Source organism: Martes martes (genome assembly GCF_963455335.1).
Source record: "Martes martes genome assembly, chromosome: 7".
NCBI classification, from domain to species: domain Eukaryota; kingdom Metazoa; phylum Chordata; class Mammalia; order Carnivora; family Mustelidae; genus Martes; species Martes martes.
The window spans coordinates 59,355,390-59,416,337 of record NC_137894.1 but is presented as its reverse complement, the minus strand read 5'-3'; the positions used below and the strand labels follow the sequence as shown (position 1 = coordinate 59,416,337).

At 50.7% G+C, this 60,948-nt stretch overlaps 1 protein-coding gene across 1 annotated transcript; it reads left to right on the top strand.

Moving 5' to 3' along the window:
• Positions 1-4,083: 4,083 nt before the first annotated feature.
• BMF (Bcl2 modifying factor) lies at positions 4,084-25,058 on the top strand (the record flags this gene model as incomplete). Its single annotated transcript, XM_080808787.1, is given in 7 exon segments — positions 4,084-4,148; positions 4,150-4,205; positions 4,592-4,636; positions 4,639-4,719; positions 6,847-7,143; positions 8,569-8,729; positions 21,008-25,058. Coding segments are annotated over 7 exon segments (807 nt in total). The 3' UTR covers positions 21,110-25,058.
• Between the last annotated feature and the right edge of the window lie 35,890 nt (positions 25,059-60,948).

The window sequence follows — 60,948 nt, the reverse complement described above, 5'->3', positions numbered from 1 at the left end:
GCAGTTTGGGGGTGGGGAGGGGAGCTGAGGACACCACCCTGAGGGCCATGCTTGTAGCTTTCCTGTAAATGCATCTCCACAGATGTTCTGTCAGGTTCAGCCAGGAGGAGGATGGTCTGAGGGTACCAAAGACCTGGCAGCATCACCTTTGTCTTCTAGGAGGAGGCTCAGCTGGTGAGGAGAGACTCAGGGAAGGCCAGCCATCCCTAGTGACAAACACAATGGAGAGAGGACATTTATGGAAATCCTCCACTGCAGGGTTTTTTTCTCACTCCCCAACATGACACTATTCATATTTTTAAAATCTGGAAATGTATATTTATTCATTCACTGCAAACTGAAACTGAACGTGTGCTAAATGTCATAAATCACATAAATCATGGGATCCTGGACTTCACCTTATCTTTTAGGTTCCACTGAGCTTTCGCATGGCAGCCTCACTCTGCTTCTTCCTTTCCACCCACGTCTGGGGCTGTAAATGTTTTCTCTTTAGCACCTGCTTTTTCTCTTTGCATCCCACTGAACCAGTGATGGGCAAGAAGTGAGCTCATTGACTGGGAAATCAAGTCTCTCCATTTGCTTACCCAATTAGCAGAAACCAATCTGTCTATTCAAGTATATTCTCCTCTCTCTCTCTCTCTCTCTCTCTGTCTTTCTCTCTTTCACACACACACACACACACACACAATGCAACTCAGAAGAGAGCAACTGTTCCTTTGCAGACAGATGGAATGATGCTCTGAGAGATAAATTCATTCTGTTAGAGCAATTCCAGCAAGAGAAGGACACTCAAATCTTCTGGGTCCCTGGTCTTTCCTATGGGTACGATCCCTCCTGGAGGGAGTTAAGAGGGAAGGGGAGTCAAGCACTATGGACTCCCCCACCAAGACCCCCACCATACCCACAAATCAGTTTCTAATCGAACCCCTCCCTGGGGGTTGAGTTACAAACCTCAGCAACCCCAGGGCAGTCTGCCTGGTAATTCCTATTATTCAGCTGTCAGCTGGTTTTTTAAAAACCTCCCTTCCCAGTGATCCAGTTACCAGAGTTTTAGAGCCCATTCCTTGTCTTAGAGAGAAATCCTATAGCCAGGTGAAACAATGGAGAGGGCCGCTGCCTGCTTTCTATAGGGAGCTGGGTTTTCTCTTCTGTTGAAAGCAGTCTCCCCTTAACTCTTTGCATCCCTCCCAGATTGTTGGCTGGCACCTTTCAGAGCAACTTTGCCTTTCTCCAGGGACCCTCCTCCTACAGCCATCATCAGTCAGCAGAGGAGAAAACAAATGGCCGCAATGGGTGGGAAGAGAGAGAAAGAGAATTCTCCAAGATAGATTTCTGCATCCTCAACTAGGGTGCCGCCGTTGGTCAGTTGGTCACTGGGTTCAGAGCCCAGATCTCCAGCCAAGCAGGTCCTGATAGCCTGTACTAGAAGGGGAGGAACGGTACAGAGGGAGGGGTCTGCTTTGACAGTGATGAGAGGTGGGGAGTGAGGCTCCTGACCTCCCTGACCCCTTTATCCCAGACAGTCTTTTCTGGTCCCTGCAGCTCAGGAGGCTGGGCCCCTGCTGCTTGACCTTAGAGGCCAATAGCGCAGGAGGCCAGGCCTCTGGGAGTCCTTCAGAACCAGCCTGAGAGAGAGGCTGGGAAGGCCTGGGAGAGAGGTCTTAGAAGAAATGTCACTAGAGGGTGTGACCTTCCTCCCAGCTATTCAGACCCACTAAGATGCCCCATTCCCCTACATTGGTGATTTTTAACTCTTTATAGGGTCATGGGCCCCTTTGGGAAACTATTGTAAGTAAGCTATGGAGTCACCCCTCAAAATGTTTGTGTGAGCCCGTGTACACAGTTCAGCCAGTTTCAGGGGTTCATAGCCCCTAAAACTGAAGAGACTCTGGTGAGTCTGGCAAGTACATGAATCCCAGGTAAAAATTCTGCTCTACCATCATCCTTGCCTTGTGGACCCAATTCTGCTGTAATGAAGCAGACAGAGCAATAGCAGCTTGGAGTGGGGGTGGGGACTCGGGGGTGGAGACATGGGGATGGAGAGGCGGGGATTGGGGTGGGTAAAGAAAATGAGTATGACTGCTGTCCTCTAGGGCCTGTGCTGCCTGAGAAGAGAGGTTCAGAGCTGCTCTGTCCTTCAGTTCCATTCTTGATCCTAGGTAACACCCATAGTCATCACCGGCTAGCTTGAGATATTGGCCCAGGAGGAAAGCCATTAGGAAGAGAAGGATGGTAGGAAGGTGGGGAAAGAGGTCTGTGCATGCTGAATGTGGTGAGGGCTCCCCAGTGCCCTGTAGGGAGGCTGGGCTTGGTTTCCTCATTTCCCCACATGTGGCATGAATGTGAAGTCACCCTGACCTGGTGACGCTCCCTCTTGGCCAAGTCTCCTGGTAAAATAATATACCTCCTTTCTGGACATCCGTCAACTCCTGGGGGACTGGGCTGCTGGCCAACCTAGACTCTCCCCTCTTTCCCTTTTCCCTCTTCTCTGGACTTTGGAGATAGTGTTTTCCTGCCCTACTAACCCCAGCCCTCTATATGCCTGGTTGGCTCTCTTTCAGGTGTACTTTGAGGGAGCTAAGGAAAGAATGGGTAGGGGGAAAGGTGCAAGGAGACTTCAGGCTCCTCTGGGCTAAGAGTCCCAGGTCCACTTAACTTAAATCTGTCTGAGTTTACAACCAGAGAGAGCAGTTTAGTGGTCAGAGGAATGTCTGTCCCTACAATCCCTGGGGTCAGGCCCATCAATGACCACCTAGTCTGTTGCAGGGACTGGCTTGCTCTCACTGTTCTGGCTTCTTTTATCTTTCCTAACATGCAGCCTTGGTCAAGTTGCTCATCTTCTATAAAAATCTTTGCTGGCTCGCTTTTGCCTCCGGTACGGATTCTCCGGCCTGGCATTGCAGGGACACCTATGTATTCAGACCTGAATCCACCTGTCCATGCCCACCCTTCCCAAATCCTGGGGTGCACTCAAAGACCCCTCCTCCAGCCTGCCCTGCTCCCAAGACAGATTGTCCAGTTCAGCTCTTTATTCTGCTGCCTCTGGCCTGGGCTGCTTTATCTGGTCTTCCTTATTGAAAAATTCCCCCATCCTTCAAGGTCCAACTCAAAAGCGATCTCCCTGAAGCTTTCCCCAATGCAATGCGTTCTCAATTTTTCTCCACCTTCCAGCGGCCATTGTTCCTAAGAATTAACACATTTCATGCGTTATTCGGCATTCCGTTATTTTCAAGTCTTCCTCCGGGAGGAAACTGTAAGCTCTCTGAGGACAGGCACCGGGTTTTTGGCTCCTGACCCAGTATCTGGCACAATGTAGGTATTCAGTAAATGTTTGTGAAATGGCCTGGAGACTCCCTTACTGATAGTACGCGATCTGCGGGACACATCTCTGGATGCTGCCATAAACAGGATGGGTGTCAGCTGCTCAAGCAGCCCCTGCATTTTTTATCTTTCCTCTCCTCAGTCAGATACTTATTCTGTAAGTGTCCACGCCCACTCAAGAAGAGGACATGAGATTCCCTTCGGATGTGTTTGATCTGAATGTCACTCAGTAACAGCGCCAGTAACAGCGCCAGACACACACTCGTGCTTCCTACAGATTTACGCCTGGAGTTTATTTCTGACGCGCTAAGCAGGCGGGAGGGTGCTTTGCCACCATGCCGGGATCCCCAAGGGCCAGCACCTTGCACTCGGTGGACGCCGCCGGCCGCGTCTAAATGCTTCCGGACTCCTCCTCCCCTCCCTTTCTGGACGCTCCGTAATTATTCAGTCCATTCGGGAGAAAGAGAAGACAAAAGTCACTTTGGCGCCCCCTCTCTCTCTTCTAAGAGAGAGAACTCAGGGACTCTCGGCCGCTTCCCGAGCTTGCGTTAGGAACAGAATCTGCGCGGACTATAGCGCTCTAATTGCGTTTCTGACGGGAGCCGGAATTTCGCTCGGCCCCTTGCAACGTTTCCAAGGGAAGGTTCGTACATTCGTGACCGTCCCTGGCAGCCGCCCAGCCCGGGACTTGGGGCTCCACTCGCCATTGGCCAGCCGTGGGCGTGACGCGCCGGAGGCGGGGCCTCATCAGCTGTTTGCGGGATGCCCCGAGCGGGCGTATTTTGGAAACAATACCGCGCGGTGCACAGTGGCCTCCTCCCGCGCCAGCCAGCCAGCTACCGCCGCCGCCCCTGCCCGCACCTCCCGCCACCCGCCTCAGCCCGGTGAGAGCGCGGGAGGCCGGGGACCGGGCGGAGTTGGATCGCACCTCCTCGGGGAAGTGGGGAGAGGAGTCGTGCTGCGTATGGGGGCCCGGGAAGGGTTGGGCTGCGGGCGTCAGGGGTGATCATGAAGGACTGGAGCGCTGGGGTGCGCGAACGGGGTGCAGAACCCTCATCTAGGTGCGCTGCTCCACGAGGGAACTTGGGGGTAGCAGCATTTCAGACAGCAAGGAGTTGGGTCCAGGTGGGCAGGAGAACCTGCGGTTCACTGCTGAGCAGACCTGGGCTCCCGAGAACGGCCGGGCCTCTGGATCTGACTTTGGGGTAGGACAGGGAGTTGTGGGGCGGCCAGCCTCCCTGCGGAGTCTGAAGGCTCCTCTCCTTAACAGCTGGGCTCTTTCCCTCCTTCCCAATTGCGTCTGGGCGCCAAGCCCCTGAGTGCTCGTCACGCTGGACCCTGGCGCGGAGCCCTGGCATCACGATTCGGAGGCTGAGACTCTCTGCTGGAGTCACCCAGGTCTGCTGTGTGTCGTGTGGGTGCGTGTGTATGCATGTATGTGTGCGTTCCCAGATTTTAACTCCTATAGAGGTTCAGAGTGCCTGGCTCCTGTGTTCTGGGAGGAGGAGTCTTAAGTTCAGCATCCTTGTTACAGCCGTTGGGGGCTGGAATGGCTCCAGCGGGCTTTGGTTCCCCTTGCTAGGAATAAAGCCTTCCCAGGCTGTGCTCTCAAGAAGTGTGCTCCTCCTACCAGTTTGGACATGACCTCCTCAGCTCAGGTAAAGGGAAGAAGAGGGTCTCTTTACCCTACCCCAGTTTACCTTTGACTTTGCCCAGCTCCCCTTAGGAGGTTCCTACCTACAGAAGAGCCACCTGCAGTTCCTGTGGAGAATGGGTAGGGTCCCCAGGGCTTGCAGAGACACACCCTATGGCTACATTTCCCCCACAGTCCAGTCCAGTCCAGGCAAGGGCTGAACTTTGGGGCTTTGCTGGGAGGGGGAGGGGGAGGTGACAGGCTTCAAAGGAAAAACCAAGACAATGACTGCTGCTTGTGATTCGCTTTGGTGGGCCCCTTTTTAGGCTGGGATTGCCAGCTTGCAGAGAAAAGGCTGAAGGGCAGGAGGGGAGCCCCTGCCAGGTAACTGGCAAGACAGCACTTGGTCCTTTTAACCGGAAACTTTGTTTCCTGGTGCTGATGAGCTGAAGATCTCCTCCCCTCTTTTGGGAAATACTTTCCAAAGAACACCATGTGCCTGTTTTGCCATCCCAGCCAGCGTCTCCTCACTCACCAGGGAAGAGGGGAGAGATGCGATCAGAGATAGCTCACGGGCTTGTTGGGATGGAGAGAGGATTGAAGCAAGCACCTCAGAGACAGCTCAAATTTAGGGAAGCCAAAATTCTGAATTTAAGTGAGATTCCTTTAAGTGCTTTACCAACCCACAGACCATTTGGCTTGTTCTTCAAAGGCAAGGGACTGGGAGACAGAATTCCCAGGGGCTCTCTAATTGAATCTGGCAGTGACAAACAGTATCTCTATATCCTTAACCATTCAGGTAGCTGCTGCTTCTGTTGCCCCAGGGACCGTAACAGAGTGTGTGTGTGTGTGTATAGCTGTGTTGGGAGCTCAAGATGCTGGGTGGCTCCCAGCTCATATTTCCAAGAGCCGTCAGGTGGAGCAAGAGGAACTTCTTTATCACCAAGAAACTCCTCTCGACAACCTGAGTAGTATAGAGGCAATGAGTGAGGTCACAGAAAGAGGTCTGAATTTCACTTCCTTCTGTGAGGAAGGTTATACCAGTCTCAGGTTCAGCACTGACAGGAATGGTAGACTGTGGGGAAAGAAGATTGAAGTCATGGGCCCTAGCAAGTAGGCCGAGCTGGGGGAGGCTGGCCACACTGCCGGGTGTTGGACCTCCCCTCTAGGCCAAGCTGCTGCTGTGCTGGGAGGGCAGTGACTAACTTGGGTCTTTCTGCCCTCTGTCCCAGGACACACGCTTACCACACCGTGGAGCCTGTTTGCTGTGTTGAGCAAGCAGAGGGTGGAGACCAGAGTAGATGGGCAGCTGGGCGGGGCTTAGTGGGTTTGGAGGGAACCCCAGCAGCCCTAGGATTGCTGGCTTTTGTTTTTTTGCTGCCCAGCCAGAGCTCAGCTCAGACTGAGATGAGAGCTTGGGTGGTTACTCTTCAGGGAAGTGAGTGAGTGAGTATGTGTGTGTGTTTGTGTGTTGTGAGCGTGGTGTGTATTGCCCGTCACAGCACGTCACAGCACCCTCTGCCCTCCCACAGCCACTCACAGGGTCTAGTCTTGTTGACATTTCCCCAGGTGTCCTGCATGCTTGGAGCAGTTGATCATACCTCTGCTATTGCTCAGAGTCAACAGCAGTCAGACTTCGTGACCGGAACCAGCCTGGGTCAGAAGAAAAGGCCCAGGCGGGGGGTGGCTCCGACAGGGCCCAGGGCTGAGGTATGGCGCACCCTTGGACAGTGAGGCCGTGGTAGTACTTTATCACCGGTTGTCTGTCCTCGGTACCTGGCCCCACTTCCCCAGATAAGAAGGGAAGCAGGAAAGAAGAAAGGGGAGGCGAATCCTTCAGGCTTGGCCCAGGGAGGAGCAGCATCCCAGAGGCCTGCCTTGCACCCTAACAGGGGAGATGGAGCCGCCTCAGTGTGTGGAGGAGCTGGAGGATGACGTGTTCCAGCCAGAGGATGGGGAGCCGGGGACCCAGCCTGGGAGCTTGCTCTCCGCTGACCTGTTTGCCCAGAGCCAGCTGGACTACCCACTTAGCCGTCTGCATCTCTTCCCTCTCACCCACTGCTGTGGCCCTGGGCTTCGACCCACCAGCCAGGAAGACAAGGCCACCCAGACCCTCAGTCCGGCCTCCCCGAGTCAGGGTGTCATGCTGCCTTGTGGGGTGACCGAAGAACCCCAGCGACTCTTTTATGGTGAGTGCTCTTAGCCTCAAGACTCCTCCCATAGAGACTGGGGGAAAAGAGGGGACTTCCCCTCCTCAGACCTGCACTTTGTTATTTCCTTCCCCAAATTGAACAACAGGGGCTATGGATTCCTCGACTCTTGTCACTCTGCTTCTCTGCTTGGTATTGCTTTTCACCTGTGCTCCTCAGGCACCAAGAAAGGCAAGTGGTGAAGCCATCATTTCTGCCTTTTTGTCCCTTTCTCTGCAGGGATCTTTGGGGCCATGGTGTGTTTTGGGGTTGGAGAGAGGGTACCTAGGCCTTGGGCTTGACATCCTTTTGTGTTCCTGGGAGTGATATGTCTTCCATACATTGGCCAATGTGGCCCCAGAGAAGGTTGGGGGATCCCCCACTGAAGGGAAAAACCCAGCCCTTTCTGGAAGGGAAGGTTCCTGAAGGCAGAAGGTGTCGCTTGGGACTTTCTGTGCTTGCAAGGGGAACTAGAGAAAGAGGTTGGGCTTGCTGGGGCTCAATGCCAGCACAAGGACAGTTTGCAAGGCTCAATCAGACAAGACCCCTTCATTTGTGGGCTTAAGTGGTTTGTTTTATGAGTAACGTGCCCTCCTCTGATGAAGGAACAGGGTCAGACACTCAGTCCGCTTTCTTCTTTTAGCACAATAGCTTATAGAGGGAGGGGAAAGGTTTGGAGGCTGTCTTGCTAGGTCTGAGGGAGCCTATCAAGGAGACACTGCAGTTATTCCCAAGGGAGCTGCCCAGTAGTACTTTGGGGAGGTGGGGAAGATGGATACGGGGCGGGCTGCAGGGAAGAGGGAACAGAGAGAGGAGGCGGGCGGGCACCCCTAGCGGCAACTCGCTTGCCAGCACTTGGGTAGGGCGCAGCGCTGGTCTCGAGGTCTTGCGGTCTGGCCTGGGGCTCCTCCAGAGAGGAACTTGGCTATTCAGTGGGTCTGAGGAGTTTTCTCTCCCTAGTTTTAGCACCACTGCCCAGAGCTTCAGGACCTGGGACCAGCCAGGAGGAAAAAGTGAAGGCACATTTTGGTTTTCTCTTTCTCCTGCCTTGCTTTGCTCAACCCAGGAACTCTGGAGAGCTGCCTCTGGAGCTTTTCCAGAGAAGAGCTTCAACCTGCTACTGCATGAAAAATAAATTGTGGTCCAGCATAGTTTGGTAAATAAAGACAGAAGGCTGGCGGGCTCCCACACACATAGTAGTCCTTTTGCCCTGGCCCTTCCTGGGAGTGGAGAAAGCTAGGACCTTTCCCTCCCTCTGAGCATCGGCTTTTAGATGCTTGGGCAGCAGGCAGGTTGGGCTGTCCACGTCTGGAAGTGTGTCTGATCAAGGCCTCAGGCCCCCCAGGCCTCAGCCAGGAGTGGTAGGCACAGGGTGGATGGTGCAGTTGTGGAGAACGCTGAGATGTGGGCCCTCTGTCTTTGCAGGCAACGCTGGCTACCGGCTCCCTCTCCCTGCCAGCTTCCCTGCAGGCTTGCCCCTCGGGGACCAGCCCCCTGAAGGGCAGTGGCAGCATCGAGCAGAGGTACAGATTGCCCGAAAGCTTCAGTGCATTGCAGACCAGTTCCATCGGCTTCACATGCAGCAAGTAGGCATGGGGGCTTGGGGCAGGGTGGGGGGAGAGTCTGCTGGGGCTGGGGGCTAGGACCTGCCTCAGCAACTCGGTCTCTGCCAGGCCCCATGGAGATGGTGCCAGAGTTTTGGCCTTGGCCACTGTGAGTCCCATGAACCAGCTGGGCCCAATGGGCTGAGCACTCTTGCCATCTCTGAGCTCCAAGTTGGTTCTCTGCCCTCTCTGAGCTCAGGCTTCCCAAGAGCGGTTTGTCCAGCGGTTTGTTAGGAAGCACTACCATCTCTCCTGGGGAAACAGGGTGGCTTTCTGCAGCCAGCCTTGTGTGACATGGTGTGTCTGCTTGAGGCCACGTTGGGAGACTGTCCCTCCCAGACCCAAGGGGAAGATTTTCAGGCTGCTGCAGTGCAGACAGACAGTTGGACAGTCGGTGGCGGGTTGGGGGGGGGGGTGTTGTGCCTGACTTGAGGTGCGGTGGGAACCGGGTAACCAAGGCCAACCAAGGCTGAGGGATGGGCCTGAATGGGGGAAAGTGGTGGAACCGGTTGTAACCTGACACTTTCCAGCTGGGGAGGCTGCTCCTCATTGTCTCTGTCTGGGAACGGGACCTGGGACTCTGGAGAGCAGTACCTCGGAGAGTCTCTCCAGACTGGCGGCCGGTCGCTTGGCCGGCAGCCTGGCACTGGCCCCGCAGGGGTGGAGCATCGCGTGTCCGCCGAGCATGTGGCAGTCCATCAACAAAGGCGGCGGCTGGCAGGCTCGTGCTGGGGGAGCCCTCCGTGCCACGGCTGGAGGCTGCCCCACTCTGCAGCCAGCCGCTGTCTGGGCCAGCCTCTGGGCACTTAACCCTTCCTCTCTGGGCTGGCTTTCTGGATGGCTGCCGAGGCAGGGAGGGGGGCCCAAGGCTGAATCCGTGCTCGGACAACCACCACAGAAGCAAAGTCACGGCACCTGGAGATGAACACAATCCCTGCCTCAGCGGCAGTCCTGGCTAGTGGGCTGTGTGTTTGTGTGTGTGTCTAGAGTCAAGAGAATGAATAACTCATCACGACTGGACAGACCCTGAGTTTAGATGGGTAACTTTAGGTGATCAGAGTGGGTTTGACTAAAAGGCCAAACCATTGCCAACGCCAAGGGAGAGAGAAGTTATCTTTTGGCCACCTGAGAACAGACCATTGGGGGTTACATATGTTTAGTGCCTTCTGCCAAGGAGTTCTGAGGGAAATCTGGGGCTAGACCTGGTCCTGGCTGGCTCTCCCAGTCCCTTAGTGATCTGGAAGAGAGGGGGGCCCTATGCTTAGGTGATAAGGCAGCTTAGCTTCCTCCATTGGCCCCTTACTCCAGTCCCAAGTTTCCTCTGGAAACTTGGCTTTGAGTCTCCCCTTCATTCCATGTGTGGGCTCACTGATTCTGGATTTCCATCTCTTGGCCTCCTCCCTCCCCATTCACTCTAGCCGGGTTGTAGAGGCCTATGGCTGAGACCACCTCAAAGCTTCCAGTCCCCATGCTGGAGCTGCTGGAAGGCACAGTGGCTGTGGTTCTCCCAGATCCATCTAGAGGGCTGTCTGGAAGGCAACTTTCTTTTTTTTTCTTTCTTTTTTTTTTTTTTTTATTTTTATTTGACAGAGAGAAGGATCACAAGTAGGCAGAGAGGCAGGCAGAGAGAGAGGGGGAAGCAGGCTCCCCGCTGAGCAGAGAGCCCGACGTGGGGCTCGATCCCAGGACCCTGGAATCATGACCCGAGCCGAAGGCAGAGGCCTTAACCCACTGAGCCACCCAGGTGCCCCTGGAAGGCAACTTTCTTCATTCCCAGTAGACCTGATCTCTCTCAACAGTTGTTTCCCAGAATATTCGTACATCCATTGGTGGGCCCTTCATAGGCTTGGGAGCAGGCTGGGAAGACAGGACTAGAACATAGCCCAGCGCCCTTTCTTGATGACTCAGTCCTGAACGGGAGGACGCAGCCCTCATCCCAAGAGCTGACCTGCTCTTTGCTGCTTGGCACCATTTCCCCCAGTCCTGGGCTCCCTTTTTGAGGGTATCTTTCAAGCTATCAGCTAGAGCTATCCCCAGGGCTATCCCAGCCTGGGAGGAGGGGCAGAGCAGCAGCCAAAGGAAAAGCACAGAGAATCTCCCCTTTGGTGGTCTACACCTCACCCCTGCTGGCTCCTGAGTTCCCTGTGTCCCTTACCCTCCTGCCTGCTGTCTACTCCTGTCTCACAGTCAGGAGGCTAGTTGGCTAAGCCTTTCTAGCCCAGAGCCGGTTTTCCCAAATTTTCCATTACAAGAGAACCAGGCTTTTTGTCTGTGGAATCCTCTTGCTTTTAACCCTGTCCTCCCCACTAACCCTGCTCACAGACCTTCGCCAGGAGCTCATCCTGCAGGAAGGGCTAGGGTAATGGCCACAGGTCACTGGCACACAGAGGAACTTTCAGCAGCTAGCTTTAAGAAGTGAGTCATTTTCTGACCCTGATTATGACATAAACCACAGTCTAATATTTCGTATCTAGAAAGTACTGTTGTGGCTCCTATATCCTTTTCTTTTCTTTTCCTAGTCCCTTCCTCTGCAGGCAGGGACGCCAAGGTGCTAGGAAGAAAGTGGTTTAGGATTAAGTCTCTAGGCTTTGAGTCCAAAGTCCAAAAGCCCGGTTTTTGAACACCAGCTCTACCACCCACTAGCCATCAGGAAGGCCCTTGACCTTGTGAACTCTAGCTCCTTCTCTGTAAATTAGAGCCAACACCCCAGAACATTATTGTGAAGATTAAGTGAGAAAATACCACTGAAAGTTCCAGGTGTAACACAGTAGGTATTTTTTAATGTGGGTCTCCTGTTGTCTGTCTAGAAGCCTGATCATCCCTCATATTTGTTCTAATCAGTTCACCATGCATTTCCCATGCTTCCCATCAGGCTGCTCCTTAGCAGCACTGCCTTGCCTGAGCTCCCCTCCACCTGCCCTGCACAGAGAAATCGGTGTCCAAGCTGTTCACTTGTGGGCCTTGGCCTTTTATATTTCTCCTTAAAGAAGGATGGTAATCCCCTGTCGTTAGAGGCCGAGTTTAGGGAGCCAGGAAACACAACCCAAGAGGCAGTAAGGTGTTGAGAGGGCTTGGCTATTTCCTTTCTCCTCAGACCTGGGATGGTGTCCCAGACAATGGCCATTGGTCCCTGAGTCCTGTAGGGAGTGTGAGTGTCTGCCTTTGGTCCCTAGTTATGGACCTCAGTTACTCTTTTTCTGTGTCAGGGAAAAACTTCTTCCTAGGAGATGTGGAGCCGAGGGGGTGGGGGGTACTATGATGGGGTAGTGCATTGTAGGATGGCATTATGGCAAACCGAGTACACCAGCATGACCCCCAATTCAAAATGTTGCAGATACCACTGGATGTTGAACCTCAGTTTTTTGCCAACCACATACTTAGTGATCAGTTCAGGCTGGCTCCTCTGGATGGAAAGGCAAGAATTTGAAGGCAAAACATCAATGTCCGTGAGGTGCTTTTTGTTGGCTCTGTGGGTCTCCAAAGCAGCAAGAGAGTCAGAGGCTGGGTGCTTTGAGATAAAAGCCCTTCCCAACCTGGTCACACGCCCCCTCTTTCCTTGACGGGGTTGGGAATGGAATGTTCCCCTCTTTTTTTTATATATACATTTTATTTGTTTATTTTAGAGAGAGAAAGAGTGGAGGGGCAGGGGTGGAGGGAGAGGGACAAGCAGACTCTGCTCTGGGCGCCAAGCCCAATGTAGGGCTCAGTCTCACGACCCGAGATCATGACCTGAGCCGAAATCAAGAGGTGGATGCTCAACTGACTGAGTCACCCTGATGCCCCTGGAATGTTCTCCTCATTGTTCCTCTGCAGCGGGTGACCTGTGGTGATCTGCTGATCACAGCCTACCTTCACTCAGCTCTGTGAAGGCACCCTGGTATTTCTGTGTCTATCCAGCTTCTACAGCGAAGAGCAGGTGCAAGTTTGCTTCCTCACTGTGTTTCTGGGTTGCTGGGGTCAGAAGGTGTGGGTTCTAGTAGAAACTCCATTCCCCTTGCCATGGTCTCCTCCAACATGGGCCTAAGAATGGACAGTAGCTGCTGTCTCCTCCTCTTAGAAATGTCTCCTATCCCAATGGCACCATCTTGAAATTGATGGGGTAATGTTAAGAAGCCAAGAATCCTCAAAAAAAAAAAAAGCCTTTGTAGACCATTGAGTGAGCAAAGCTACAAGAACATTGGAATTCTTTGAGTTGGAAATGACTTTTTCATTTGGGCCAGGAGTGGCTTCATTCTGAATAGTCAGATTTGGAAATTCCCTGAGTAGTAATTAGACTTTCTGGAAAATGAAATCTGAGGAAAACGTTAGCCACTCACTAAAAACTATTTTTTGTGGCAATATCACAGAAAGGATCCTAGACTTAAAGGCAGATCTGGGTTCAAATTTCCACCTCTGTCACTTATGAGTTCTCTGTCTACAGGCAAATCATTTAACTTCTCTGAACCTCCATTTCTAATAGCTACCTAGCAGAGAATATAAAAGCCCAGTGGAGATTATCATATGTATAACTATTAAGGTGTGGGCAGCTTAACGCTTGGAGAAATGTGCCAAAAGATGATTTTAGGATTTTGCTTGGACCTGCCTTTATAGTTCTTAGGGAGCTTGCTTGGAAGTTGTACCCAGAGAGTGGTGTTTACATCTGCCAACAGCCTGCATCCTTTGTTTAGGGGGCCCTTGACTGCTTCCTGACCCTTTGGGCTCCCCTCCTTGTTGCTGAGTGGTTTTGGGGGCTCAGACTGTGGCTAATGAGGTTGTTCAGGCCCTAGAAGTGGCAGCCCTGGGCAGGAGCCCCAGAGATTCACCTCAGAGTGAGAAGGTCCCTGTGGGGCCAGCCTCTGTTCCAGCAGTGGGAGATCTACCTAGGAGGGTGCCTGGGGAAGAGTGAGGCTGGGGGAGGGGCTGTGGAGGGCCGCTGTGCGTGAGAGCCAGGCCGGGGCTTGGGGGCCCTGTGTTTGCTCTGTGGCTGGCTCTGTTTATATCGCTCACTATATTTAGCTTCTGAGTCATCAGCGTGGCTGACTGGAGGCCGAGTTCCCCACACAACTTTGCACCTGACTACTCTCTCTTCCAGGAGAAGGGCCATGTAGTTCCGGATAGTTCATTCCCTCCTCACCAAGCTAGGCCTTGGGGATGGGACTGGGTTTTGTTTTGTTTTGTTTTCTCCTTAGGGGGGAAGGGGGGTGATGGGAGGAGGAGTTGAGAGAGGCACTAGAAAAGAAGGATGAAGAAAACCTTCTGGTTTGTCTTTTGATCATGTCTGGCAACCGAGAGGGCATGTTCCATGACCAGAATGAGAACAGTCAGTATATGTGGTAGGGAGGAGGGTCCAGCCTTCGTCCATGCTTAGCTTACCTTGTCCTGGCTAGGGAACTGGCCCCGGGCAGGACAAGAACAACCAGCTGCCAAGGCCCCGGTTTGGGAGTCAGAGCTTTGGGGGCTCCTTTTCCACAGTCTTGGAGCCCCATGGCAGATCTGCTGCTCCTCAATCCCCTGTCTCCTTTACCTTCCACCAGAGCACACACACACCAGGATTCCTTCCTGAGTTCTGAAGAAGTTGTCCAGTAGCTTGATGGAGCAGTTGTCAGGCTGATGGAGCCAGAGCCATCCTTGTGGGAGGTTGGGGAAGGGCCCCAGGAGTTCCAGCCTCCAGAGGCTCTGGGGATATGGTTGGAGCCAGTGGCCTGCAGTTGCATTAGAGGAAACTCTCCTGTCTTCCTCTGAGACCCAGCCGGCCCTGAGCTACCCTTTCTTCCCTGAGAAAGAGGTGTGTGTTACCATCGTGGCAGCCAGTGGCCTCCGGGTCCTGTTGGCACTGCTGGCTGCCCTGAGGAAGCTCTTGGCCAGGGATATTTTTTTTTCTTTTCCATTTTGCCACATCACTCGTTCCTCTAGCATCTGGGTCAGAAGCCTTCCAGTGGGCCACTGAACACAAGAGGCTGCCCTGTGAGTTTCAGAATCCCTTGCTCAGCTTGGCAGCCTGGAATTCTAAGCCCAGCAGCCTCTAGCTGTCTTGGCCCATCTCAGAGTGAAAAGTCAGGGATTTCCCCAGGACTTCATAAGTCTGTTTAGAAGTTAGCACTCCTAGGGCAGGCGCTCTGAGGGAGAGGATGTTGAGGGAAGTGCTTAGCGAGGTTAAGTGGGGCACAGGTTTCCTTGTTCTCCCCACGGGAAGTGATCTGCTCCTTGCAGTAACCAGGCACATTGCTTTACGTGGATGTCTCTCATTAGATCACCATGGTAATCTCGTGCCTCTGGATCCTGTTATCCCTATTTTGTAGGACACTGAGGCACACAGAGGAGACAGCGTGCCCAAGTTATGTTCTAAGTGGCTATGCTAAGAGCCGTGTGGGTCTGACTGATCCTCAAACTGTGGTCTTCCCACAACCCGTCTCTGCTTCCAGGCACCCCCCGGAAGATAGGAGCATGAGGGAGCACCCACTCACTGCCCTGACCTGCCTCTGTTTCCCATAAAAATTACTTCTATGCTCTTGTTGTCTTCCGTTCAGACTGTAAGATAATTGAGGACAGTTGACATCTTGCTCCTCTTTGTATCCTTCGTAGGTCTTAGCTTGGGTCCTTGATAAAAGTGCTTAGTTGGGTGCTTGATAAGAGCTTGCTGAATTGAACAAAAACATCTTCTCAACTTCTTTCAAGTGGAATTTTCCTGACGTCTCTCTTATCTCTGTGTTCCTGTTCTCCGTGGCGAGGCTCTCTCCCTCAGCCTCGGCCAGGGTGGGTTTGGACTATGATGGCTAAGGGAAAGAGGCGGGAAAACAACTCCTTGCAAAACAGGAGATAGGAAATTCTGCATCTGAAAGAAACTGAGTGTAGTTTCAGAACATGATCTGAAGTTATAATTTCAGAGCAGTTTTCCCTTTATTTCTGTTTGATCTTTGGTTAGCTCTGCCTCTGGAAGGTTTATTTTTTTCTGGTCCACAGCATCCTTACTAAATAGTTAATGATCTGGAAACAATGTCTTTAAACATACTAGGGGAGTGGCTCAGTGGCTCTTCTCTTTGAAAAGTTAGAGCTACTTGCTGTGATGTGAATGAACACACTGTAACATTTTACTGGAAAAACCTAACTCTGGAGTCAGAAGTCAGAATAACCTCCCCCCGCAATCTAACGTGCTTGGGGGAATGTTTCTGAGCCTTTACCTCCCCATCTGTACAATGGGGTCAACAGAACGTGTTGTACTTTGTGTTCCAGATCTTTGTGAAGGGAAATAGGAAGATAGGAAGGTATGAGATATTATAAATTGCTGTCTGTTTTTGGTAAACTGGCAGGGTTCTTTTTAAGCCTGGCCACAGTGTAGGCTTGCTCTTTGCTCTAGTTCTTCGGGGGTGAATTAGCTTTTGCTGGAGCATCTGGAACACGGGTGACACACAAAAGCCCCCAGAGGGTGTGAATTGGATCCAAGGGGAGAGAGGCAGAGGGAGATTCTTATCCAGTGAAGGGAGGGAACACTTTTTGTGCTGAGGGTAGAGCCCACGTGGGATGAAACAGAGTTTGATTTGTGTAATCCAACCTTGTCAGACACCACAGCCAGCTCTTAAAAAAAAAAAAAAAGAAAGAAAGAAAGAAAAGAAAAAAAGAAGAAGAAGAAAAGCCTTTTACTAGTTGGGCCTCTCCCTAGGCAAGAGGCTGATCCTATCACATCAAGTACATCTTTAGACCTGGCCAGACATCAGTCGTTGCTGGCCTCAGACAAGTGGGTTATCTTGCAGGGCTGACTTTTCTGTAGTTGGCCCAGTGTACACTTGATGAGTACCTACTGTGTGCCCCTGCACGCTCCCCGTTACACAGGACGTGTGGCTGTGTATTCAGTTGCTGTGCCTTGTACACAGTGGGGGTGACTCGAGCCCTTGTTAGCTGGATCACCTTTGTGCTCTGACCATAGCAAGAAAGTGGGATGGAGAAAGAAGAGCCTGAGGTCTCCAATGCCTGTCTGTGCTCTCTTAACTGAAGAGGATACTTTTTTTTTTTTTTTTGAAGATTTTATTTATTTGTTTGACAGAATCAGCGAGAGAGGGAACACAAGCAGGGGAAGTGGGAGAGGGAGAAGCAGGCATCCCAGCACCCCAAGGTCATGACCTGAGCCGAAGGCAGACGCTTAATGACTGAGCCACCCAGGCGCCCATGAAGAGGATGTTCTTATCCACCATGTCAGATCCCATTCTCTTGGGGCATTCACCTCTATTTTTCCCCTATGCCTTGGTCCTACCCTCTCAACTCTCAGTTGGAGGCCTTCTGGTGTAACGTTCAATTCCCAGCAATTTCCCATCCCCTGTACCTCAGCCTCCTGATCCCTAAGGGCACCCTGACTGTGCATTCCTAGAACCCCCACTTTTTGCAGGTTCCCAGACTTAGAAGGCTGCTCAAGCTGAGTCTGGGAGAGCTGGGCACTGCTCTGGGGGTTTGCACTCCCTGAGCTCAGGTTCTGTGCCCCGTGCTTTGCCAAGCACCTAAGCATCAGAGGCCAAGCCTACTCTTTCCTGCTTCCCTCCTCCTCCCCCGTTACTCTGCACCTTCTGCTAGAAGCATCCATGTTCCGTGGCGATTGGGTGTCTTTGTGTATCTCATCCTGTTCACTGAATGTTGATTTCCTTCCTCCTTACTGTTTCTCTCATTGGCCTCCCTTCATGTCCTTTTTCTTTCCTTTCTGGTCAGGCCCTTTTGTTTAATTTTTTTTTTCAATATTGTATTTATTGTTGTTCCTCGTAATCAGGGCATTCGTTGATAATTTTGGTATGAGGCAGCTTGGTTGAGGAACAGAGCCTTTTGGGGGCTGCCCTGTGGCAAGAGAAGACTGAGTGGAATTTGTGTGGCATCGGCTTGTGCCCAGAGCAGGGGCTACTAAGGCTGAGGACCGGTTACCAGGCTGTGTGCTTGCTGGTCTCGTGGCTGCCGCACAGCCAGCTTGACTCCTGATGGGACAGCCTGGTCTCCTGGCCCCGCCAGACCCTCCAGTAGGCTGGCTGGATTCAGCCGTTGGAGCTTGGAGTTGTAATCCTGAGGGTAATTGTGGATGACAGACTTCACATCACAAACCTTAGGGTTGGGAAGCACCTCAGTGGTTTCCAAATGCCTGTCTGTGGCCTGGCTGCCTCAGAACCACCTGGGCAGGGTTTACCTCGGGCTTGGCCAAGTCATCATTCTGATGGGAAGAGATTGAAAGAGACTGAGGGGAAAAAAAAAAGACCCAGTCATAAAATGTTTTCCTCTAAGCTATAGGATCACAAGTAATTTTATTTTCTTCTCTCTCATTTCTTGTGTTTTCCAATTTTTCTACTGTTAACATGTATCACTTTGATGACTAAAATATACCATAAATGTTACTTCTGATTTTTAAAATGGCACCCTGGGGCGCCTGGCTGTCTCAGTCAGTGGAGTGTGTGACTCTTGATCCCTGGATTGTGAGTTCGAGCCCCATTGTAGGTGTAGAAATTACTTTAAAAAAAAATAAAACCTTAAAAACAAATAAACAGATAAAATTTTAAAATGTCACCCAGAGCATTTGTTCAACGTACAAATTCCTGGGCTGCTTCCCTGGAGATTCTGACCCAGTTGATCTGGGTGGAACCCTGGGACTCCATATTTATAATAACATGTCAGTGGATTCTGTGACGTGGTCAGGTTTGGGAACAACTGATCTCATACCGTGCCTGCATTTCTCCTATAAGGGAAGTGAGGACTCACAAACAGGCTGGTGGGAAGCCCCTGCTTACAGCCAGGTCCTCTGATTCCCGGCCCAGGGAGCCTTCCTTGCTGATCCAAGCACCCCAAGGCCTGTCACAGGCAGATGCATGGGGCTTGGGTCCTTCCCAGTGGTGGGCCTGTGTGGCCTGCCTTTGTCTCCCAACAAGACCAGAAGTGGGATTGGCCCAGGCCGCAAGTCATAGAATTATGATCTCCCTTCCTTGGCTATTGGGCTATTTTGATGCAATTTAGAGAAGGGGAGGAGAGAGGGTCTGCTTTGGCATAAAGAAAGGTGTATGGTGGCACTCAGAAAATAATGATAATGGGTAAGGCCATTGCTCTAGGGCCAGGTTGGAATTCATCCAGTCCCTGCCACTTGGTAGCCTTGTAGCTGAGTTATTGAACTCTTTCAATGTTCTCATCTGTAAAATGGGGATGATGGTATAGAACAATCTCATAGGGCTGTTGAGAATGGCCAAATGAGTTTAATATGTCTCCAAGTCACTTTGGGATCTTGTTAAAAATGCAAATTCTGATTCAGTAGATCTTCATTTCTAGTAAGTTCCCAGGGAATGGCGAGGCTGCTGGTCCACGGACCCCACTTTGAGAAGCAAGGATGTAGAACACTCAGAACAGAGCCTGGCATACTCAGTGTTACTATTCTTATATCATTGTGGTTGTTATTGTTGCTTGGTCTTTTCAAACAAGCACCTGAGAAGACTTGGAATTCCAGCAGACAGGCCTCTCCGGGGACCAGTCTTTTCCTGGATTTTCCGCCACATGACCTTTGCACCTGTCCTGGGCAGCAGCTGGGGGTGGGAAGCAGGAGGAGGGGGTGCCCTGCCCAGCTGCTGCAGGCAGGCCTGAGAGCCTTCAGGTTTTGCAGCTGAGTCCTTTTTCACGCTGCTTTACTCTAACCAGATTTTGTTAAGCCGGCTGTGTTTCCTCTTTTTACTCATCTTTGTTTACAAAACACAAGGAAGCCATCAGTCTCCTGCCGCAGTCTGCCAGGACTCCTCTGTGGCACACCCCGATTTCCCCTCCTGGCAGTGGCCTGGGCTCCAGCTTTCTGGGTGGTTTTCCAGCCTCTCTTCCTCAGGGGCCAGGGGCTCGCTGTTGCCCCAGACAGAGGGGGGCATTCTGTTCACCTGCCTCAGCAGGGCCCTGACGTCAGCCTCAGTCTGCAGGTCACCTCTCCCCCCTTAGTGGCCCAAGGCCAGCGGGGGATTGGGGGGTTGGGGGGGTGGCAGGAACACAGAACCTGCACGGTTGCCTGGGGCAAAGTCCAGGAGGCCAAGGCCAGCTGCCCCCACAAAGCTCCAAGGGTGCAGGCGACCTGAGCTCACTTTCATTCTGCCCCTGACTTAGCCTGTCCTCTTCATCGGAGAGGCAGGGGCTGGGGCAGTGGTTAAAGAGAGCCCAGGGAGGGCCCAGCTCTGCTGTCACTTCACCGGGAAGCTGCAGTGAGCCTGGTCCAGCCCATGCTGGCTTCTTCCGGCATGCTGGCTTTTTATTCCCCTATCCACTGAGGACCCCGTGGAGAGGGCCCCAATCCAGTCCTCCTGCCCTGGCAGACAAAGAGAGAACAAAGACCGCCTCTTCCAGCACCCCAGTCCCCTCTGGTGGAGGGGGGAGGGGCTCCACTGGCCCCTGGGAAAGGGTACCTGTGTGGGCGGGGCCCCAGCCCCAGTCCTGTGAGCGCCTGACCCCTGACCTTTGCCCCCAGCTTCCTTGCCTGACAGTAGGACCTGGGATAACCTCCAGAGAGTAGTGTGCATTCTTTGTTTTTGTTTTGTTTTCAAGTATGTTCTTGCTTAACGTTTAATTGGCTCCAGTCAGTAGGAAAGTGCTCCAAGAGGGATTATTTATGGCTTACTGTCAAGAGCAGCTATAAAAAGGGCAGCAGCAGCGAGCTGGAGATGCTGGGAAGGGAGAGAGGGCGGTGCACAAGTGTGTGTGTGTGTGTGTGTGTCTCTGTGTATGCGCGTGTTTGCACTGGATGAAATCAGATTTTTGCTGCCTCAGCAGTGTGGTTTAAATTGAAGATTAACCCTTTGACCTTCACAGTGTCAAATCACTTGCAGATGGAGGCTCCCCCCTTCCCCCCTTGTTCTCTGTGTTACTTTGGAGTTGGGGGAGCGAGGGGGGCACCTCTTCTCTTTCTTTCTGAAGAAAGTTTGTTGTTCATGCAGCTGAGGTTTGAGGGGCTCAGGAGCCAATCTGATTAAAAGCAGCACTTGGCTAAACTCTGGAAAATCCAGCAAGCAGGGGAAAAAGTTTAATCCTCTTGTGCACAGTGCATAAAGAGCCTGGTCTTTTCTTTTTAATGTTAAAACTGCCATTGTTTTTGGAGAACTCAACTATCTCTCCCTCATCGCCCCCCTACTCCAATCCCCCCCTCCTCTCCCCAGTTTGCTGTCCTGATAGGATTAAAGTGCTGCCTCCAGACAACTGCGATCTAAACTTTTATTGGGAATGATAAGGACTTGGGAGTTGTGGAGGCTACAGGCTCCTTTTAGGAATTAACTTCTTCTTTTTTTTTTTTTTTTTTGCCTTTTCAGCACCAGCAAAACCAAAATCGGGTGTGGTGGCAGATCCTTCTCTTCCTACACAACCTCGCTTTGAACGCTGATGAGAACAGGAATGGGGCGGGTCCCAGGTGAGGCTGGGCCGCCCTCTTTGTCCAGGGCACCACAGGAAGGACATCAGCGAGGACTGACACTGTGTCTTGTGAAGTTGATTGTTGCTGTTTTGCATTTGCATTTGCCAAGTTTCTCTTCTGTGTACATAAGACATACCCCACACGGGACCTCTCTCCCCATTCAGGACCTCGACCAGGAATGAGGGCCTTTGTCAAACACTGTTGAAGTGGAGGCTGATGGGTCTGTGGTATGGGACCTCCCAAGGGCTCTGACAAGTCGAGTCTTCAGTGAGTGGTTGTTAAAGATAACCAGGTAGTGATGTTCTCCAGCCAGTGGATGTAGTTTTCCCACAGCGGCTTGGTTAAGAAATAGGAGACTGGATTAGACTCCTGGTCCCGCCAACGCTATCAGCCTTCAACCATGGACGGGCCCGAGATCTGCCAGTCACACTGCTTTCATTCCCCAGGGCCTCGGCCAGGGGCTTTCCAGCTGAGCATGGCAACTTCCACGAGGCCAGTCAGCCAGCTCCATATCTGGGTTCTCCTTTAGCCCAGCCAGTGCCAGCCCCAAGGGCTCAGGGATTCTGGCCCAGCCCCTGTCATCTCCAGCAGACCTCAGGGAGGGTTGGGTTTCTCCAAGGACCCCTCAAACGTGCCGCAAAATGAACCAAACTTCTGGGTAGGCCTCGAGTCTTACTTGTTCCCACTCAGAGGCCCAGCGTTGGGCCCGAGGTGCTGGACCCCTGCTACCTCTGGCTGCCTGAGGATGGTTGGGTGTCCACCATGGATGAGCCAAATAGCCAAGGAACGTGCCATAACTAGCAGCTTGTGCCTTCATCAGCTCTTCTTTCAAAAGACCCAGCCAACAGACTGGTTTCCTCCCCTCTATCTGCGCACTCTGAGGCACGAAGGGCAGGATTACAGCGGGGCTGGGGAACGTGGGAGCCATCCCACCTGTGAAAATCAGCCCGAGAGGAACCCAGAGCCCTTGGTTTCCTTGGAAACAACATACCTCCTCCCGCTTCTCCCCATTCCTTTTCCGCACCTAGTGGGATACAGGAAGAAGCCAACTCCATGGCTTTGTCAGCTGAAACGTGTCTTTTAGAGTGACAGACAATGGTTAGAGTGTGGAACCGTCAAAGCTGGGTACACATTTCCTGGCTTCCTTCAGCTTCCAGGGAGGCCAGAAGGGCGTGCTCTGGAGCTCAGTGGGCTCATAGCTGCCTCTGAACTTCCCTTCTCAACCTGCTGTGGCACTAATGGAGAGACTTGAAAGCAGCCAGGCCGGCAGCTCTGATAGCAGATGCGGGGAATCTGAAAAGACACAGGGAATCTGTTAACCAGACACGTAGAAATTAAATTATAATTTTTGCCTATGTAAGAAAAGGTAACATTGGTGCTAACATGAAGCAATGCCCAAAGAAAAGGTGGCTTCCGTGGCTAGAGAAGACCTCAGGGCTACCCAAGGAAATCAGAGGAGTCCAAGTAGACGCTCAAATCTAAACAAGCCCAAGCTCCTCCAGTTCTACAGAGAGGAGGTCTTCAGGAAGCATTCATCTACTGGATGTATAGTTGGGCAGGTTGTTCACTGCATAAGGGCACCTGCAGAAGAAGGTAATGGAAGCTAAAATTCAGCTCATGCTCTACCCTCCAGGCTATATGCCCTAGTTTGGGGCTATGTCTGCTCAGAAGAAGGGGTGACTTTCCTAATTTGCACGAAGGTGCCATATGGGCTCCCAGTGGCCCTGAGGTGCAGGACCTCAGACTGTACATTAGCCTTTGTTTTCTTCTGCTTGGATGTTCTGGAGGTATTACCTCTTCTTGGCTAGAATTCTATTCTCAGGGTGTATACCATGGTTTGTCTGCTAAGAAGAAGGGTTCCTGCTTACAAGGAGGAGCCCAGGGAACAGGTGAAGACCAGCTCCGGGACATGCTGACCGTTGTGAAATCCAGCCTTCTTTGCGTGTCTCCACTCCGTTTTCGGATGTGCATTGGACATGTGCCGTTTTTCCCCTCTTCTGGACCAAGGCAGTGACAGGCAGACTGCCGGTGTATTCCAAATGGCACACAAGAAAACCAGGATGATTTCTGCTAGCCACTTTGAACCCCACTTAGCGAACTTCCCACTGGAGCTGAGTGAGAGAACAAATAAATGGTCTGGGGCCTCAGTGCAGAGGCAAAGCCATCAGCTTCAGAGATCTTGGCAGGCCCAGGTAAGATGTCCTGTGGCCTGCCCTAAGAAACTGAGCCCAGAGTTTGACAAGCCCACCTGAACACTGAGCCTGGGGCCAGGTGGACGGTGATCTGACTGCACTGTCTCCATCTTATGGGAAGCCAGGAACTAACTCACTGTCCTAAGCAAGCTGGGGCACAATTTAAAACCCCCCTCCTTCTCTCTTGCCCCCAAAACACACAGGAGGTAAACAGCCCCTGGAAGGAGAGAGGTTCCTCCTGGCTGGCTGGTTTTAATTGGCCTAGTGATCTAGACTGGCCCCTTCCCCCTCTGCCTGGTGACTTGGTCTGAACATTCCTCAAGTCCAGCCTCAGGAGACACATCCCTCCCTCTGGGCCCCCTTCCCTCATCTCCAGCCCCCACCCCCCACCCCCCATCCCCCAGAGCTTGGCTGTCTCTAGTTAGGGGGTGGAGAATCAGATTTGGAGGGAGGGAGACTCTGACCCAGCTCCTGACCTGTAACCAGCTGAAGACTTGTGGAGTTTTTGTGGTTTGCTGAGGGTGAAGGGTGGGTGAGGGGCTGGAAACCTCCCTCTCATTATAGAAAAGCCCTGGAGGGAGGAAGCCTGATATTCAGCCCTTCTAACTCAGAACCCTCGAGTTTCTGGAAGCTGGTAGACAGAACTGGGGAGAGAACCCCCACCCCCCAGGCCAGACATCTGACTCCCTTAGTGAGGTGGAGGACCTGGGGTAGCCTCTTTGCCTTTGCCTGCTTCAGATGTTGGGCTGCTGGAGAGCTGTCCCCGTGGCCTTGCTCAGTGCAAGGGAGAGAAAGATCACCTCCCAGTGACCTCCCCAAGCCCTGAGGGGTGTGAGTCCGTTTCCAGAACTTACGTGTCAGGCGTTCTCCAAACACTCGGAGGGGCCCAACTGACTTGTCTCACTGTCCCCAGTGGCCCAGACTCATCCAAGTGTGGTTCCAGCCTGGGCATAGAAGGCAGTGGGGGGGGGGGGGTGGGCAGTATTATTTGGGATGGTCCAGCCACGGCCTCCAGTGGGGGCTGGGGAGCCACTGCACCTGCCCCGGTCAGCAAGGAGCAAGCACAGTGAGAGCTGGCAAGCTTGTGTCATTTGGTGGACTTGATGAAGAGGGGCTACAGAGAGTGGAGAGCAGCAAAAACAAAAAGACTTCTGCCTCCACTGCTCTGCGGGTCTTCTGGGAATCAGCATTCAGCCTGGGCTGCAAGAAGCTGCAAGGCCCTCTGGGTACAGGCAGGTCCCTGGTGGGATGCTGGACCTTGGCTGGACTTGGTCCAGGAAGGGGTTAATTTGTCAGCCCTTCGAAGCCTTCTGGGCACACTGTGGGCAGGGGGCACCTCAGCCTGTGGGGACTTGGAGCTTCACGGGAATAACACAGAAAGCCAAGCTCTTCCACAGATAAGGCAGCCTTACGGGCCATGGGAGCTGGGAGCCAGCAGCCGGGTCTTCCCCGCCCCGTCTCTGCACCGGTAGCCGGTGCCTCTCCCTGCTCTGTGAGCATCGCCCAGCGGGCCACCCCCTCCCTGGGTCCACAGGGGCTGTCAGGGGGAGACCCAGTGAGAATGTAGCATTTTGTTCAGCCCAGATTAGCTGTCCTGGGTTCTAGGCACTCTGCCTCTGGGAGAGAGACAGGAAAAGAGAGGGAGGGGAATGGGGATCCATTAACCTGTATAGAATATTTGGCTTTCTGTTCTTCACATGCATGTATGTGTGTGTATATTCTCCCCCATCAATTGGTACAATTCTTAATAAAACCTTTTAAAGCAAAGCTGGTCTTTCTTTTTCAAGGTGTGATAAAACTCCAAGGGAATCCCTTAGGGAATTAGAGACTCCTGACTTGTTTCTGGCTGCTGTTCTGAGTTAGCCCCAGGCTCCCTGCTTTTGTCAGGACTTCCTGTCCCCTCTGAGAGTGGAGAGGAGCCGTGCTGACCTCACAGTTAGCAGCAACAGAGAGGCCCCATGAGGTGGAAAGACCCGGGCTTTGAATCCAGACTTGGATTTGGATGCAGTTTCAGTGTCCACCAGCTGAACGATCTTGGGCGAATGATGTGCCCTCTCTGAGCCTACTGCTTTTCCATGAGTATGTGTCAGCAACGCTGGTCTGCAGAACAGAGGGGAAGGGCAGAGGCCTTCAGTGGGGGCAGCCTCGGTGACCCCAAAAATGCCTAGGAGCCCCTCTACCGCCCACCCTCCTGTCCTGTGTCTAGCTGGTCTTTGGCTTCCTTTTATCAAGGCAGCATCTCAGGGAGGTGTGCTGGTTGGAGGGGGACTTCTGGCTTGCATTTCTTTGTGGATTAACAAGGTGTCTGACTCAAAAGGGTCATTAAAAGCCCTTGACAGAATTCTGAAAATCCGCAGAAAAAGCCCCACTTCTGGTCCTATGAGCAGTGAGCTGCAAGCTGAAGGGCCAGGTCGCCTTATCCGTGCGGGCTCCCTGTCATTTAGGAGGCCTGCTCTCCTCCAAGGGCCAACTTTGGACTCCAGTTCCTACCCTCACAGATAGTGGGAGATTTCATGTCAATTGCCGTGCCCTGCTCTCCTCCAAGGGCCAACTTTGGACTCCAGTTCCTACCCTCACAGATAGTGGGAGCTTTCATGTCAATTGCCGTGCCCGGCCTCTATTTTTTAAAGTAGTTTATTGATTTTATTGATTTGAGAGAGAGAGTGTGTGAGTTGCGGGGTGGCAGAGGGAGAGGGAGAAGCAGGCTTCCCCCTGAGCAGGGAATGATCCCAGGACCCCAGGATCATGACCTGAGCAGAGGGCAGATGCTTAACCGACTGAGCCACCCAGGCGCCCCTTACCGCTTCATTTTATGCATGAGTAAACTGAGGCCCAGAGAGGGGATGTAATTTTCTCTTCAGGCTTTTTAAATAGCTGAGTCAGTCAGAGGGGGGCTAACTCCATCCGCCCAGGTTTCCATCTGGAAATAGCAGTGCTCTTGCCCAGATCTGCAGCGAAGCCAAAACTTGTCTATTTTTAATGCCAAATAACTGCCTCTTGTCCTGTAAAACATGGCACTTCTGACCACTCTATATTTGGACAGAGAGATTTATTTTTACTGGAGTGCGGTAGAAGCGGGGCCTGGTGCCACATCCGGGTGTTATTGTACATTGCACGTGCTGGGTTGTAGTCGAGCCCATTAAGCAGCTCCTCTGAGGTACGCGGGGAATTAGTAGGTGATTGGTGAGAGGAATGTCTTTCAAGTCATCTGCCGCTACTTAGGGCAAGGCTGCTCTCAGTTGCCCAGGCTAGAAACCTCAGAAGCTCACCCTTGTCCCACCTCTTCCTCCCTCTCTCCCTCTCTGATCCCTCCAAAGGAAGTCCCTTGAGATGGTAAAGGCACAACTGCCTAAGTCTGAACCCAGGCTCTGCAGCTTACTGGCTAAGTGGCACTGGGCAGGTCATAGTCTCCCTGTGCCTTAGTTTCCTCATCTGTAAAAGGAGACTAGTACCTACCTCATCAGGTTGCTGTGAGCATTAAACGTGTGAATACATATAGGGGGCTTGCAGTAGTGCTTGGTACATATTGAGTTTTCCATAAATGTTCACTGTGAATATTATTAATAATATTATTGCTTTTATTATTTTTATCTGTAGGCAGCTGATCCATAAGCTCCAAGCATTCTTACTTAGAAGGGTCTCTCTATTTTTAAAAAAATTTTGTTTATTTATTTGTCTGAGAGAGAGAGTGTGTGTGTGTGTGTATGTGTGTGAGAGAGAGCACAACTGGTGGAGAGGGAGAAAGAGACTCCCCACTGCGCAGGGAGCCCAATGTGGGGCTCGATCCCAGGCCCCCAAGATCATGACCTGAGGCAAAGGCAGAAGCTCAACCGACTGAGCCACCGGGTACCCCTCAGAAAGGTCTTTTGCACCAATCCTCTTACCATCTCTCCACATCATCTTCATATACCTCTTCACCTGGACAACTGCAGAGTCCCCTAACTGGTCTCTTTGCCAGCCCCATCCCTCCCACAGCATGTCCTCGGCCTCCAGGAGAACTTTCTACAAGACAGACCCACTCCCACCACTCCCCACTGGAAAAGCTGCCATAAGGGATCAAGTCCACATTCCTTAGCCTGCCTCTCCAGCTACTCCCTTGTATTGGTATTCCGTATTTGTCTTCTTGTATTTGCATTCTGCACAACAAGTTATCCCAACAGTCAGCAGCTTAACCACTAACATTTATTATTTCACAGCTTCTGTGGGTCAGGGCTTCAACACTCAAAGTGACAGCTTTGTGTTGAGAGGCTAATATTAAGGTGGGGATTCCCGGATTCCAGAGCACCCCTTTAATTTCCATGAAGTCAACTGTACAAGCCCAGCGGTGGGGCATGGGGAGGGAAAGGGAAATGTAGTAAGGATACAGTGCGGCAGGTGGGTCTCCCGCCCTCCAATCAGCAAGCACGTGCCTGGACTGAGTGTGACACGGGAACACACATGACAGCCCTTTCCTGGCCTCATATCACACCAGCATCTTATCACACTCAGAGAAAAGTTTTTCTGGTTCAGGATAGCCCTAAATGTCAGTGGTTTCCTCCACTGCTCCATGGAAGCAACAGAACTGTCTTCCAACCTGAAGGAGAGGCTGGCTGGCTGGAATTTCCTGAGAAGTGATGTGTCTGCTTGTGGCCCTTCATGGGTATCAGAATGGATTTCCAAGGGCACTTTCTACTTCGTGTGAGTTTTTTGCCTTACGGGAGGTCTTACGGCCGGTTCCAGTGGAAAATGAGACTATAGAAATTAAAAACAAACAAAAAAAAGAGGGGGACCTGGGTGGCTTAGTTGGTTAAGCATCTGCCTTTGGCTTGGGTTGTGATCCTGGGGTCCTGGGATCGTGCCCTGCTCAGCGGGGGGTCCGCTTCTCCCTCTCCCTCTGTTCATGTTCTGTCTCTCGCTTTCTCTCTCTCTCTCAAATAAATGAATAAATAAAAATCTTAAAAATAGAAAATGAGACTCAGTCTGACCACTCAACCCAGCTACCCTGCCCTTAATCCCCTGCTTCCCAGGAGAAGTTTTTGCCCTCTTGAATGGGCAGACTTAACATGGAGCTGGAATTGGGATTGCCCTGAAGAGCGAGAGGAGTGATGGAAGTGGTATCCTGTCCAGCTGCTGCTTTTCCTGCCATTCAAAGTCCTCGGCTTCCATTCTCCTCTGCGGGTGGGTCTGTCACTAGCATTTGAACTCAGGTCAAGCCCTGCTCACTCGAGAAGACGAGATCAGCTGAGTGAGTCCATGGTACTGCCTGAGGCCCTCACCATGAGTGACACCCCACTTCAAGCCCATGCACAGCTTTAAAAAGAAACAGGCCACATGATCCCTGCCCTCAAAATTAGGTCTCAAAAGAAATCCAGTTGCTATGAAGCAGTGGAAACCCTACTTGACTAGGATTTAAGGAGACTAGGTTTTTAAGCTGACTTTGTCCCTAACTGCCTCAATGACTTTGGGCAGGGACCTGACTTCACCTTTCTTGATCCTTGGTGTCCTTCCTCATCTATAAATTGGGGTGGGACCAGACTGCATATCTATGACCCACCCAGCATTTTTATTCAGCAGTTTCTGTGTTGGGTCTTCAACTCTTGAGATTCTGCTGGAAACCATCTAGGAATCTTCTCCTGGGGAGATGACACAGAATATAGAGTTTCCAAGAATCTGGGATTCCAGGAAATTTATTGAGTCTCTTTATCTGTCACTTGGTCCCCAGGTTTAGGAACTCTAATTTCGTCATAAAGGAAAAACAAGAGAGTGAGTATGGCAAAAACTTAGAAACCAAAGCCAGTCCTTTCCTCATTCTGTCCCCGACTTTGCTTATACCACAAGAAATGGTGTTTCTTGGGTAATACCCAAGGGTACCTCTCCCTCCTGCACAGCTCATCCTCGCCTATACCATGAAGGAGGGTGGCGCAGTTCCTGGAGGCTTGTGTTCCTTGTGCCACGTTCTTGATTCCAGAGATGTACCCTTCTCCATCGTCAACACACCCAGAGACTAAAGCTGTGACCACGGTCTGGCCTTTGGGAGACCACCACCCCAGCCCGGCCCAGACGGGGTATCTGTGGCCACAGCCGCCTTTGCACACCGTCTAGCTTATATAGCTTGAAGTGGGGGACAATGAGCCTGGTGCCTTTCTATAAACTCAGGGAGGAAAGGGGCTTCTGGCTCGGATGTCTGTGCTGAATGAGGTGGTAGGAAGCAGTCAGATGTTGAAGGTGAAGGAGAACATGGCCTGTGGCTGTGGGAGACCCAGAAGCTGTCGAGGGCAAAGGCCTGGGAGCTCTGTGCACCCCAGATAAAAGGTTCTTGTTTTTCACCTGAGTGAGCCCAGGGTTCTGCTCAGTGATTCTATCTTTGAAGTGGAGAGGGTTCAGTGGCTGGTGGCAACCTCATTTCTAACACATCATTACATTTGCCAAGTGCCCTTGAGCACGGGGTGCAAACTTCATAGACAATGTACACACACACACACACACACACACACACACACACACACACAGGCTCAGGTGGCCTGGGCGCTGTTTTAAACAGTGACCACAGAAAAACCTGTGAGCCCCCAAGTCTGATATATCAAGCCTTGGGTCCAGGGTCCCCTTGCCTGAGCCATAGGGCTTGGTACCACCTCAATGTGTAGCTGTTTATTGCCAGTCCAGATATATAACTTCAGATCCCTCCTTGAAATGCAGAGAAGAGCCAGTGACATTTCATTGACTGGAGAAACTGAAATCCACCTGGAAGATTGGATCTCACACCCTCAGGACCACCTCTCACCACTGGCAATCACCACATACTCATTGCCCTGACCACCAATGGGCAATGGTACGTGAATGGCTCTGTGCACATCTAGATAGACCACAGGCTTCCTCCCGGTGGCAGGAACTGGTCTGTCTCCTTCCCCACGAGATCCTTACTATCCAGCAAATAACCTGACATTTGCGAGATGCCCAGAAAGCTTTGTACAAGGAATGAGTGGAGAATAACAGAGGAATGAGGTGAGTATCGATGGGATGTTCAGCCAGATAGGCTCTCTGCCACCATATTCATCTCTAAACTCCTCCTGAGGAGTCCCAGTGGGCCCAGGCTTTGAGTGGTAAAATCAACCTTGTTTCCTTTTTCTCCCCCAGCCAAAGTCTGGAAGTCAGATTCTGCATACTTTCGAGAAACTTGCTCACTTCAGTGAGATTCAAAGCAGCAGTTTGGGGGTGGGATTGGGGAAAAGACAACCGCCCCCACCCCCACCCCATGGCACGCATTGTGACAGGTGGGTGGGGAGCAGTTTAGCACGGTGGACCACCGGGCTGAGGGCCACCCGCCTTACTGAGTGTTGGCCATGAGCGGAGCTCAAGCTCCCCAAATGTCTGTGGGTCCCCAGCACCGTGGTGAAGGTGCTGCCAACGGCTGTGGGTGCCTGAGGGTGCAACGGGGGTGGGCTGAGTCAGCAGGCTGCCAGCTTCCCTCTGGCACTGCTCTGCCAACCACAACCCTCCCTTTCCTGAACAGGGGCCATGAGGGGGAGATGTGGTCTAGGCTGCTCTGGTCTTTTCTCCGGCTTACCGCCCACCCCCACAATCTGGGATGAGAAGAGGAGGGGCTTCAGGGAGCACTGACACAGAAACAGCCTGCAGTGTTTAGATGTTGGGAGTCCAAGGAAGTTCTGTCCAATAAACTCCCCCTTGGACACTGCTCTTGCTTCCAGTCTCTTCTGCCTGCCTCTTCCCAGCACTGGCCCAGGAGCACATGTGCCCCTTTGCAAACCACGGCAGCTCTATTTTTAAAAAATTTTATTTATTTATTTATTTATTTATTTATTTATTTATTTATTTTAAAGTTCTTTGCTCCACCATGAGCCCCAGCCAGAAGCTCCCCCCACCGGGAGCCTCCTGGGAGCCTGACACAAAGAGGTAGCCTCTCTCCAGTGGTCTCCTCTCAGACCCCTGAAACCTGTGTCAGCGCTCTTTCCCGCTCCCCCTGCGTGTCGCCTCGGGGACTGCCAGTCGCTGGCTCCCGGCGCACAAAGGCTTCTCTGTTTCGGGCCAGGCTGGAGTCACATGCTTTCACTCTTAACCCCAGAGCTTTAAAACTAAACACCCACCCTCTTTGGCCCCAGATGACCCTGTTTACGTCTGCTGAGCCAATGGCAAACAGCAACAGTAGGGAAAACTTCTGTCAGGAGAAACTTCTCGGCTATTGGTGTGAGAAAGCAAATCTTCACTTTGTATAACGTGAGGTCTTTAAGAAGTTTTGGGAAACGACTTACAAGGAAAAAAAAAAGAGAGAGAGAGAGAGAGAAAGAAAGCCAGCAGCCCGCCCCAACGCCTCTGTTTTCAAGAGTGTCTCTTACCAGAGACCTGGCGGGGAGGGGGAGGGAGAAGCGGGTGCAGGATAAAGCTCGAAATAAACAGAAAATGGTGAGTAGGGTTTTCACGGCTGAGGAGGAAAACCGTCCAGATTTTCTCATTGAGATCCTACTTTGTTTAACCCTTAAGGAGGATATTTTTATGAAGGATATTCTCTTTGTTCCATGTCACTGGAGATATGAAAGAAAGATTTCCTCCTTGATTTTGAGGAGTAACCTGTGAAGCTCTGGAGGCTCTGGAGAGGAGGTCTGAACTGATCCACTTCAAAGTTTTGGGTCAGAAGGACTTGCTTTTCTGTTTTCCCCTGAAGATTCCTTTTCTTTCAGTCTATGTGGTAGCCCGCGTGAGTTGTGAAGGAAGTCAAGTTTCCTTTGATTGTTCTTATCCCTGATCAAAGTGGTAGAAGTTGAAGGGAAAACACCAGAGCCCAAAAATGCTGGTAACATTGGAGACTCCAGATTAGGGAGCAGGGGTGGGGCCAAGCGAGCCAGTTCCATGGCCTCGTCCTCATCCTCAGGGTCAATGAAATTCTCCAGGCAGGGAATGGCAAATGAGTTTCATCTGGAGTGAGAAACCGGCCGCCAGCTGTGTTAAGAAGGGTTCTGATGCTCTATCTAGGCTTAGCAGAAAAGAGCACCACGACTAATGAACAATGTCTGCTGGGCATGGGAAGAGGAACTAACAGTACACATTTGCTAACTCTGTCCTTCCTAGTGCCCTCTTGGAAAGTTAGATTATGGTATATACCTAAAGATAAGTAGCAAAATGGGCAGGAGGAGATGGTGAGATGAGAGAAGACATAGCTATGGCAGAAATAGTGGTGCTTGTGAAACATTATATGTGGTCCTGCATAGTAGGTGGGCCATGTGACAATAAAATACGAAGGAGCAATGAAATAAAAGCAGAAATGATGTGTGTCGCCTCCAGGCAGGGGCAGAAAATGCCCTTGTGCCATTCTTTACTCTCTCCGTGTTCTGTGATTGGGGAGGCCCCTTGCTCCAGATAGGACAGCTACAGCATGGTGTCAACTGTCACCTCGGGTCTCTGAGGACTATGTGGAGTAGAGCCATTGGCCAATCTGGAATGAACACCCCGCATAAGAGAGAAATAAACCTTTTTTGTGTCCACTGGAATTTTAGAGTTACTGTATTACTGCAGGATACGCTGCCCTATCCCTGCTAACATAGCTACCAGAGAGGACAGTTTTTTCTTTTCTTTCCCTCTCTTTTTTTTTTTTTTTAAGATTTTATTTATTTATTTGACAGACAGAGATCACAAGTAGGCAGAGAGGTAGGCAGAGAGAGAGAGAGGAGGAAGCAGGCTCCCTGTTGAGCAAAGAGCCCGATGCAGGGCGCAATCCCAGGACCCCAGGATCATGACCTGAGCTGAAGGCAGAGGCTTTAACCCACTGAGCCACCCAGGCGCCCTTCTTTCTCTCTCTCTTTTTTTGTTTTCTCCCCATACTGGAGATCACTATTTAAAACAAAACAAAACAAAACAAAAGCAAAAACACCTTGAAAATCAACTCTGACATATGTGAGAGTTGCCAGTCCAAAAGACACCAATTGTGAAATAGGGATTCAAATTCTGCAAAATAGTGAAAGTAATTTGAACACATAAACAAAATACAAATGTAGTATTTTTTTATTAATTTAATTTATTTATTTGACAGACAGAGATCACAAGTAGGCAGAGAGGCAGGCAGGGAGAGAGAGGAGGAAGCAGGCTCTCTGTGGAGCAGAGATGGGGCTCGATCCCAGGACCCTGGGGTCATGACCTGAACCAAAGGCAGAGGCTTTAACCCACTGAGCCACCCAGGCATTCCCAAATATAGTATATTTTAAACATAACTTCCAGTGCTAGTACTTACTACACCAGTATGACCACCTGGGGCCAGACGGGATGGCTAGAAGGATCAATTGCAGGAAGAAGAAAAAAAGGCTTCAGATGTTAGCCCCAGTACCCTAACGCTCATGTTAGGGTACTAGCGCTGGAGAAATCTAGATAGAAAAGGTAAAAGAGACCTTGGCAATTTAATCATATGTTGAAGGATTTCTTAGGGAAAAGTGCCGATTACCCTCAATCACAATTAACAAAGCATTTCCATGCCAGGATCTATTCACCAAACTCTGCCAGAATGTTTGTACAGATGGTTCGGTTTATACACTTGTTAAACACAGGACTTATCGATCCGTTTTTTGCTTTTCTTCTCAACTGCTGTTCTTCCTTCTTCCCACCACAACAATGAATATTTACACTACTGTGCAATTGCCCAATCTATTCTCAGTGGCCCTGGGCCATTGCCCATCCCCACACTTCTGAGCCCTGTGCAACATTCACAGTGATCATAGCCATTTAAGGTTTTGCTCCTTGTTCTTAGGTTCGATAAATCTTTGCATCTCTGATTTTTTTTTTTTTAAGGAAACCTTCCTAGAAGTTCAATTTCTGGGTTGGAGATGGAAGGAATGATAACTAGTATATTAGAACCTGCCCACCCCACCCAAATCTCAAAGGTTTAACACAAAAAAGTTTTCTCACTAACACATCTGTCTAATGTGAATGTTTGGTGGAGCGGCCTTCAACATGGTGATTCAGGGACCCAGGTTCCTTCTAATTTGTCACTTGGCCAACGTTGGCACGTACCTTCAAAGTCATTACAAATGGGGGGAAAAGAGGGTGGAGAAGGCATGTCTGCTTGGAAATGATACACACCACCCCCATTCATTTTCCATGAGTGAGTCCTTGTCACATGGGACTGTGCTTACTGTAAGAGGACCTGGGGAATAGAGTCCCTGGCTGGGTGGACACTCCCCAGCATCATCCACACGCTATGGAAGGGCACAGAATTGTTGCTCAGCTAACCATCTCTGGCCACAAAGGGCCTTCCAAGTCCATGTGTATTAATTCTGCAAGGAAAGTCCCACACACTTTTAGGTCACGCGATTGACTAATGTGGTCACAGTTTCACCACTTACTTGATTCCCTTCCTTCTCCCATCACTAGGCTCAAAGTGAATCACTTTGATTCCGATGGTGTGAATTCCTGCCCTGTGGACATCTTTCCCCTTCCACTTTTACCCAGTGTCTTGACAGTCTTGCTTAGTGGAAATTTCCATCCTGACTCCTCTTCCCTTTTGCAGGACAAGAAGTAATTTTTGCTGACTGCTCTCATTTGCAACTCTGTCCTTCTCCCGCTCCAGGGTGCCTTCCCCCTTTTTCCAGAAGCTGAGCAGATATCCCTCTGCTGTTTGAGCCTTCTATACAGGGCTTATGCTTTGGGACCTCCCTGGAAACCATCCCCCTCCCAATCCTTTGGGATTTCAATTTTCAGAGCGTGTTCCTGCTGGCCCTGGGCCTACAGTTCACCTTGTCTCCTGTATGGTTTCACTTATTTAGTCCTATCTCCAGATCCAGGGATGGTGCCCATTCTGTCTTTGGCTGGCTTCAGTGCTGATCTTGAAAGGAAGACTTGGAGCTCAGAGCTCATCCTTGGGCCTGCCAGGCGCTGCTGAAGTAGGTGGTTGTGTCTGGCCTGGTGCTTCTAGCCATGCAGCCCCAACCCCAGGTCTTGTTGACTCATTTTAATAGAGAGGAAAGAGGGAGAGCAGGGACAGAGGGATCATGTTACCTGTGTCCGTGCACTGTCCTGGGCCTTGCACTAGGTTTTCTGGGGTAGTTAGAATTGACGGAGGACAGTGCGGAGCAGCGCTAATGCCTTGGGAGAACTGGAAAACTCCTGATTTGGGCCACAAGGGACTGCCTCACATTCTCAGCTTGAAGACCTCTTCCAAGACCCCTGGGATCCAAGGTTCTTCCCGGGGAAGAGCCTCAGCTGCTAAGCTTCACCCACAGGAAGGCCGCAGGTGAGCAAGTTCCCCTTGGTCACTGGCCGCCAGGAAGTGTACCTGGGAGCAAGTTGTGAAAAACCTGTCACTTTCTCTCAGAATTGGCCACTTGCAGATGCTCTAACGAGAGATGCTAACATTCTTCCAGTCCCTCCCTTTCTGAGCTTCTCCCTTGGAAAAGCCTCTGAGAGTCTAACTTCACACAGGGCATTGGCAAAGAGATGCCACAGCTAGGGCTTGGCCGATTTCTGACCTGCTTCATACTTCAGATACTCCCCCCACCTGCTTTCAGGACAACCCTCAGGAACTTTTTTTGGCTGGGGGTGGGGGAGGGAAAAGGAAAGACACCAATTTCCTCGAGAGAGGTGGGGTAGGGGAGCAGCCGAGAGAAAGCTGCTCTGTCTGGAAAGGAAGCCAGAAAGGAAGACAGAGTCTCTTTGAACTTCTCCCACCGAGCTGACGGGAAAATTGCAAAAACACCATCAGACTGGATCAGGATGCAAGGGAGCAACCAGGAAGGCATGGCTCCTTTGAAGGTTTCCCGCTCTGCATGAGGTACAGCTTCTGGAAGGGAACACCAGCTGCAGTGAGGCACAAACCTGGCTGCTCCTACCAACCCCACACTGGAAACAGGCTCAGTTGTGTTTTTGGAGACTCCCCCACAGTTCCCAGAGCCAGAGCAAAGGTGCATGCAAAGCAAAGTAGAGGCTGATGAGCTAACCCCCCACCCCCACCCCCAGGGAACCAGGGAAGATCAGGCAAGGACCAGGTGAGAAACACAGGGGTCTGCAGAGAGAAAGGGAAGTTAAGCAAGGACAAGGGCCATCCTGGGTCCTGGAGAGACTGTGCCAGTGAGTCCCAGTAATGACCCAGAGGGACTGGGACTGGGAAGGTCATCATTGGCCTAGGCAAGGGGGACTGGAGGGGTGGGGGGTGTGAGCCGAACACTCTAAGTCATTTGTGGGACACAGCACAAAATGCAAATGCAGCACCAATTCTTCAATGATGAAGAATTTTTTTTTTAAGATTTCATTTATTTATTTGACAGAACAAGCAGGGGGAGTGGGAGAAGGAGAAGCAGGCTCCCCTCTGAGCGGGGAGCCAGATGCAGGGCTCAATCTCTGGACCCCAGGACCATGATCTGAGCTGAAGGCAGACACCCAACCAACTGAGCCACCCAGGTGCCCCGAAATTATGAAGAATTTAAAGATGGCAACAGCAGATATGAAACCAAGTGCAGGGTCCTTGTGAGTTCAGGTCCCTATGCATCTGGTTCCAGTGGGGTCCCCATGAAGCCAGCCCCAGGTGTGAGGTGTCCAGAGTGGAAATCCTGCAAGCTCCTGTGTAAACGGGCACCAAAACCAATGAGTCCAGGCTGTAGAAGTGAAGGCCAGGAGTGGGGGGAAAGTCACACTCCCTCAGGAGTCTTTTGGTTTTAAAAAATATGGGGAAAAATAAAGACTCTCCATTAACAACACGTTTTTAACTTTTTAACAGGCCTTCACATCTCTAAATCCATATAACAAAGGTGACAATTTTATGAGCCAAGTTATGCATAGCACATTTTATGTTCCTAAACGACCTAAGTGATTTTTGTAGGTCCTTAAAGGGCACTAAAAAAGTAAGCACAGTGGAGGAAAAAGAGAATCGTGCGTTTTTTATTTCTCCATCAAATGACCATATTTCTTATATAGAAAAAGTTCATCCTTCTCCTTCCCCCCATTCCTCCTTTTGTCCAAAATGTCAGGACATTTCTCATCCCTGGTCCGGACCAGTTTTGTTTGTGACTTGTCACTGTGTTCTCTCGTGGTTTGGAGACCCTGACTCTCCAGTGTGGTTAGAGCTGGTGTCACTTGGTGGACCCCATAGTCTCCCCACCCTCAGATGGGCAGTTATTCCATATAGCAAACTCCTTCTGAGAACAGAGTGCATGGAAAAGTGAAAAATCTAGTCCTAGAAAAATACATGTTTTTGCTCCTCAGCGGGACCTCTCCGAGGAGAGATGCGCAGACCATCCCCTAAGATTTGGAGACTCTGTCCAGTGGAAGGATCTGTCTCCCCTAATGTCAGGCCAAACCAGCGAAACCTTGGCTCAGCAAGACTGTGAGACCGTGGACCTTCTCAGAATAGGATGAGGGGTCAACTTGAGGAGACACGTGAGCTGCTACTCTACTTCATTGCCCGGGGAAGAGTGTCTGAGGAGAGTCTGGGAGCTAGAATTAAACTTAAAAAAAGCCAAGAATTTCCTTTCTACCCAGCCAAGCCCTGTTTCTATCAGCAACAGGAACAGCTTCCTAGCAAAGAGCCTTAGGAGAGCCCTCAGGTTGGCTCCCCTGACACTCCTTTCCTCTCCCTCTTCAGGGTGGCGTTGCTGAGGTGGTCCAGACCCAGTGGCCCTGAAGAGTTTTGGAGGGACAGGAAGAGAAAGGCCCACTGGGGCCTCAATCTGAAGGCCAGAAATGAGGCCTGCCTCACCTGCTCTTCCTGCCGACAGACACCAGCCAAGCTTAGCAGCCTCCCTCATTCCGAGCCACTGCCCCGCCCCCTACTCTCTACCCCTAGCCTGTGGGGCCACATAACAGCCTGGAACAGGAAGAGGCCCTATCAGGGACAGTCCCCCAAGGAGGACCAAAGGTCAGGGCCAGGGGTCTGGGGACCCAACGGGAGGCCCTTCTCCACTGGCAGTGACGGCAGCCAGCGGTGGGAGTGAGGCCAGAGGGTGGCAGCGGGCCCCAGCGGCAGGCCTCATGCCCTCATGGCCAGGGTGACTGAATCTGCCAGCTGTGGGGCCCGCCCGTGCCAAGTCTGCCCTGGCTCCGTCTAGTCGTAATGGATGCTGGCGCCAGGCCAGGCCCCCTGCCAGCTCCGGTCACACTCGGCTAGCTCGAGAGGCCCAGCCCATTAACTCCTCGCCAAGGCCCATTGTCTGGGTCCCTGCCCGGTGGTTTATTTACGTGGTTTATTTACTCCGGGCTGGCTGGACAGCCGGCCGGGCTGGGAGGAGGTGGCGGCGGGCAGGGGGGAGTGGGGCTCCAGGCTGCTTGTGGGGAGGGGCCAGCCGGGGAGCCCCGTGGGCCGGGTGGACAGAACGGCGGCATCCAGAGCCCCAGGGCAGGGCACGCTGGGAGGGTGGGTTTTGTTTTTTTTTTTTTAAGCCACATCAAAGATTCCCAGTAAAGGCAGAGCGGGACACATGCAGTAGACACGGGATCCTTAACTCCCCAACAGTGGCTTTCAAATCCTCTTCAAGAATTTTTAACATTACATATGCTCTTCCATTTTCCTAAGTTGGCATTTAAACTTTTCATCCCAAGTTTAAATAGTTCTGAAGGATATGCTTTCTAGCATTTTATAAACACTGGTTTTTTTTTCACCTTCCACGTCCTTCTGTTTGCCTATATAATCTATATGACAGCCTTTAGGAAAATTCAAAGAAAAATCAATATTGATATTATAAAATAAAGATTTTTAATCTCTTTGAAATGTCCAGTGGAATCTAAATATCATGGCCATTTGATAGCCTCCATTATCCATTTAAAGAAATGGAGAAACATTTTAATTCTTTAACAGCTGGAAATTTACATAGTTCCCTTCCTTCCATGAGCTTGTATTTCCATTCCACTCTGTTACGGATTTTCTCCACAGGTAATATATTTTTTATGATTGACAATCTTTTACTGAGTAATACAGCAATAAAAATGTTTAAGTTAAAACTTCCTTTGTTCGTAAAGCTGTATTAACAATTTTTGTTTTGATTTTAGTTGTTACAAGGACTAATAACCTATCGATGACAACAATGTAAATAATTGTCAAATTTGACACCTATTAAACATAAAAAGTAAACTTTTATCAGAAGTGCAACTCTTAATGAGATGGGAAGGGAAGGTTCTCATCCACATTAGCGTGCATATATGTGGATGACAACTTCTTATTGCTAGACTGAAGGTTCAATGTCTATTTCATCCCCATGATTAAAACACTGAGATTTAAACACTGAGAAACCTTGTTCACGCAAGCAAACAAACAAATACATAATAGATGTAAACCAGTGAGCTTTGCTATAGAATGTCTTTCAATTCTCTGAACTTCCAAATTATATACTTCATATTATTATCACATCTTTTTTAATGATCTGCTGACAATGCGATTAGCATCTCCTTCCATTTTGTTGAAAGCAAATAACTAGAAATCACCTGACTTTCAAAAAGACTTGTTACCCCATCCTTAGAGTCCCTCAAGGTCTCATACCTGCTCCACAATGCAGTGCTCCCAATGGGGTTACAATGAGTGAGAGATGCAGCTCTCTCTTGGAAAGCCCTGTTCCCCCCACTCTCATGGAAGGGGGGACATGCCTTCTCTTAGGTGCCTTTGCAGGAAGATGACTGTTAGGAAAAAGCATAGGAAATGGAGAATCAGAAAATGGATTCTCTTCAAACTATCTTGAGTCACAACTCCTGGGGTATGATACCCCAATTTTATGAATAAGACTGAAAGTTACCTGAGGACCAGAACTTACATTTTGATGTCTCTGCTAGGAGTGAGCTCAAAAACCAATATGATTTAAATACGCAGGTGCCTGTGGTCACTACTCCAGTTCTTCCTGTCCTCAGACTGCCCTTAGCAGAGCTAACTTCCCTTCCTCAGGCTCCTACCTTCACTTGCTACTATAATTACCATTTACTGAGGGTTCCCTGAACTAAGGGAGGAGAAAGCAGCTGGAGCCTGGGAGAGACCCTGTTCATCCAAGTTAGAAACATTTGTCTCTCTCAGGGTCCTAGCAAGGAAGTTTCTAACAAACTGGCAAAATTTTAAGAGATGTCCCTTGCGAGGTGCCTGGGTGGCTCAGTCGTTAAGCGTCTGCCTTCGGCTCAGGTCATGATCCCAGGGTCTTGGGATTGAGCTCCACATCAGGCTCCCTCCTTGGTGGGAAGCCCGCTTCTCCCTCTCCCTCTGCTTGTGTTCCCTCTCTTGCTCTGTCTCTCTCTGTCAAATAAATAAATAAAATCTTAAAAAAAAAAGAGGTGTCCCTCCCAGTGGTCCATATACATGTACCACTGTCAACCCATTTATTGTGTGGTTTAAACATTGAGATTTTGCAAACATAAATATATCAATAAAATAAAATACAGTTTATTTTATTCCCTAGCCCCATGGATTGCCTCCCAAAACTTCTTTGGAACTGGATGCCTTAAGAGCTTTTGCTCAGGGTTCCTCTCAAAACCCCAGGAAACGTGGGGGAAAGGCAGGAGGTGGTACTGGAACCTTCCTTCTGGCCCTCTCCAAAGCATGACATTCTATCATCCTCTAGCCCATACTTACTAAGATTCTGTGCCAGGCACTGTGCGGGTTCTGAGAATACAAAATGATACACTCTCTTGTTACACAATAGTTCGAATATAGTTAATGCAACTGAACTATACAGTTAAAAATGGTAAAGATGGAAAACTTTATGTTATGTCGTTTTCCCCACACACAGAAAAGACAGTCTCTGCTCTTAAAGAGATTATGGCATAGTGAGGGAAACGGAAACCACTCACTGGTTTATCTGGCAACTTTTAATTAATAGAGTGCCAATCATGTCCGAGGCCCTGTGCAGGTGCTGGGGAGAAGCCTATAAGCAAAACCCAGGCACCGTCAGTCTCTTACAGAGCCAACCATCCATGATCCAGCAGGAATGGGCACCCACACTGCCCCAAACAGTAACTACTCACCACATGTGGCTGTTAAAATGAATTGAAATAAAATGAATTGAAATAAAATTGAAATGAAAATAAAATGTCAAATTCAAACACCAGTCTCACTAGTCGAATGTCAAGTTCTTGATAGCCACAGCCAGCTAGTGCTACTCTGCTGGCCAGCGTAGCTAAAGAACGTTCCAGAATTGCAGACAGCCCTAAAACCCTGAGTGTGGTCACTGCCATGGCTAGGTTGAGTCAGCTCAGCAGGTCAGGACCTTGTCAGCCTCTCCGGTGCCTTGGTAGCGATTTGTGAAAGGTGTTCCCTCTGGGCTTGTGCAGCCCATGCCAGGGATAAGACTTGTGGAGCAAAGTGCAGTCCTGGGCCTAAGAGAAGTCTAGTTCCTCTAGACCAGGAAGTGTAGATTACCACGTGTTACCAAGTCCCCAGAGGTAAAAGACTTGGGAACTCCGAGTTATGGTCTAATCTCCTCTCCTGCCAATGTATCAGGCAGCTTCTCATGCTGTTTTCTCAGTCTCTCTCCCATCTCTGCACCAACTAAATACCCTTCATGGCCTGGGTAGAACCCCACCTCCATGCTCCCCAAAGTCTTCCTTGAGCCCTTTGTGGGGCCTCATTAGCATTTATTGAGCACATACTCCTCTCCTGACCTATGACTTCTCCTACCTGTGCCTGACCTGCCCTGACCCACTTTCCCGCCTTGTGTCACACATCAAAGACACCAAGAAAAAGACTTATTAAAGGAATCTATCTTTCCATGCCTCAGTTATCCAACCTGAGAAAGGGTGAGGCTAAGCCTCCCATGAAGTCTCCAGGGATTCTCTAAAGAAGCTGGAACGTAAACAGCCACCCACCCAGCCTAGCTCTTCCAGAAGACAGAGACATGGGCTGGTCTCACTCTTCCATGCATCAGAAAATCCCCTCTTCTGGGTGAGTTCCAGGAGGGGTAGAAACCTGCTGCCAGAGTTCTGGAGTGATAGAGACGTATCTCAGCAAAAATACTTCCTGCAAACCTCTGGCCAGCAGCACCCCACCCTCCCACCAACATGCAGAACCTGCCCAGAGTTAGATGGTCATTTCTTCTCCTGTTTTCACAGTGGGGGCCTCATGCAGGGCAGCCCAAAGACTCGTCCTGGTGTGGGCGCTGGGGATGCGATGGCCCAGTGAGGAGAGAATCAGTTTTGGAGTTGGGCCTGGGTTCAGATCCTGATTCTGCCACCAGTCAGCCCAGTGATCCATGGGCAAATAACTCAACCTCTCTGAGCCCTTTTTTCTTTATTTGTAAAATGGACACTAGTACCTACTTCACATGTTGTTGAGGGACCTAAATGACAAGAAGTCTCTAAGGTGTGGTTTCGAGGTTGAGATCCTGGCTCTGTCACTTACTGGACATGGGACTTTAGGCAAGTTACCTAGATGTTCTGCACCTCTGTAATAGGGGTCCGAAGTTAGAGAGTTGTTGTGAGGATTACTTAGTGTCTGACATGTGCTGAGAGCCCGGTGAGTATTGGCATTTATGATCTCATGTTTCCAACAGGTGAGGTAAGCAAGGTTGTTATTACTATCCCTGCCCAGTGGATCAGGTAGGATCACCTACTGGCTGTTGGGAGACCTGAATGAGAATCCAACTCCCAACATCCTAGTCTGGCTTCAAATCAAGCCCCTGGCCAAGACCTTGTGCTGGCTGGTTCCCTGGACCTGGCCCCAGGCTCTCGGAGCTGCTAGATTGTGAATTGCTCATCCCTGAGCCATGGCTGCTGGCTTTGTTCCCTCTTAGAGGTCCTGAGGAGGCTGTCCATGTCAGTCTGTGGCTTTGTCACTTGTTCCTGCTAGAGTCTTCTCCACTGCCTGTGGGAAGTTTCCTCTCCTTACTCATGCTTGAGGTTCACTTCAATGCCCAAGGGAGGGCATGCTAACCCCCTTGGTTGCTTTGGATTAGAGCAGCATAGGACAGTGCAAGAAACATTTGGGGTTGGGGTCAGGGTTGTGGTGGTAGATCTTGGCTCTGGGTCCCAACTATCCTGGCAGCAGGAGTGTGATGAATATAAAGTGAGGGCCTGAGAAGAATTAAGCCTTGACCGAGTGGTGGGGTGGCTGAGACTGGACGTCAGGAAGAGAAGAAAAGACCAAGATTTTTCACAGGTAGTAGGGACCTCCTCTCCTTTCCATTTCATAGATAAGGAAAATAACGTCCATTTTGCCCACATTATATAACTGCTTGTAAGAAAGATTGGGACAATTACTGTCTCTTGAATGCCCACTTAGCTTTCCTTGCAGTACTCAGTGCCCACTCACCATCCATTCAGAACAGACAGTGTCTGGCAAGGCTTCCCCCCTTCCCAATACGGCTGCCTTATTGCCAAAGCAGGGCCTGGCCTAGAGGAGGAGGCTAAGGTGAGACCTGTTTACCCATCTTCCCTTAAAGGATCATCAGGATAATCGCATCATCACTTGCACTTCTTGTGTCCCCCATCACCACCAGAAGCCTGAAAGTCTTGGTGATTGTCATCCTCCAGACTCTCACTCCCATATAACTCGTTAATTCCCTAAGCTGAATGTATGCCCCAAATCCTTCCACTTTGGTTCTGGAACTCATAGTTGATTATCAGCAAAATCTCCCCCTATATTCACCTTTGCTCTGAAAATTCTTACACCTTCTTGCTCTAACAGAAACCTCCCTGGTCCCCAAAAGACAATTTCCTTGCAGTCACCCCCCTGTGGTGTCTACGTCTTCCCCTACCTTCCTCACACCAGTGTGCCCAGAGGTGGGGAGTTGTTCTCCTTGTTCCTGATGGCAATTTCTAGGATTTTTCTCCTTCTTCCTCCTACTTTTAAAATTCCAACACCTTTGAAGGCCATACCGTTAGACCAAACCAGCCACCATCCCTTCTAGTTATAGACATTTACCATAATCTAGACCATTCCCACTCATTCACAGAATATTCTAGTGCCAGGCTCATGATCTTCCTCTCCACTTCTGCTCCTTCCTTCCCTTCAAGATGTTAAACTTTATTCTTTCATTCAAAAAATGTTGTTGAGTACTTGTTCATTGCAGCAGATACAGTTCATAGAGTTGAGGGTATAGGAGTAAACCAGAGTGACAATGTCCCAGCCCTCGAGGTTTCTACATTCCCACACGAGCAAGGACAATTCACAAATAAATAAGCAGTGCTTAATATCATGAGAGGCAGAGAAGCTACAAAAGGGAAAGAGGCAGATGAGGGCATAGTGGCAGGGGATGAAAGAGCTGTCTTAGAGATGGCAGAAAAGAAAGTCATTGACATGGATGACCCACCCAAACACCTGTACCTCCTGTGCATGGTCTTTTTTTTTTTTTTAGATTTTATTTTTTTCACAGACAGATCACAAGGCGGCAGAGAGGCAGGCAGAGAGAGAGAAAGGGAAGCAGGCTTCCCACTGAGCAGAGATCCCAATGTGGGACTCGATCCCAGGACCCTGACATCATGACCTAGCCAAAGGCAGAGGCTTAACCCACTGAGCCACCCAGGTGCACCTGTGCATGGTCTTTGACCACCTCTCCCCACCAGACTCCTTCCCTCCTCTGCCACCCAGTCCTGTGGCTATAGTCTAGAACTGGGCACTGCTGAATTCCCACTCTCTGACCACCACCTCTTGGGTTTTAGTTCATTTACTCTATTCTTGGTCCCCTTTGGGACCTCCATTCCACTGAACTCACCCTCTTTCACAGTCCGTCCTTTACCTCCTTTATCTCCTCATGAACCTCCCTCTCCAGCTTGGATTCTGTGGCCTGTGACAGCACCGACCCTTTGCACCAGCCCTCCCCTCTCTTTCCCTTCTGTTGGACTCTCCTGACCCACCTCGACCTTGCTTAACCCCAAAGCCCTACCTGCACTGCACCTGCACCAAGTACCCGAACATCGCCGGGGAAAATTCTCAGCCGTGCTGACTAGCCACACTTTACATTTCTGACCACAAACCTCAAGTGGGCACTCAGCTTGCCCAGAGATCCTATTGTGTTTCTCTACTAAATTCACTGCCCCACTTTCCAGATGAGTGTTTCACATCTTCTTCTCTCTTCTCCAACCCTCAACACCTCCTCCCTGTTCCCCACTGTTGGCTAACCACCTCGCCTTTTTTTTTTTTTTAAGATTATTTATTTATTTATTTGACAGGCAGATATCACAAGTAGACAGAGAGGCAGGCAGAGAGAGAGGAGGAAGCAGGCTCCCTGCTGAGCAGAGAGCCCGATGCGGGGCTTGATCCCAGGACCCTGGGATCATGACCTGAGCCAAAGGCAGAGGTTTTAACCCACTGAGCCATCCAGGCACCCACCACCTCGCTTTTTATTTTGCTGAGGAAATAGATTCAACCTTAGGAAAAGTGCCTGTCTTCTCACCGTCACTGTTTCTGGACCCTCGTCCCCGCCTTCCTTTCTTACCATGGATGGTCTCCCCTCCGAGTCTGGGCCAGCTGCTCCACTCATGCACTAGATTCCGATGCCTTCATTACTCAACGACTTTGCCCCCAAATCATCCTTCTCCCACCTCTACTACAGGGCTGCTCCTCTCTACTCAACATCGTAGACACATGCTGTCATCTCTCACACTTTAAGAAACTCTCTTTCGACTCGCTTTAGCTCCTGCCCCATTTCCTTCCTCTGCATGTCCTCACCCCCATTCCCTCTTAGCCCACCCCAGCTAAACTTCTGTCTCTGCCATGCCATTGAAACTGCACTTGTCCAAGTCCTCAGTGGCCTCCTGGTCAGCACATCCAAAGGTCAGTGTCCTGTTGTCTTATTCAGCCGGTCAGCCCCATTGGAACCACAGAGAAATGGCTCCTCCTTGAAACATTGGGGTCCAGCATGCCACATGGGTCTGCTTTCCTCCTGCCTTGATGGTCCCTCTTTCTCGGGCTCCTTCACGGGTCCCTCCTCTCCTTGATATCTCTGTTAGCACGGAACGGGGACTTCTTCCCTATTTACAGTCTCTCCCTCATTAGACGCCATCTAGGTCTGTGCTTTTAAATGCCATAAAGATGTTGGAATCTTTCAGAGGCGATGGGGAGCAGAGTAGTGAACGGAACAGCAGCTCTAGGTCTGGAGCTGCTGCCTGGGTGTGAATTCTTGTGCTGCCCGATTTGCCATGTGACATAGTTGGTAAGTAATCCTCTGTGCCTCAGTAAGATGGTACCTCACATAGGCTGTCCCCAGAGCAGAGTCTGAGACAAAGGCTTAAGTGTGAGTAGTTTTCTGGGGGAAACTGACCCAGGGAGCAGGCGTGAGGGAGAGGAAGAGTGAATTAGCAATGGAAGGCTGCTGATCAAAGTTGTAGGAACGAGTTGGCCGTCTATAGGTGACTGTTTCTCAATCCTACAGGACCTTTGAGAAGCTTTATGAAATGGTTCGGATCCTGTGGGAAGAAGGAGGGGCACTTATCCATTGGCTCCTGCCAAGTTACCCCATGGATGCGAACTCCCCTGTACTTCTTGGTGGTTCAGGTGTCAATTTCAAATGGGTTTCATGGACGTCCCTCATGCTATGGTTTCAGGAGGTAAGAGGCATGTGGAGGGACATGGTAAGGCTGCATTTGCACGACACTTGTCAAGGCCTACGCAAAACTGGTAACCGCAGCAGTGGCTGGAACCAGAAGTGAGATGGGGGGCATCCAAAGTTGTACCTGAGACGTGCCCAGTACAGACAGGAATAATGATGGAACCCTCTTCACAGGGCTGCTGGCCCTTAACATCTGGTGATCTCCATACTGGTGACTCTGACCTTGACATTGCCCCTACCTAGTAGACATCTCAGAGGCCTAGCTTGTCCAAAAGAGAGCTCTGATTCCCGGTCTGTCCCCCAACCCACCTTTTCTTCCAGTCTCCTCCACTGATGTTCAATGGCCTGGATTCTCTCCCCGACCTCTCACATCCAATTTATCACAAACCATAGTTCCAAAATATACCCCAGTCTGACCTGTTCATTAACTTCTGTCACAAAGCAACCAGCCCAGGCCAAGTCACCCCCTCTGTCTGGCCCACTGCAGTGGCCCCCCAACTCTCTCCCATCTCTGCCTTGCTCCCTTACAGTTTATTCTCCCATAGGAGACTGAATGATAGTATTACTCTCCTGATTAAAGCAGCCCTCCACTAGCTTCCCATTATCATTTTTTATTTTATTTTTTTGCTTATGTTTGTTTTTAAGTAGACTCCACACCAAATATGGAACCCAGTGCCGGGCTTGAACTCACGACCCTGAGTTCAAGACCTGAGCTGAGATCAAGAGTTTGATGCTCAACCGACTGAGAGTTTTATGTCATATTGGAACCATGTGACTGTATTACATATTTTAAAACAAAGTAAATACATAAGAATACATCAAAAGAATCACAGTCCTATTCAAGGGGTTCTCATTTTCTAAGGATTTTAAGATCTTTTTTTTTAAAAGATTTTATTTATTTATTTGACAGACAGAGATCACAAGTAGGCAGAGAGGCAGGCAGAGAGAGAGGAGGAAGCAGGCTTCCTGCTGAGCAGAGAGCCCGATGTGGGGCTCGATCCCAGGACCCTGAGATAATGACCTGAGCTGAAGGCAGAGGCTTAACCCACTGAACCACCCGGGTGCCCCTTTAAGATCTTTTTTTCAAGAAACTACAAGTGCTTGGGATCCTGGGTGGCTCAGTAGGTTAAGCATCCACCTTCAGCTCAGGTCATGATCTCAGAGTCCTGGGATCGAGTCCCGCATTGGGCTACTTGCTCAGTGGGGAGTCTGCTTCTCCCTCTGCCTGCCACTCCCCCTGCTTGTGCTCTCTCTTGCTCTCTCTCTCTCTGACAAATCAATAAAATCTTAAAAAGAAAAAGAAAGAAAGAAAGGAAGGAAAAGAAAGGAAGAAATTGGAAGTGCTTAGTAGTCATGTTTTGGTACCAATAGTAACCTCCTGGGATGCTGGGTGTGAGACAAGCTCACCGGGAACCAGCCTCGTGGATTCATCAATGCGTTCCAGCAGCAGCCCAACAGTTGGCACACAGTAGGCACTCACTAAATACTTGTTGGAGGAAATAAAAAGTAAAGGGGTGAATAGAAAGATCCCTAAGTCAATCAATAGTGGAGCATTTTAGTCTTGGCGAAGGGTCCCTACTGATATAAAATGGTCAAAATGAATGAATCTGAACAAGGTGAAAAACCATGCTGTTTATACATTTATTTTTAGGTTTTATTCCTTTATTTGAGAGAGAGAGACCGTAAGTAGTGGGGTGAGGAAGTGCAGAAGGAGAAGCAAACTCCCCGCTGAGCAGGGAGCCTGGCGCGGGGCTTAATCCCAGGACCCTAGGACCATGACCTGGGGGGAAGGCAGCTGCTCAACCGACTGAGCCACGCAAGCACCCCCAAAGCCATGCTATTTAAATCAGAAGCCAGAAGGTAACACTCCAGATGTGTGCCATAGCTGTCCCACCCCAAGATTTTCTGGAATGTTCTTGACACCTGCGCTCTGGACAACCATAATGAGTAAATGCCAAATATCATGTAATAACAGCCCTGAAAACATTAATTAATTAATTAGTTAACTAATTAATTTAAAATGACCTGTGTAGTCAGGATCACCTCATCCTGGGCCTTCTCATCCTAGCTCCCTCTTTTCAGCTCAGATTGTCTCACAGGGCTTTGCCTCCATATGCCTGAGGGCAAACCGTAGTGGGCATCTGACTCGCAGCCAGAACTCCCACGTGGCGGGGTAGTGAATCGGCCAAGCACAAGTCTGGAACACACAGTGGCCTCCTGGCACTGGCATAGGTGGTTGGCACCGGTTATACCCCCTCAGGAGTGTCAGGTTACGAGGGAGCCAAGAGCAAAGCTTGCCTGGTATCTGCCCAGCACGCACCCTCCCCTCCTCCGGGCCCGGCTGCCACCTTGCAGCAGGTATCTTCCTGAGGCAGGGGACTGAGGACCAAATCCGGGCTTCTGCTGAGCCCTCTCTCCCCCTCCTCCCCACATCTGACTCAGGGGTTTCTGCAGATGGGTAGCTCTGTTTCCTTTCAAGCTTCCTTTGCCAAATCGCCCTCCCTCTTTCCATCCTGGGTGGGGGAGTTGTCTCTGAGGGGGAGCTGGGCTTTTTCTGCAGACTGGAGGCCACTGAAGGCCTGAACCAGAGGCCACAGGGCGTCACAGGGAAAGTGTTGACTTGAAGCAATTTGCCCGGAGCTGGATGTGAGATAAGCCAGAACCCTGGGCCCTGTCACCGCTGGGGCCTATCAGATTCCTACCTTCCCATTCTTCCAGCTCCTAAGCCTTGGCTCTGGATCCAAGTGAACAACTCTCAGGTGTTACCTGGGGTGGAGCGCTCCATATGGCATCAGCCAGATGTCCCCCTGGGATTTGGATGCATGCCCAGAGGCCGTGGGTGGGGCACTGACAGTTGGGGAGGCTATTAGCTATAGGCTGAGCCTCAGGATCCTCCTTACCAATCCTGGGGAAATGTCCTAGCACGAAAGATCCTATGCTTTTGGCTTTACTTGCCCCTTGAGTAGTGTTCAGAGATATCCCTTGAGCACATCTGTCCGGTTCAGAGGTCAACCAGGTATCAGCCCAGGCTCTGCGGCAGCCTGCCCTTTTCTAGGCTAGACAGAATACAGAGACGGCCAGGGTCCTTGCACGGTGGGTTCAAGGCTGTCTTGACCAGCAGAGGCCTGGCTCTGCCAAATCTCACTTCCTCCTCTTCCTTCCTGTCTTTCCCTCTCACCTCTCATACTCAACTCACCCTCTCCCTCAAGAGCTCGGCTCCTCCCCTCCCCCAGGGAGAATGTCAGGCCCACACTCAAGAGGCCATCAGCTTCTTCCAGAATTCAGTGGAATTGGAGCAAGGGAGAGGCTGAAAGGCCCCGTGGAGAGGGTCTTGGCCACCTCCCAAACCGAGTCCCTGCTTTCGGCTTTAGCAGAAACCCCAGCAGACCCCTCCGGGCTTTGGTCACTCAACCGGAGCACTCCGTGTGGCCTGTCCAGGTCAGAGGGCTGCAAGACCCTCCCACACCAGCCCAGAAGCCTGACCCAGGGTGAGGAGCCCCTCCCAGGCGCCTCAGGCCAGGGGCCTCTCAGGTTCCCTGCAAGGGAGGGGGCTGCTACAGAGCCAGCTGCAGCTGTGGGAAACCACACACCGCAGCCTGCAGGTGCAAGGGGCCTGGGGGAAGGGGAGAGGATTAACTATTTCTTGGGAGCAGGCCTTCTCCATTCCTTCCATTCCTTAACTGTGGCTTCCTGAAGACACTGGCTACCATGCTTGGGAGCGTGGGCTGGATACACAACCACACAAAAGTCAAAGAACTTGTAATCCAGAGATGTGAGAGGAAAAACCCCTGCCTGAGAGTTCCTGAAGCCGGCAGACCGAGGCCAAGGCCACATCACTGATTCTGGCCCAGCTTTGGAGGCCACCAAGAAACCTTAGGTATCATGTCCCTTTTCATGTCTGCCTTCCCATGTTGTGGGACTCCCTTGCCTGGGGAGAGGTGAAGGGGAGCCTCATCTTCAGAGCACAGAACACACCACACCTCGCTGTTGCTGTTCCCGGTCCCTTGGTCTGTCCACTGTGGACGCCTCCTAGGGCTGCCTCAGGGAACTTCAGGCCTGGCCTCAGAGGAGGGGCTGGTGGCTGAGTGGGGCTACTACCGCACAGCTCGGGGCTCCCAGTGGTAACCATTAGAGTAGAGTAAACCATGGTTTGGACACTGCTCTGGGGTTGTCGCAGGGGCTGGAAGCCATTCAAGGGGAAAGCTTTCACATGGTTCCCAGAATGGCTCCTTACAGCTCTGCCTGTCCCCAGAGGTTCGTGTGGGGCTTAATGCTGTCCATCTGCCCGCCTGCTTGCCCAGGTTGGTCTGACTTCTCATCTTGCTGGTGCCCAGCAAGAGCCGTCTTCTGGCAAGAGGCCCAAGGGGTGCAGGATCCTGTCCAAAAGGCCAGCCTTACCTATTTTGGAAGCCCCCCCCCTTCTTCCTGGTATAACTCATCCAACTACTCTCGTAATCTTCCCTAAATGTGAGAAAGGTGACATTTTCCAGGAGGAAGTGAATTAGTTCGGCACACAAGTCTGAGCACCCACTACTTGAAGGTTGTGCAAAGGCTTGGATTGAAGGTTGTGCTGAGGCTTGGAATGTAGGCCTGTCCTTGCCGTGGAGGAGCTTATGGTCTGGTGGAGTAGACATTCACACTCTATTCAGAGAGATAGACATTCACACTCTATTCAGAGAGACTCTCAAGGGAAGGCACCAAGTCTTTAGGGACAGAAGAGGGGTCAGTGACGAAAGTCTGTAGAGAGCTCATAAATGTTATACAGAACTCACAGGGTCAGTTGAAGCAGAAAGGGGTAAAGCAAGCATAAAGGGCTTAGGATCAAAGTGGGGAGATAAGAATTGAGTCACAATACAGGGCAATAGGGGACTGACTGAGCCAAAGGGAGTTTGGAATTCAAAGCAGGCTAACTTCCTACTGGGGTAATCAGGGAAGGCTTCTAGAAGGAGGTGGCATTTGAGCTGGGTAGAACGGACAATAGGCTAAATTGAGGGAAGGCAGACCTCAGGCATAGAGGCGTTAGTGCAGATTCAGAGGCTAGGGGATGCCTCTTCCTTCTTGATGAAACACCTCAGGGTAAGTTAACCATATTAATTAAACAAGATGAAAGATTCTATCAAGATACTAAAATCAAGGAGTTGTATCTCCTGCTTTTCTTCTGCCTCCACTTCCTTAGGAGGGAGGAGGCAATTCCTAATTCTCTTACCCATCAATTTCTGACATAAATTTGCCCCTTACTACCTTTCCATCCTCAGCTCCACTTTATTTGCCCTATAGGAACAGTCCTTTATAACCGGCGTCTTTTCCCCCTTTTCTGGCACAGAGCTTCAAAAACCCTTGTTATATCCTGAGTAATAGGAATGTATTTTGTTATTCATTATGAGCACTTTTTACCATACCTGTTTGTGCTAATAAGATGACTCCTGGTGGGCTCTCAGATAGTTTGAAGGGAGGGGCTGGCCCTGACGGGGGAAACAGGACGGAGGAAGGTGTGATTGGAGGGTGGGAGATTTCACGCCTACCCCACTCCTGACCTCCCTCAGGGGAGAGGATGGGACTGGACTTGGAGTTCCCTCCTGTGGTCAATGATTTAATTAAGTGTGTCTATGAAACGAAACCCCATCCAAAAACTCCGGACGCTGAAACCCAGAATGCTTCCTGGTTGGTGAACACATTGAAGTGCTGGGAGGGGCCCATACCTGATTACACAGGAAGAGGACAGGGCGCCCTGCCCTCCCCATCCCCACCCTTTCCCTATAGGTCTCTTTCCTTTGGCTGTTCCCAAACTGTATTTTGTAATAAAGCTCTAATTATAAGTATAGCACTTCTAGTGAGTTCTGTGAGTCATTCTAGCAAATTACCAAACATGAAGTGGGGTAGTGGGAATCCTGAATTTGTAGCCAAGTCCTACAAAAAGGTGGGCAGCCTGGAGACCCATTTGTGTCTGGCATCTGAGGTAAAATCAGTCTTGGGGACTCTGCTCTTTAACTTATGGGATCTGACACCAACCCCCCTAAGTGTCACAATGGACCCTGAATGGAATTGTGGGACACTCAGTTGGTGTCAGAGTTGTGTCAGTACAACCAAAGGGGCCTCCCTATAACCTTCCCCTAAATCACATGCACTCCTAACCCCTCCTCCGGCCTGACATGTTGCTCTCACTTCCCTCATGGGCTACTCGGGAGCCTTTGTTTTTCCAAACCTTTTCTTTCCTTCAGAGCCCAGTTCTTTCGCAACTTGGTACCAGCGGTGCTTGCCCTGAAGCCCACCCTTGCAGGCGGAGGTCTTCCCTTCCCCTTGGACAGCCAATATTTTGCTGTGGTGCTTGGTGAGTGTCTCAGGCCAAGGAGTGGCCCAGTAAATGCTCCTTGGCCAGATGGGAGTGGGCTGGCCTAGAGTGAGGATGGCAGCTAGCCTGGCCAAGCAGTCCTGGAAGATGAAGGCCTCTACTGCGGGCTTCTCCACCTCTCTCCTTCCTCTGTTTCTGTGAGCAGCAGTGTCTCGTCGGGATGGGCCAGGGCCAGGCGGTGGAAGGTTCTGGCTCTGGCGCTCTCGGCATCATTGGCCTTGATGGTAAATATAGAGTTTTGGCATCTTGTCTTTTGTGATTGCCAGTGCACACCCAGGTCAACAAACACACCCCATCTTGGGGTGTGTGTGTGTGCGCCTATGTGCATGTATATGGACGCACACACGTATGCGCACACACGTACGTGCACACATACACACACACAGGTGGGAGCATGCCAAGCCCACGTCTACATTGCTCCAGGCTGCGGCTGAGAAGCACCACACACACATCATCTGGGTTTGGCTTTCCTCCTCTCTCCCTTTGCTTTTTGCCAGCATTGGTCTTGGCAGCATGCGGCCTTGTAGATTAAGGCCAATAGAGCCTGGCGTGTTCCCCTCTCACACACCCTTGCCTCCTCCCTTCCACTCTACACACTCCACCCTGGGCTGAAGCTGCCTCAAAGAGCTTGTGGTTCCTTTTTCAACAGCCTCAGACACAGTCTCTGTCACCTAAGCCACACAGGTAATCTGGTGGGAGGCCAGAGAGCAGTGTTACCTGCCTTTCCCCCACCACCCCTGGAAGAGGAACAGGTAGCAGGTCTGTGAGAGCTAAACTGGGCTCCCTCAGGGGCTGCTGGGGCCTGGGAGGTCAGTGTGGAAGGTCAGAAAGTAAGCCAGATGCATTTAGGAAGTCCAAGGCCTCTGCCACACAGCCGCCACAGCGAACTGGTCTGAGCCAGCAGGCCTAGAGGCTTCAGAAAAAGCATGAATTGGTGATATTTGGATCTCCACTTTCTCTCCCTCTTCCAGTCCCCACAGCCTCGTAAAGCCTCTCCCAGCCTACCCAGGGTCCGAGAAAGGGAGGCTTTTACCTGTTATACCATCATGAGGATTTAAATGTTTGTTCCAAGATTTAGCTATCACTGTGTCCTGAAAGGATTGATCCCCAGTTGAATGAATTTTAAGGAGTAGCTTATGTGGGGAAGAGCACTGGGAAGGCTAGGATCTTTCTTTCCTGATATCCCCACATTCCACTGTCTATTTTCAAGTGTGCCCCTTCTCCCAGCTCACTCCGATTTCAGGGTGAGGGGCTGTGACTGAGGAATGAACTCAGACTATCCCCGAAGGAATCAAGCCCTTCACCAAGCAGGGGGGAATCCTCTATAAAATGAGTTCTTCTTGAGGTATTCTTAGTCCAGCGACCCACGTCTCTTTATCATGGGGATCTGGGGAACCCAAAAGCATCCCATCTCAAGTCCTAAATTGAGTCCCATTCCATTTTCTGTAGGCCTCAATCAGCCTCACATCCTGGCATCCCCCCCACCCCCCACAAGCCCCACACAGTCGCTACAGCAAGCATACAGCTGCCTCAGAGCCCCGATTCTCACTCTCTAAACCTGGATGGACCCCAGAGCTCACCAATGGCAACGCCCCATGTTATAGGGAGGAAACTGAAGTCCAGCCAGGGGCAGCGACGTGTCCATGGTCACAGAGCCACAAAGCGGCAGGATTAAGATTAGAACTTTAAGCCGGTGTTCTTTCTGCAGACATTCCATTCAGAGTTGGGGACCTAATGGTTTTGGGGTTTCTTAGGTCCTAATTGTAGAGACGTTCCTTGCAGTCCCAGGATGAGGTTCTTATTAAGAATCAGTCCCATTCCCCCCCCACCCCCCAAAGCCCTTGTTTTGGGTTTTGTTGCCTCAGTGAACTGCAGCGCGGCTCCACAGAAAGAGGAGGAGGCAGGGGTGAGGGTGGAGGGGGGCTGCTGAGCCGTGTCATGGCTCCGCTGGGCACCCAGCCTAGGCTGATGGGGGTTTGTCCAAACCGACCTGGGGAGCAGGTGTGGGCCCTCTGTCCCCAGAGCTTCTCAAAGAACAGTTTGTTCTGCAGCCGGGGTGGAAGGAGAGTGACAGACACCAGCACAGCCCTGGGGCCTGCTGCAGCTGCTTCCTGTTGTCAGAGGGCTCCCTGACTCAGGGGCTGAGCTCCTGGGCACCCCCACACCCTGGCCTAGCGCTCCATGTGGTCACCTGCCTCGGTGGGCCAGCTGCGTCCCACGGACACAGAGAAAGACCGTGTTCAAGAAGTGAGAACACAGAGGAAGGAAGGAGCTCATGGCCAGACATCTCCAGTCCCATTCCTGTGCAGACAGGGTCCCGTCTCTTGAATGAACGTACACGTGCATTCCTGCCTCGTGTCCTCTTCCCTGTCGTGGAGACCTTCTTTGCCTTCTCTGCAGAACCATCCTCCCCATCCTTGGGCCCCCTCTGCCTTGTCCATGGTGACTGCCCCTGCCTTCCCAACAGCCACATTGGACGGTCCAGCATGAGAATGTGGGCCCCAACCTCACACTACCTTGTTCTGTGGTTTGACATTTTACCTGGGTTTGTTTTGTCTCTTCTTTAAGACTTAAAGACAGAATTTTGGTCCCTAACCGCTGCCTCCTTCTTCAAACAGGATCCCTTACAGAGCTGAGCTCAGAGCCGACCCTACCCTAAGGGCACAATAAATCCCACTGAAGGTCTCAATGTCTCTGACTTGATTCCCACCTGAATCACAATCACCCCAGACTAGGGTATGTCGGGAGAAGAAGGATGGCTTGGGCTCCCCTCCCCAGAATTTTCTGCCTGTTAGTCATGACACTTCATTACAGGAAGCTGACCAAGGCCTTGTCCCTCTCCCAGCTTGCTTCCAGGTTCCCCTGTGACTAATAAGGAATGTGTTATGGGGCTGGCCTAAACAGAGCACCTCCTGCCCTATGAAGAATTTCCCCACTGTGACTGCTTGTGGGTGTGTGGAAGAAGAAAAAGGGGTGGGCACCTGCCAGGTGGCCCCCGTTGTCCGACTCCAGGGCCCCACTCCCAGAACACTACCAATGGGGGCTCTCCAGCCTCGGTCTTCCTTCACCCCAAATCTCACAAGGGCCTGGATTATTCTCCCCAGGGGGTCTAAGAGGGGCTGAGGTAGGGGTGGAGTGAGCAGTCACCCGGGACTCTCAGCCCAGCGCTCTTCCCCCCATTGTGAAATGGCCTTGGATGAGGGCCAAACAGGAAGCCGCCTCCTATGGCCTCTAATCCGAGGCCTGGCGCCGGGGTGTGAGGATGGGCCCCAGACTCTTCCCTTCCCAAGGGAGGGCCTAGGCTAACACTGAGCCCACCTTCCAGGAGACAACCTGAGCTGCCCTTGGCTGATCAGAGGGACCCATGCTTTCCCTTCTGCCCTCTGTTCCAGCCCCACGGGGTATCAGAGAGGTATAAAGGGCAGTGCAAAGTGGGCTCTACTGGGGCTCTACTCTGCCACTACCAAGCTTTGTGATCATGGGCAAGCCACTTTCCTTCTCTGGGCCTCAGTCAGTTTTCTTACTTGTGAATAAATGGACAGCAGTGGGTTGGACTAGAAAGATCTTGGAACTTCTTGCTGTTTGATACTGTGACTCACTAAAGTCAGTGATTCATTGATGTTATTAGCAGGACTTGGCTCGGATCGGACAGGGAGTCTGTTCATTGTGTATGTCTAGGTTTCCTTATATAAATCTGCATCTGTTGGTCTCTCAGAGCAGTGGAGGGGGCTTCCCTGGACAATCAAGGATGAATGATGGCAGAGGCCAAGAGATGAACAGCATCTGTTACTTTTGGGAGTTAGGACACCTGGGTAATTTGTGCAGAAACTCTTGCTATGTAATTATCTGTCCTTGACTTCCAAGGCAGGAAATTAAAAATGTTGGGACCCCTAATCATCGTGAATACAGGGGCTCCTCCTCCCACACAGTAAACCCAAGAAGGTAGGGGGAGGAGGGAGCCCGGCTGGGACTGATTGAGCAATAACCATGCCTGCTTTTCTTGGTCTCGGTTTCCCCTTGTATAGTGTGGGATGTGGTGGCCCTCTCCTTCCTGAGGTTTAGCAAGGAAGGAAATTATCGAAGAGAAGGGGAGAACCTGTTAAAGGTCACTGTTTCATGAGTCCCACAACTCGTTTCTGTACACAGCAGACCTTCCAGGCACAAGGACCAGGGGTGTAGTCTGTGGGAGTATTGGGAGTTCCTTTGTACGTCTCCAAAATCCCAGCACCTGAAATCCCACCATTAGAGTCTTTTCTTTGTTTAATGTTGCCTAAGTTTCTTCCAAAAATGGAGTGTGACGTATGTGACCATTTGTCATGAACCTGTTAGCATGATTAAGTCTCCAGATGGGTTGCCTCTGCTTGGCTAGCTGAGGTCAGTGAGAGACTGGGGTTTTGGTGGGGGTAGAGCGGAGGGTGTTTTAGAGTACTGAATATTTGTACTTAGGGCGCTGCCTAAGTAGGAAGGGGGAAATAATGATGAAACCCAGCCTTCCTACCATGCTTTCTCACTTTTATATACGTAAGTGTTTTTATATACATTATCACTTTTAACCCCACTATAGCAGTGTGAGGACAGTATTCCCATTTTACAGTTGAAGAAATGGAGGCCCATAAGGTTCAAAGAAGCGGCTTTCCTTCAGAGAGAAAGGAAATGTTGTGTTGGACCTAGAAAATGTTGTGCTGGGCCTAGAATCCAAGGATGGAGGACCAGACGGTAGGATTTTGCCAAAACATATGGTGGTGGGGTGGGGTGAGGTTGGAACGGGGTTTCTCCTGTTACCTATCTCCAACAAGAAAGGAGGGGATGGTGAAAGATAGAGCATGGAGACTCAGGTTTTTTGTTTTTTGTTTTTGTTTTTGTTTTAATTCCGCCAGGATTGGCTCCTTTCCCAACTTCCTTTCCTCTCACCATCTCCTGTCCTCTTCTAGCACCTCTTTGGACATCTGAAAAGCCTTATCTTCACTGAGCTGCCTTCAGGCTGTGCTCATTTGCCCGCTCTTCTGCACAGAGACAGAGCCCCAAAGAAGGAGGCTCTGAAGGCAGCTGGTTCAGGTTCAAATCTCCATTCCACCTCTTACTAGTGTGTGACCAAGGCACGTCATTTCACCTCAGACAGAAAAATGAGCATAAAACAACACTCACGTCACAGGATTATTATGAGGGCTCAAGAGAGAATATATTTAAAGCACCTGGAAATGAACCTGGCACTTAGTAAATTCTCAATAAATAGAAGTGAGCTATTATCTGAGAAAAATAATCCCTCCCCTAATGCTGAACTCAGTCTGCTTCCAGTGACCCCAGTACCTAGAACAGTACCTGGCATGAGTGGGTGCTGATTTAGTCCTTGTTCAATGGTTGATGGAAGTTTCTATCCATTACACAGAAACCTCTAGCCTCGGCAGAAGTGATTTTGAAAAATAATGACAGTCTTGGATGTTCTTATGGTCTGAGGTGTTGGGACAAGGACTGGGAAAGCCAGGATGGCCTGTGGCTGCGCTTGTCTGACAAGGTCAGGGCGTCCCCTGCTGGCCCCAGATTGCTGCTGCATGCAGGGCCCAGTGGGGCTCTCGCGCCCCTGAGATACCCGCCTGGAGAGAGGGCATGGTGGCATTGCCTACTTCTCCTACCTCACGGGGAGTAAGAGGAAGTCCTGTGCTAACGGCTGACATTTGTGAACTCTGGAAACTTCCCTTGGGCCCTCAGGTGAGAAGCAGTAGCTCTCACAATTTTGGAAGTGGAGGTGACCATCACAATCTAGTCTAAGTCCTTAACTAATGGTAAAAAAATTTTTAAATGCATATTTTGGGTGCTCCCTGAGTCAGTCCTTTACCTGGATTATCCCACTGAAACCGGAAACAACACTTTGGGGTAGATACTATGCAGAGGAAACTGAAGATAAGTAGCTTGCTCAAGGTCCCACACAAAGGAAGGGGCCAGTGGCTGACCCAGGTGTCCTGGCTTCCAGTCCAGTGATCTCATGCTTTCTCTCCAGGACACTAGACCTAGTGTGGCACACTGGCATGGCATTGGAGTGGCACAGGCAGAGGCAGAAGTCCCTGGAGCCCAGTCTCTCAAGAAGGTACCCAGTGATTGGCTGACTGGTAGAAGGAATAAAGGAATGGTAGCTCCAGGTGTCTGGTTGGATTCAGTCTAGGGAGTGTGATTGCCAAGGCTACTGGGAGGATATTTGCTGACACTGGGCACACAGACTCCCAGGACACACCCTCATCTCCCCCCAGATACCCCTATGGCCATCTCTAGGGAGTTTCTTCTAGAGCTAAACATGTCCAACAGATTCAGGGGGTCTCCAGGCCTTAGGACCCCATTCCTGTCACCCTGAACACAAACCCACCCAACACCATTCCCTGCTGCATTGTTGTGACTCCCTCTCTCCTTCCCTTAACCTGAGCTGACCTTCAGGCCAGCGCAGTGGGGTTACAGTGAGGCAGTGCAGAACACAGGGGCTTCCTCAGAGTATAACAGGAAACAGGCAAATTAACACAACATCTGGCAAGGTGGGCACTGACCCATGAGTGCTGTGTTATGATCTGTGTTGGTGGAATGAATCCACCTTGACAAATAGAAAGGGGGAAGAGTCAGTTTCCATCTAAGTGACTGGGGTATAATAATGCATGCCTTAGCTCATTTACTCCTTCTCGTGGCCCAGTGAGGTGAGCACTTGAATTACATCCCTATTTACTGGTGAGGAAATTGAGGCACAGAAGAATTTAAGTAAATGTGGAATAAGCTAAATAAATAAATAAATAGAAATAGAAATTCTTGCTATAGCTATGCAAATTAATTCTGCTCAACTGTCCTCTATTGTGGAAAATTCAATTTTTCTTCCATTACAAATTTATTTCAATATTTCTGTTCTATAAGTATTCCTGCTCTTCGGATTCTCCTTTGAATGCGTTGTAATATCTACCCGGTTCCCTCTTTAAAAATAGGGTAAATAAGGGTGCCTGGGTAGCTCAGTCAATTGGACATCCAACTCTTTTTTTTTTTTTTTTAAGATTTTATCCATTTATTTATTTGACACGAGAGAGAGAGAGAGAGAGAGAGAGAGAGAGGGAGGAAGCACGTGAGCGCAAGCACAGGAAGGGGGAGGGGCAGAGGGAGATGGAGAAGCCAGCTCCCTGATGAGCAAGGGAGCCCAATGTAGGACTCCATCCCAGGACCCCGAAATCACAGCCCAAGCCAAAGGCAGATGCCGAACCAGCTGAGCCACCCAGGTGCCCCCATCCAATTCTTGATTTCCACTCAGGTCCTGATCTCAGGGTTGTGAGATGGAGCCCTGAGTCAGGTTCTGTACTCAGCAGGGAGTCTGCTTGAGATTCTCTCCTTCTCCGCCTACCCCCAACCCCTGGCTGCTTGCACACACAAGCTCTCTCTCTCAAAATAATAATAAGGCAGGGGCACCTGGGTGGCTCAATTGGTTAAGCGTCTGCCTTCGGGTTGGGTCAGGATCCTAGGGTCCTGGGATAAAGCTTCACATCAGGTTCCCAGCTCTGCAGGGACTCTGCTTCTCCTTTTCTCTGCCCTTCCTCCAACTCCTGCTCTCTCTCTCTCTCTCAAAATTTTAAATAAAAATAATAATAAGGTAAAGAGAGCTTGAATATGTGTATGAGAGTCATGACTCCACTTCTTTTTTTAAAATTACCTTTTAACAGGGGTCGTGTAATTTGCCTCTAGTCACTTAGACAAAAGAGAGCTGGGATTCAAACCCAGGCAGCCAGAACATGGCATCTGTGCTTATTGCCCTCAATCTATACTCCAGGTGCCACAAAGCTTAATTGCATTAAGTAGCTGCACCTGTAAATTAATCAACCTTAACCTAAATAAGACCCTTGGCTCTACCTACTTCAAATCCTAG